This window comes from Neomonachus schauinslandi, chromosome 8 (assembly GCF_002201575.2).
Source record: "Neomonachus schauinslandi chromosome 8, ASM220157v2, whole genome shotgun sequence".
Taxonomy (NCBI): Eukaryota; Metazoa; Chordata; class Mammalia; order Carnivora; family Phocidae; genus Neomonachus; species Neomonachus schauinslandi.
The window spans coordinates 141,267,736-141,339,824 of NC_058410.1; the positions used below are offsets into that span (position 1 = coordinate 141,267,736).

Genomic DNA, 72,089 nt, shown 5'->3' on the forward strand with positions numbered 1-72,089 from the left:
AAAGCCATGAATTCTATGTGCAGTATTCCCCTAGCGCTGGAGTTCTGCCGTTCTCATTGATCGGTAAACTTGGTCTTGGCTGGCTGTTCTCGCTGATCTTCTGGGGAGGGGCATGTTGCCGTGGTTTCCAAATGTCTCTGCCGGAGGCGGAATTGCCCCGCCCTTGCCCCCTCCCGGCTAAATAATCTGCTCAGGTTTGCTCTCCCGGGCTTTTGTTCCCTGCGAGCTTTCTGTACAGCTTTGGAGGCGGAGAGTGAAAATGGCGGCCTCCCAGTCTCTGCCCCGGAGGAGCCGAGAACTCGGGGCCCCGCTCCTCAGTGCGCCCCCAGAGAAAAGCCGTCAGTCACTCCCATCTCCCCGGTCTCCGGCCGCACTCCGTGCTCACCCGGCCTATGACCGTGCGTTTCTATCTCTGGCACCCGACCCCGGGTGGAGTCTCCAAACCCAGCAGATCCCTGCGGTGCACTCCCGCGCGGCTCCTCCCGGGGGAGGAAGGTGAGTCTCCCCGGATCTGCCGCTTGTTGGGTCCCTGCTGGAGGAGCAGGGGCCCGACTGTGCCGCGGATCACGGTTTATGGCAACCCCGAGCTGAGAGCCCGCGCCTGGGCTCCGCCTCTGCAGCCGGCTTCCCTGCTCCGATACCTGGGAGCTCTGCCGCACTCAGGCACCCCCGGTCTTTCTGTGACCCCGAGGGTCCTGAGACCACACTGTCCCGGAGGGTTCCACCCCCCGCTTAGCCACCAGAGGGACGTCCCTCAGCGGAGCAGACTTTTAAAAGTTCTGATTTTGTGCTCCGCGGCTCTATCACTTGCCAGAAGCGGCGGACGGAGGCCCCTCCCCCGCCGTCTATCCTCCCGAATATCGCCTCGGATTCCCTTCTCCGCACGTCCTACCTTCCAGAAAGTGGTCGCTTTTCTGTTCAGGGAGTTGTTGCTATTCCTTTCTTCGATCTCCTGTTGAGTTTGTAGGTGTTCAGAATGGTTTGATCCCTATCCAGCTGAATTCCTGAGAGGAGACGAAATCCAGGTCGCCTACTCCTCCGCCATCTTGCTCCGCCCCCCCCAAAATCCCCCAAATTCTAACCATGACTCACTAGGCCCTCAGTTTCTCACAGTCCAGCCCTGCCCATGTCTGTTTGTGTCTCTTACCACACTCTCTACTGCTCGCCCTACATAGCCTCTTTTCTCTTCTCAGTCACAAACTCCTGCTGGCCTTATGGGTCTGGCACCTTCTACTCCCTTTGCCTTGAATGTTTTGTTATGGATCGTTATAACGCTGGCTCTTTCCTGTGATTTCTAGCTTCAGTTCAAATATCATTTCCTCAAAAAGACCCCCTTTACTTCACCATCTCAGGTAGCCCCATGTCCCACCCCTCATTCACTCTCTATTATGTCACCTATTTTTATTGTCTTTAAAGTACTTGTCATTATGGTTATTGGGAAACATCATCAAAAAGAGGTGACCAGCCAGTTGACGCATTAGCTGGGCCTGGGCACTTGGAGACTGCTTATGCCCTCCCTGTCCCTTGCCTTTCCTGCTCCCAGAGGCTGCCCCAAGGATACGGTCTTAAGATGGTGATGTGGTGTTGAGAACACTTGCACCATAGAGGTGACTGAGCCCAGTTAGGGCCTCTTTATAAACATTTAAGATTTGGCAGGTGAATGCAGGGATCCATTCATTTTTCTCCCACCCATGTAAGTTCCCTTTGCTTATTAAACCTGCCACCTACCAACCTGGGCTGGACCTGCCTCTTTCATGGGTCTTCCCTTGAAGAAACACTTTCTGTTTCCTGTTGACTGGCTCTATATGTCAGATGCCCTGAGCATTGACCCCTGAATTCCCAACATCTGGATAAGAACTAATCATAGCAGAGATGATTTTACCTCTTCCTCAGTAGCACCTTTAGACAGGACACACGCAGAGTTCACCAGCCTCATCCAGCTGTTACGGCCAGGGGTGTGAGTTTAATAAGTGAATTATAGGATTTTATTTTAGAAGGAACCTTTAAAATCATATGGGCCAACCGCTCCCCACACTACAAATGACCCACCCAACCTATATTACAAATGGAGAAAAAAGCCCAAGAGTTTGACTAAAACTCTCCTTTCTGATTCCTAATTTAAGGCTGTTCCCACGCTTCCTGCCATGAAGTCAAAGCCAAAATCTTTGCTGTGTTCTGCTCCTGTTCCTTCTCTACCCTGGGAAGGTCCCAAAGTGCGATACAAGCTGGCAGAAAGCATGGTGAAAATCACTTCTGAGGAGGTGCCAAATGACTTGAGTGTTTCACTTCAAATTCAGCCAAACCCAAGGAAATTCTCTTCCAAGTTTCTCAGGCCTCAGTCCTTTTTCTGGGTGCACTGAGTCATACACTTTCTAAGGCTGCTCAGAACACATTCCCCCAATACAGGCACAAAACATTGGCAAGAGGGTGTGGCCAATCTATCCATGTATGCAGTGCAGTCATAACACTTCCAATTCATTTTTCATGTGAAGTCCAGCTTTGAGGTTTTCAGACCTGACACTCCCCTTTGCTCTCAGCAGTTGTGGTGGTGCATGGGATAGATACAGTGTTAAAAAACGTCACTGGTACGTTTCCTTTGTCACCTGCGCAGGATCTTTGGGAAATCAAGGCTTCTTTCTGAGCTCTGGGAAGGGTCTCCTTTCTTCAGGGAAATGCATCGAAGACAAAAGCCCCCTCCTCCACAAATAACCAAAGAAATCCGAATAGAGGCTGAAAACGAAATGGGAAGGGGAGCCGCTGCTGCGTGCATGAGCCCTGTGTGTGTTTTCAGAGTGCTCCATCTCTTGCTTTATCTTCTCTCCAGTGGCTGATTTCCACCACGGTGACTCACACACAAGAAGGGTGCCGGAGTGTGATGCACTGGGCTGTCCTATTTGTCAACTTTAAATTGCCTGGTGGCAGAGCAGAGCTGTTTGTCCCTTCTACCGTCCTCACTCCCCCAATCCTCTTTGCTCTTCTTACCCCTCCCAGGATGCACACGTTTCTTATCATCTTAGGGATCCTTGCTGACTCTTTCTCCTGGTGTTTTGTCTGCCAGAATCTGATTGAAAAGAACTTCTGTTCCTCCCTCCATTTCAGCCCCCAGAAAACTGGCAGTCTTGACACTTTTCTGACATTTCTAAACAACTCAGTCTCTTCCTGCCAATTCCCAGTTGCTCCCTAAACCTTTTTAATCCTGTAGAATGCAAACTAATCTACAGAGAGAAAGGCGCCATGCCTGGTGTGGCAGCTGGAGCTAGGAATGCCAGAGTGGGGAAAATGATGAATACACCTGCCACAGAGAAAGAGAGAGACACGGCCAGGCTCAGCACCGCAGTGAGGTTATTTAATGTACGGAGATAGGCAGGACACTCTCCAGCACCCTCGAGTGCAAACTGCATGGAGGTGATTTGTTCAGAAAGCAAAATGACAGCTATTAATAATGTGCACAGTCTGGAGGTGGCCATGTTGAGGAAGACAGGGAGGTAAGGAGCAGAAATTCTCCCCTGTCCCCTCAGACCGCTCTCAGCTCCTCTCTTTCATTTGGGGTCACAGAAATCTCTAGTGCCTTGAGACCTACACCTCCAAGCTGTGGAAGGAGAGGAGTGGCTGCCTCCTCCACAGAAGCAACTGGATTAAGTTGGTATCAGGCTGGCCCAGAAGCAAGCGGGTGACATTGGGGAAAGGTGCCTTTCTCCATTCTCTACTTCTCCCTGGTCGGGAGCAGTGTGCTGGGCAAAGCACTGAGTTTACAGTTCTACTTGAATTGGAAAATTGTGAAAATGCTTCTCCTGTCTTTCTTTCTTAAGTCAATCAATTATGCCAGGTCTCTGGCTTAATAAAATGTTGCCACCTAATTAAGATAGGGACACATGCTTTGATTGTGTGCATGTGGAAACACACACACACACCGTTGCAAACATCTGCCCTTTCAAAGACCATATATCTGGCGATAGGGACTTGGAAGGGGGCTCAGGAAACAACCACAGGTTAAATCACAGGAAAAAAAAAAAATCACAGATGGAGGTCTGCAAGATTGCCTTAACCAAATCTTTCTAAGATTATAAACTCCTGGAGGGCAGAGACCATATCACTCCACTTAATTTTAAACCTGAAAACATGGAGCCATACGTAGTTAGAGAGTTGGGGGAAATTATTTGGATGACAATGACACTAGTGACAAGATAGTTTAAACTGTTAAATGCAAACAAAGTTATGACATAGGCAATTTAGTCAATTTCTTAGAGCAAAATGAGATTGGTTGATACATCAATGGATAATGACAGACTGGATACTGGGAACTAGACAGGCACCAATAGGAATATTGAACTTAAATAAAAAGCCAGCCTTTCCTTTCCTATCAACACAGACAAATCAACTAGAAACTGGACTTTCACATGGAATCAGAGATTCCAGGTCTTCTTCTTATTTTTTTTTTAAACAAGGAAAATATGCCAAAATTTTATCAAGTTTACCTAGGTTGAAAATAATGTAGCCTAATGAATAATATGCATCTATTTTCTTTCAAAATGCTGGTCTTATAGGAAGTGAATAATAATAATAATAAAAGTAACCTGATTTCCTAGAATACTTTTTTTATGGAAAAATCAAAGGATGTCCTAAGGTCCAAAAAATTAATTATGAGTTATTCTGAAGTATACACTCTAGCCTTAAGAAACAGATTTTATAAAAGCCTTTTGTAATAATCTAAAGACTAACCACAGATAAATTTTTCATTTAAAAATTATTTTTCTTTGACATTGAGGTCAATATTTTTCAATGTCATAGCCACAAACCTCAGAGGAAATGTGTGTTACTTTATATATCTGTTCTAAGCAAATGGAACCAGCCAGTGGGCCACTGAAGTCAACATGTACCAATACCTGATGCAATATATTTGCAATTCTTACAAATTCTAGAACGAGACATTGGTGAGTTTTGATCAGTGCTAGACAACAGGAAATTGAGCTCTTTCCAAAGCTTTCCGTCATTGAACTCTTTATGAGATAGATAGTTTTTGCTGAGAAAAACAAATTATACTGACTTCATGCAAGAGGGAGGGAAAATCTTAGAAAAAATATATTTAAAATGACAATATTTTATAAATACATAAAATTTATTTTATATATTAATTACATATAGACATATATATGTATATATATGTATATGCATAAGTGTATATATATATATAATTGTATAGTATATATAAAATTACTTCGGGCAAGATTCATGATGCTCCTAGGTCAGGTTTGGTTTTGTGAGTTTCTGAAAAAAGGGAGACTGATCTTGAAAATTAAACAAGAATGCTATCACATTTTATTCCCCATGATCCAGAAAAGATGAAATTCATCACACAATATGCAGGGCTCTGCCTCCAAAAAGTCAGTGAAAACACTCTATAAGAACTCTATCTCCTAAGGTGAATCTGTGAGATTTTCAAGACATTGTGTCAGACTTCCGTATTTGTTAAAGAAATATCATGAAGTTCATCAAATTCAACACAGAGTCATCGAGCACTTATTAAAGACCCAAACTAAGTACCCAGAACACTCAAACTAAGCCTTAAAAACAAAAATTACAACAAAAATGCTTCAGAATCATCCCGATACCTCAGGTACATGTCTAGTGAGATAATATTTAAGTGTCCAAACAATATTTTGTAGCCTTATATAAATCTTTCAGTAATATTATTTAAAAATTAATCAGAAAAAAATGTATTTCATTTCAGGTCATCTGAATAGTTCACTGGCCTTCTGTCCACTGAGACAAATTTTTTAAAGTCTTTAATAAAAATATCTTATTCAAGTAAAAGGGATATGGGTTTCACTGCAGGGATGGTAGTGCTCCAGGAACTCACAACAGATACTAGGAGATCAAATAAATTATTTTTGATTGATGAGGAATAAGATATTTTTAAAAAGAATATGTTATTATTCCCCTACCTGTTTTTTCAGTTTCAAATCTGCAGACTCCATAAATTTCCACTGTACTTTTATTAAAATAATTCTGATCAATGAAATCCTGTGGAAAAGAGCAGAGCAAATAATCATGAGACAAAGTATTGTAACTGAGTCAATACTTCCTTGTAACAACATATGAATTTGAATATAAATTTATTTATACATATTAAAAATAAAACAATTCCTCATTTAAGAAAACACAAAGTTTAAGTAGAAGCAACAACAATCCACATAAATTGTTTGAAATTGATAAAAATTTGATCTCACAGTGTCCACTACAATAAGCAAGCATTAGATGGTTTCGGTGGAAGTTGATTCAAATTCATAAAACATGGTTCTGTGAAGCCCGAGATTATACTGAAATAGTCTATTCAACTCACCCTATAGCACAGTCATGAAGGAAGTATGTTATCCTTACTACCTTAGTATAGAGAGCAACAATAGCCATCTGTATGAAATTCATAATTTTATAAGACCAAGAACATAATTATAATCATTTTCTATTAAAGGCACAGGTCAATAATTTGAAGACCATTTTCCATATCCAGATAATACTACAATCATAGCAATTATTTGCCTTGGCCATTACCCAGCTCTGACCTGGGGTTATTAATCTTTCATTTACCCTCCACTCTTACTTACATAAATGTGTTATTTTAAATGTACAAGAGATCACATTCAAGCATTTAATTAGAACACAGACAAATGTTACTTCTCAAGTGTTGTTCCACATTTGTGGATTTTTTTTTAAAGATTTTATTTATTTATTAGAGAGAGAGAGTGCAAGCAGGGGGAGCGGCAGGCAGAGGGAGAGGGAGAGGCAGACTCCCCGCTGAGCAGGGAGCCTGATGTGGGGCATGCTCCCAGGACCCCAGGATCATGACCTGAGCTGAAGGCAGACGCTTAACCGACTGAGCCACCCAGGCACCCCTCCACATTTGTAGATATGTAATCACTTCTTCTGGTACCTTGTTGCTGAAATGGAATTAACTTGGAATGACAACTGAGAAACTAAGGAAATTTAAGGGAAAGCAATAATATAGGGTGGTATCTCTGATTTAATACTAAATGAAGGGGAAGGTACACCATGTGTAAATTATTATTATAACTAAATTAACATCCCAGGTAAGGAAAATCCCTAAGAATGGACTCAGTTGGTGTGCTAAGTTGGTAAAACCATATAATTCCCATTTTCTTCATGTTGCTTTTCAATGTTGCCAGTTTTTCTTAGTGTCTAATACCTTTTTAAATTTGCTCCTTTTCTTGAAAAGGCAAAAATGTGTCATATGTTAAGGGTACATCATTTGTATTAGTATATCATAGATATCTATCTATCTATATGTGTACACATCTGTGTGTGTATATATATATATATATATGTATTTATAAGCATAAAACAGTGTTAATGGGTTTCAGTTTTACCAGCTTCTGGATGATGTTCTTCTCAATCTTCAAAAAAGCTCCCTTAAGCAGTTGGTTTTATTTTATTTTACTTTTTTAAAGATATTTTTAATTTATTTATTTGAGAGAGAGAGAGCACAAGTGGGGTGAAGGGCAGAGGGAGAAGCAGACTCCCCGCTGAGCAGGGAGCCCGATATGAGACTTGATCCTGGGACTCCGGGATCATGACCTGAGCCAAAGGCAGTCGCTTAACCGACTGAGCCACCCAGGCGCCCAAGCAGTTGGTTTTAAACATCTACTCAAACTAGAAGAACAACAAAATGTTTCATAGGATTTAACAAAGAATGTCCCAAAAATAAGAACCAAACAGCAAGAATAAAAGTCTGAATTTATTCTTGAAACCAAAGGGCAAAGACATAAAGAAAGAACATCAGCATCTTTACAGGATACGTAGAATCATCGGACCTTGAGACAGACAGCCCACTTCGCCATAGGAACACTTAAAGAATAAACAAGCAATCACAGAAGCATTATGGAGAGTCAGTTATGTGTTTTCAAATCTATGGTGTAATAATGCTAATTCAATATGAAAATCATCCCATTAGCCATTTCAGTAAAATGGCAAATTAACCAATCTCTTATTATAGAAAGTGCCATTTTCACAATTTAATAAAACACAAATCCATTATGGCAAATAAGGTTAATGTGGAAAAATGCCATAGGAAGTTTAAAAAGGAGACTTTGTAATGTGCTAATGAATTCACCTAAAAAAAGTAGGTCATTTTGGTTCTGCTGCACCATTGTTCTGAAACTAGTCTGGGAAGAAATATAGAGTAATAACATCAAAAACATAGAAGCAAACACTAATTTGTGAATTCAGTTAGATTCATAAACCTCTTTGCGTACTCCTATAAAATATTTCTTTCAACAACAACAAAATAATGTTCCTCATAGCCCAGGCCTTAGAAAGAGGAAGAATGGAAAGATTGTCATGTCTCCTTTGTATTCAGGTTATTACAGAGAAAGGATCCTCATCCTCTTCCCAGGTTCCCAACTACCTTGCTATCTTGTCACCTGTTAACTATAATCTCCTAATACATTTTATTACAGCCTACAGAGGCAAAACATATTTCCAGGGCACCAGCAATACAGGGATTAATATAAAAATTTTTTAAAAAGAGTAAATTTTAGTGATCAACTTATTAAGATTTTTGCAGTCTAAAATAAAGCTATTTTTATGCTGCATCATAAATCTTGTGCTTTATAGTTTAGTGTTGTTTCAAATTAGAAGAAAGAGGGACTAATGTCATTTTTCATTGTACTTGGTCTCTAAGGTGGTAATAAGTCTGAATGGAGAAGTGAGAGAGAATCAGAGATGTTTGGACAGAAGTTATAACATGGCTTTGTGATAGAATAATAGAAAGGGTAGAGAATATAAAGTCAGAGGTAGTTCTAAGGATTTTAGCTAGGCAAAATAGATGAATAATCCATGGGAGATGGGAGAAAGGATCTGACTAGAACAAAAGACACGTTACCTTTGATCCCTGTTTAGTTTGAAGAGACCACCAAGAAGCACTAAACAATTTGATCACAAAGACAACACACAAGACACCCAAAATTATATTTGGGTCTGATGATGAGGTAGAAGAGGTCATAATTGGATGGACATGGCCAACTAAAAAAATAGAGTTATGACTTGTCCATGAGTAACTCAAACCTTCCTTAGCCCTCACACCAAAGGATTTGATGATATAATATTAAATGAAACATCCAGGTAGACTAGTATGTATTATTTTGTTTATAGTGACGCAGTTTGCTTTTGTTCTCATTGTCCTAGAGATAGTCATCTCCAATCTTAGAAACGCATGAGGATGAATGACAAACTGAGCTATTCATGCCAAGTTACATACAAATAAACAAAGTAACACTCATTTGGCTTTTTTGGTTTTTTTGTTTGTTTCAGTCATTTTGATCATTTTTAGCACGAGGGTAGCACAACCTTCTAGCTAATTAATGGAATGTCCCATACTGGTTGGGAGTGAGAAGGTAAGGAAGAAAGAGTGAATTCACAGGTAATGGGTAAATTTTAATTGTTGGAGTCAGCTCTTAACTTCTGTTTTGAATTCTAATTTTTTGATCAGTAGTTAGCAGGCCTCCAGGATGTAAAGTACGAGGAAGAGAATATTCAGGAGTGAGTGACATTTTGATACTGATGGTAGCTTACCTGTGTTAAGTCTCTGTATCTCCTCTGGGACTTTAAAATCCTGTGTTCCTGAGGCCCATCTCCACGTCGCACATTCATGAATCCTTCAGAGTCCTACTGTGTTTGCTTGAAGGGAATTTAGAATCCATAATCCACTCTTTAAAAAAAAAAAGAGGTGATGAAACTGATGCTCAGAGGCTATATTGTAAGTCCAGGGTGACGTGACTAAATAAAAGCATGGGCCAGGGCTTTAAGTTAAACTCCAGCACATATAGAACTGGTAAACTGCCATCCCAACCTTACAACAAGAAAGAAAGCTGAACTAACTGAATATCAATGACTTTTCTTGAATAATCTGAGACCTGTGGTCCCAGGACAAACCACCCACCCTGGAATCTAAAGAGACAGAGGCATCCAAGAGAGATACAGCTTCTGAGGTTTGCTTATCTGGAGCAGAAGTCACTGGATCCACAGCTGGTAGGAAGAGTTGAATGACTATTTTGATAAATAGAGATTGAGTTCAAACTAGTGTGAGAATGAGAAATTGTTGGGGGTAGCCATCTTATGGAGCTTACATTTCCAGAAGTCCCACCAGGCTCTCATGGTGAGGATCGGAGAATAATCCCCTCAAAGCCCAGGCTGGAGGAAGGAAAGAGTTGTAGTCTTAAAACCCACTCAGATTCTGTACCCTGACAAAAGTCTAGAACCCAGAGGGAAGGGATTCACCATAGGGCAAACTTGAAACCTAATCCCAGTTCAGGAAGGAATCTTGCCCCAATGCCAGGCTTCCTGTCTTCCTTGGGAAACAAGGAAGGGAGAAGGAGAATAGGGGCTAAAAAAAACTATACTGCTGGAGGAAGAACAGAAGCAATTGTGCAAGATTCTCCTCTGAGACACAGGCCCACTAATGACTGAGACTTAATGAGAAAATTATAGAATGTCCCCCACTCCTCTAATCCTGCAATACTGCCAAGTATCCAATATAATAACAGTGGATTATAACTGAAAGACTCCTAGTTATAGTTAAAGGCTTCAACATCCCTCTGTCAGTAATTGAAAGATCAAGCAGGCAGAAAATCAGTAAGATTATAGATAACCTGAATGACACTATCAATCAACTTGATCTAATTGACATTTATAAAATATTCTATTCAACAGCAGAATACACATTTTTCTCAAGCTCCCATGGAATGTTTACCAGGTTAGACTACATTCTGTTCCTTAAAATGTACCTTAATAAATTTAAAATGATAGAAATCATACAGCATATGTTCTTAGAGCACAACAGAATTAAACTAGAGATCAAGAACAGAAAAACAGCTGGAAAATCCCCATATATTTGGAAATGAAACAGCACACTTACATGGGGGCAGGGGGCAGGGGGGACGTCTCAAAGGAATATAAAAAGTATTTTGAACTAAATGAAAATGAAGCTATACCCTCAAAATTTTTGGAATGCTACCAATAATATTTAATAATAATATACATTAGAAAAGAAGACATATCCACAATCAGTCATCTCAGCTTCCACCTTAGTAAACTAGAGAAAGAAGAGCAAATTGAACCCAAAGAAAGCAGAGGAAGGAAAACAAAATTTAAAGCAGAAAACAATAAAATTAAAAATGGAAAAGAAATTTAAAAAATCAATGAACCCAAATGCTGATTCTTTGGAAACGATAAATCTCTTCAGGCTAACCAAAAAAAAGAGAACAGAGCACTTTACCATACCAGGAATGAAGGAGGGGGTAATCACTACTGATCCCATGGACAGCAAAAGGATCATAAGGGAACACTACAAACAATTTTATAAATCCAAATTTAATAACTTGGATAAAATGGACTTTTTATCTGATGACACAAACTACCAAAATACATAGGTAAGGCAGAAATGGATAACCTGAATAGTTTTATAATATTTACTGAGAAGTTGAAGTAGCAGTTAAAAATCTTCCAAAAAACAGAAAATAGTTGGCCCACATGGTCTCATCAGTGAATTTTTTAAAAACATTTACATAAAAAATAAATTAATTCTACACAATCCTTTCCCCCAAAATAGAAGAGGGACCACCTCACAACTTACTTTATGAGGATGGCATTATCCTAATACCAAAATCAAATAAAGCTACTGCAAGAAAATGAAAAAAACACAGACCAATTTCTGATGAAGATCGAGACAAAAATCTTTAACAAAATATGAGCTAATCTAATCTCACATAACAGGATAAATCACCACAACCAAGTTGAATTCATTCCTGGAATGCAAGGCTGGTTCATCATTTGAAATTTAACAAACAAAATTCATCATACTAACAGACTAAATAAGAAAAACAATGTGATTGTATCCCCCACATATTCAGGAAGATCATTTGACAAAATTACTGATTCGTCATAAAACTCTTTAAAAAACTAGGAATAGAAGGGAATGTCTATAACCTAATAAAAATACAAAAAATACAAAAGTCTACAGCTAACAGAATACTTAATTATGAGAGACTGAACATTTTCATACTAACATTAGGGACAAAGCAAGGGTGGGTTCTCTTACCACTACTATTCAACTTCACATTATAGGTAGTGCAATAAGGCAAAAAGGAGAAATAAAACTGTCTTCTATTGCAGTTGGCATGGTTGTCTATGTAATAAACCCAAAAAACCTGTTTTTTAAAAATTCCTGATAACATAAGTTCAAACACATACTAAAGCTCTATATTTTTACCCCCCCCCAACATTTAATGTTTTTGATTTCACAATCTACATTTTAGCTTGTGCTAACAAATTTTGGAATTACAGTTATTTTAACTTTTGTCTTTTAACTTTCAGTAAAACTCTTCAAGGACATACAGGAGTTGTTTTTGTTTTTGTTTTTGTTTTTGTTTCTAGGTCCTTTGTCTTCTGAAAAAGAACAAAGTTGGAGGATTTGCATTACCCATGACTTATTGTCAGGCTACAAGAATCCAGATAGTGTGGTATTGGCAAAAGAAAAGACATTGAAAAATGGAACAGAATAGAGAGCCCAGAAATAGACCCACATAAATGTGACCAACTCATTTTTGACAAAGGCATAAGGACAATACAATGAAGAGAGGCATCTTTTTGACATATGGGGCTAGAACATTTGTCTGTATATATGTCCAGATGCAAAAAATGAACATAAACACAAGCCTCACTCACAACTTACACAAAAATTAACTAAAAACATATCAATTATATAACTATAAAGTATATAAAGACAAAAAGCCTAGAAGAAAACAGAAGAGAAGATCTGTGTAAACTTCAGTTTGGTGGTGAGTTTTTAGATACAACATCCAAGCATGATCCATGACAAAAATTGATAAGACAGATGTCATTAAAATTAAGAATGTTTGCTCTGTAGAAGTCACTGCCAAAAGAATAAAAGGACAAGTCACAGACCAAGAGGATATGTTTGCAAATCACATACTGGATAAAGAACTTGCATCTGGAATATATACAGAACTTAAAATTCAGCAATAAATAAAATCCATTTGAAAAATGAGCAAATAATCCAAACAGAAAACTCACCATAGAAGATAGACGGCAACTAAGCATATGAGATGTTCAACTCCATTTTCATTAGGGAAATGCAAAGTAAAACAATACTGAGATACCACTATACACCTAGTAGAATGGCTAAAAGCTAGAGAGAGAAAAAAACAACCCTGAAAATACCAATGGCTGATGAAAATTAGGAACGGTGTCAACTCTCATTCATTGCTGGTGGAAATTCAAAATGGTATAGCAATAAAGAGGAACGAGAGCTATCAAGCCATGTAAAGACAGGGGTGCCTATAAAATGAGCGTTGTCAAGTGAATAAAGCCAGTTTGAAGAGGCCATTTAATGTAGGGTTCCAATTCAGAACTCTAGAGATGGAAAATACATCAGTGGTTGCCAAGGTTTTAGGAGTATTATGGTTCAATAGGTAAAGCCCAAAGCACTTTTAGGGAAGCAAAATTATTCTGCATGATATTAGCATGGTGGACACACAGTATTATGCATATGTTAAAACCCATAGAACTTTTCAGTACAAAGAGTGAATCAGTAAAAGGAATGAGGGCTCCTTGGAGAAGTGGATGGTTCTAAGGTTGGGGCAGAGATTTGAAAGATGAACCTGAAGCTTCATGCAGTGTCAGAATTTAAAAATGTGCTAAAAAAAATAAAAATAAAATAAAACCCCACAATGATGAGAGAATGTCCAAAGGGCAGAGGAGCCAACTGAAAGATCTCTTAATGACTAAAGCTGGAACAATTTGAGCAACAAAATAAATAATATAGTATTGGATTATAACCCAAAATATACAGTAAATATCCTTGAGTCCATAGTGATATAAACCCATGATAGAATAAATAAATGGAGTACAAACAAATCTCCCAAACAGAAAAATTCCAGATAGTTTTGGTAAATGCTCACTCCTCAAAGTGCTGGTGCATAATTCTCTACCCATTAGTGAGACCTGCACATAGTAACTTCCTTCCAAAGAGGACATGAACAGCAAGAAAGAAGGGGCTTTACAGGGAGGAACCTGACAAACACTACTTCAGACAAGTGATCAATATTAATAATAACAGGGGAGCTTGGGGGGCTCAGTCATTTAAGTGTCTGCTTTCGGCTCCAGTCGTGATCCCGGAATCCTGGGATCCAGTCCCATGTCTGGCTCCCTGCTCAGCGGGGAGCCTGCTTCTCACTCTCCCTCTGCCCTTCCCGCTGCTCATGCTCACTCACTCAACTTTTCTGTCTCTCAAATAATTAAATAAAATCTTAAAAAAAAAAAAAAAGATCAGTAACAACAGTGGTAAGTCATGTTTTGAACATGTATCATGTATCTATGCTCAACAAAAGATGGCTTTCCTCTGTGATCTTTCTTCCCCAAACCCACAAACCTTGTTTAACCATGAGAGAAACATCAGAAAAACAACAACAAAAAACTGAGGGACATTCCACAAAATACTTGGCCAGTAATCCTCAAAATTGTCACAGTCTTCAAAAACAAGGTAAGTCTCATAAATTTTCAGTCTAAAGGAGCCTAAAGAACATCCTGAATAAATGCAATGTGGGATCCCATATAGGATCCTGGGACCTCAAAAGGACATTCAGGAAAAAATCGTGATACTGGAATAAAGTATGGGCTTGAGTTGTAACAATGTATCAACATTGGTTCATTAGTTGCAACAAATGTACCACAGTACTATTAGCAATGGAGGAAACTTGCAGCTGTGTGTACAGGAACTCTAATATATTTTTGCAACTTCAAAAAAAAGAAAAAAGTAAAGCATACTACATACCACACTACACTGCCTCAACTCATCCAGGTATTTTTTTTTTTAAGATTTTATTTATTTATTTGACAGGGAGAGACACAGCGAGAGAGGGAACACAAGCAGGGGGAGTGGGAGAGGAAGAAGCAGGCTTCCCGCCGAGCAGGGAGCCCGATGCGGGGCTCGATCCCAGGACCCTGAGATCATGACCTGAGCCGAAGGCAGACGCTTAACGACTGAGCCACCCAGGCGCCCCCATCCAGGTATTTTTTTAATGTAGCAATCTGTATTTGTTTAATACTACTTTTTATTCTTTCCCCAGGGCTCCATATATAACAGTCACTCAATAAATACTTCCTGAATGCTAGCAGAGTGTCTTTCTTAAGTTCCCAGACAAAAATTTTATTTTAAGCGGGGAGAAAAAAAGTTACAGGCACCAACAAAATAGAAGTTCTTCATCACTGCATTCCTTTAAAAGGATTCTTTCAGATTCTACTTCTTCGAAAACAGGGGAAGAACCAAATTAATCTCTAATAGACGACAGCATGGAAGCCAGAAACCATGTTCTTTAACGAAACTTTTCTTTTCGGTCCTATGAGAATCTCAATAAAAGGCATGGGGCAGTTTTAAATGGAAGGAAGCAAAAGAACAATACACGTGAGCTTACAAAATTACACAATGGAAGGGTTCACGAAGGCTCTTCAATTACAAAATTAATCCTGGAGTAGAAGAGAAGTCCCGATTCTAGAGCTCAGGTCTGAGAAACTTTCCCCCCCTCCTGGAGCTTTTAACTCTGTCAACAGGCCGCTGTTTTAACTAAGTAGCTTCAAGTGGCTGAGGTAGGTAGAGGGGTTATAGGTCTCACCTGCCTCAACAAAGTCCCAATTCACAAGGGGTCTAAAAGAATTAGGATTTCAGGGCACACAATCACAGAATCACTGAATAATTCAAGTCAATAATTCTCACTATGCAGATACATTTCACAAACATCTGTCCCCAAATTTCATGTGGACAACACTGTTAAGTCTTGCTTAACAATGGCATATTCATTGAGAGTCTCTATTTTGCTGGTCTGGAAAAATTAGAAAATGAAAAAGAAAATCTTTTATCCACAGGAACATGGTGGGGAGAGTGAATATTGCCCTTTGGAAGGGGCAGAAGTGGTGAATCTCTTTGTATCACTAATATATTAGAACAGCTTGCTTCTATTTTAAAATTGGAGATCTCGCTGGGATCTTTTTCTCCCATAGCTCACCTCCTTTTATCACCCTTTCCTTTATGAGGCCAGGATACAGCCAGAATGGAAACAAGCATGAAAGGAAAGAAAAAAAAAAAAAAAGTTTTCACAATGAGTTAGAAAATCCCCAGTTTATAGGGTGCGCTCTATTTTTATTTCCTAGTTATACCCTTAAGATGCTCCTATTTAAACATTTTATGGCTTCCTCTTTGAAAGCCCTCTCTCTTTTAGTGGTTAAGTACCTTGAAGCCAAGATCTTACATTAAAGTAGAATCTAATTAGACCTTTCAATTCAGACAAGCTACTGGACTCTTTTAGCTCCATTATAGAAATGTACAGTAAAATCTTTTTTTCCTCTCTGTGGTGAAAATAGCAGTTCTCTTCAAGGAAAAGAGAGGGAAAAGACATGAATTAGCCCACCTCAATTTAAGCACGAGGCACAGGTAGGTGACCCTGCCTCTTTGTCCTTCTACATAAGAAGGATTTCAAATTTTGAGGCCGCAACTGGAAGGGGAGCTGGGGAAAGTGCCTTGTTGCTGCTTTTAAACCCTTAAATGCACCACATCTAAAATGCCTTCACACTGAAAGCATGAAAATTGCAGTAACTACTTCAATGAGTAAGTAGTTTAAATATAATTTCTGGCACCGCATATATATTCACAGGGAAAATGAGTTAAGAAAGACAGTATGTAGTTTCATAAAATGGAAAAACATAAAATTCTAAATATTCTTGCCAGTGTGTACCCATGAAAGTAACGTCATTTAGAGAAAAAGAAGAAAAATCGGCTATTAACTAGGATTCATATTACAGGTGTCACATGTCCCTTGCTAGAGCATAGCCTGTGGAACAAGGCGCAGTGACAAGAAGGTGCCAAATATGCCCCAAAGAATCCTGTTGTGATGCTGAAATCCTAAAACCCGTTTCTTCAAACAGCAGTGTACCAATGTAGATAATCGGATACGCCCAATGTTTATAGCCAGCCTCTCTCCTGGAACTCCGAAATCCACAATTAACACAATATTTAGGTCAGGAAAGTCAGACCAAAAAAAAAAAAGAGGAGGAGACAATGGTCACTCTCACTGTTTGAGGTGGGCTAAAAATGTGCCTGATTTTTTAAGATGTCAGCACGCAAGAGTGCTGGACAAAAAGAACAGGATTTAGCCAGTTTGAGTCCTGATGTGGGTGCACAGTGGCTGAGTGATATTTACAAGCCATGTATTCAGTCTGAATCTCAGAGTCCTTATCCACGAGATGAAAACCAGAGCAGCACCAACCTCTCAGCATCATTTCGGGGGTGAGACAAGAGAGCACAACAGGGCGTAGCATTCCATGCGGGATTAAGGATTCCTGCGGACCTCACATCCTTCCTATCTCTCCTAGGACGCTATTGTGGGTTGCCTACTAACCTGCCCACCTGATGTGGCAATAGCAGAAAATACAGTTAAAAATTCACTTGATCCAAAGATTTTGAATTTCCTGATGTTTACTGAACGTTTGACTTGGAGACATTTGCACCATTTCAAAACTTTTATGTAAGACTCAACTAGTATTGGGATGCCTGGGTGGCTCAGTCGGTTAAGCGTCTGCCTTCGGCTCAGGTCATGATCCCAGGGTCCTGGGATCGAGCCCCGCGTCGGGCTCCCTGCTCAGCGGGAAGCCTGCTTCTCCCTCTCCCACTCCCCCTGCTTGTGTTCTCTCTCTCACTGTGTCTCTGTCAAATAAATAAATAAAATCTTAAAAAAAGAAAAAGACTTAACTAGTATTAATCATTAATATTGTTATAACAGTGTCATTTTTTTTTTTCACAAAACTCAACCACACTGTACCTCCTCCTGTTTTTTAAATTCTGGTTGCCCCCATCACTATCATTATAATTGTGAATTCAGGTGAATGAATGCTGTTTTCACCTGCTCACTTTCCTCTACGCTCAAGATGGTATGCTTTCTCGTATTATTTTTAAAGATTTTATTTATTTATTTATTTAGAGAGTGCACAAGAGTATGACTGGCGGGGGTAGTGGGGGCGAGTAGGGGCAGAGGGAGAGGGAGAGATAGAATCTCGAGCAGACTCCATGCTGAGCGTGAGGAGCCAGACGGGGGGCTCGATCCCACAACCTTGAGATCATGACCTGAGCGGAAGTCAAGAGTCCCCTGCTTCACCGACTGAGCCACCCAGGGGTGGGGCATGGTTTCTAGCATTATGTGGGAAGAGGATTGTCCTACATGGGGGTGGTTTAGTGACAAATACTAATGATTGTGGATATAACATTTCTTGGGTTAAGCCAATCCATTAAAAAAAAAAAAAAAACTGTCCAGAGGCAGCACTCTGTGTGCATAACACAAAGCAGGCACCTGAGTGCTGTAGGAGAGGCAACAGTATAAGACGGCATGCACACCTGAATCTTCTCTGTGATGTGTCACAGCTTTGCCACCTCAATGTGTCTGCTGAAGCTGTTGATTCAGAAGACCACTTGCAGAAGACGCTACCTTAAGCATGGAGTCTTTAAAAGAATCAGAAAAGGTGAGCTTCTTTTTCATTTATTTGTTTTTGTTGTTATTTCTCTTCCATAGTTACAAATGGCATTGTAAGACACTTCCAGGGGCACCTGGGTGGCTCAGTCAGTGAAGCATCTGCCTTCAGCTCAGGTCATGATCCCAGGGTCCTGGGATCGAGCCCCGCATCGGGCTCCCTGCTCAGTGGGGAGCCTGCTTCTCCCTCTCCCTCTGCCTCTGCCCCTGCTTATGCTCTCTCTCTGTCTCAAAAAATAAATAAGATCAAGGGACGCCTGGGTGGCTCAGTCGGTTAAGCGTCTGCCTTCAGCTCAGGTCATGATCCTGGAGTCCCGGGATCGAGTCCCACATCGGGCTCCCTGCTCGGCGGGGAGTCTGCTTCTCCCTCTGACCCTCCTCCCTCTCATGCTCTCTGTCTCTCATTCTCTCTGTCTCAAATAAATAAATAAAATCTTTAAAAAAAAAAAGAAAAGAAAAGAAACAACAGATCAACTGAATAGCCCTGTATCTTTTTTGAAAATTTTAATTTATATTTAAAATCCTTTCCACAAAGAAAGCCTCAAGCCTTTCCAAGAGACCACACACTGAAGGAAGGAAACTCACCATTATACATAAAGTCTGAAAAACTGAAGTTATTCTTCCCAACTCATCCTATGATGGTTGGAAGACAAAAACCAGACAAAGACATTGTAAGAAAAGTAAACTACAGACTAATATCCTTCATGAATATAAATGTAAAAATTCTAAACAAATTCCAGCAAACCCAATCCAAAAATACATAGAAGTATTAATAGGTTATGATTAAGTGGGGCTTATATTAGATATGCAAGAGTCATCTAGCATGAGGAAATCAATCGTTGTAATTCACCATATTAATAAACTAAGGAAAAACCGACATATGATTACTGAAATAGATGTCAAAAAAACCTATTTGACAAAATCCAATATAAATTCTAAAAAACAAAACAAAAAAGCTCTCAGAAAAATAGTACAGACAAGAACATCCTCAACCTAATTAAGGACATCTGTAAAAAACCTACAGCTAACATCATGTTTGATGACAAAAAACCTCATTTTCCACCTATATCATCTGGAAAACCCAACAGTATCTACTCTCACCACTTCTATTCAACATTGTACTGAAGGTTCTAGGCCCTTCAAAAAAGTAAGAAAAAAAAAAAAAAACCACAGGAGACCTCCATATCAGAAAGGAAGTTGGGAAAAATTGAAAAAAAGAATCTTAAGGTCTTGTAAAATAATAGCAAAACATCTAATGTTTGAGTAAATGGAGTCCCAAGAAGAAAGAAGAGAAAGGGGAAGAAAAATATTTAAAGTAATCATGGCCCCCAGACTTCCAAATGTGGGGAGAGACATACATTAACACTTGTGAGCTGCCTACCAAATTCCAAACAGAAGAAATAAGATGAAAACCCCACTCTTGCAACCCACATAAAAAGCCAGTAAAGTTGCCAGGAACACATAGAAATGGGTGACCAATGATGTCATTAATCACAGACATCTTAACTAAGACACCAGAAACCAGACATCTGCAAAGAACTGAAAATCAGAATAACCCAGACATTTCAGAGTTCTACACCCAGACAAAAATACTTAAGATCTAATAAAGACATTAAGATAAAATAAAGATATTTTCAGACACTAAAATATTAATCATTAAGATAAAGACATTTTCAGATATTAACACTAAGATAAAATAAAGACATTTCAGATATTAAAACTAAGAGCTTGTTGCCAATAGATCTGCAATGCAGGATAAAGGAAATTCTCTGGGCTGTGGGGGAGTGTTGACAAGCTCCACTGGAAAGAATGATGGGCACTGGCAACGATAAATATTTGGAAAAATAAAAGTTTTTGTTTTCCTCTCAATTTAGAAAATATATATTTGTATCTTCCAGGATGGCCCTTCTGCCTATCTGTATAGCCATACTTCTAGGAGAGGCCGTCTGCCCCTCAAACACCTGTTCCTACCTTTTTTATGTAGAAAGCTCCTCCCTTGACTGCAGTCATAGTAACATTTGCTTGAGGTTAATTCCCAATAAAACAAACAAGCAAGCAAGCAAAGAGCATCTCTATTCAGAGCTATCTATGTTGGTTTGTTTAAGTCTCTAGCAACACAGTTTTCCCAGAAATGGCTCGAAACTTTTTTTTATGGACCTTAAAAGAAAGAAAACAGGTAAAAAGGCACAGAGGTTTATGTCTCCAGTGTCTGATGGTTTATAACGCTGGCTACTGTAATAAATGAGCCCTTAAATCTCCACGTGTTCACACAATACCCTATTAGTCACCTGAAGCCCCATTGGCTGGGATAGGGAAGACCTGCCCGAACCTTCAGGAAAGCAGACTGACAGGGGCTTCTTCATCCTCGGCCAGAAGCTTCTAAGGCTACCCTTTGCCTTCACATCCAGCTGGAAAATAACGTGATGAAATCTGGTTGTTCTTCCTCGGAAGTCTCCACAGAGTCATGATTTTTTTAAGAGACCAAAGGGGGAAAAAAAAAGTAATGAGGGAAGTTTATTTCAAACGATGGAGAATGCCGAGCTTTATAAGCTGCTCTAGGCCAGAATTTCCCTGATAACCGTCTCATTCATACCCTTCTTTAACACCGACAATGCTTTCTCAATCCAATTAGGCTACCTAATTGAAAGTGCTCATATATATTAGGTGAGCAGAGAGTTGATGGAGGGTGAAAAAGCCAGAATGATTAGAATGAAGGGCGTAACAGGAGCTCAGCAGTAAATGAAAGACAAACAGGACCAGCTGTCAGATATGAAGACAAATAGTAAAAGTGATAAAGAAGAAAATAAAGCTTGAATATGTTAAGCAACAGGGAGCTTTTAGAGAACGGGGACTCTTTAGGGTATAGATCAGCTAGATCTTTGAAACTCGACTCCGTGGATGATGTTTTGAAACATGAAAGAGTTGGCCTACGATCATGTATGTTCAGTCTGTGCACTCCGATCACCTCTCTGTCCCATCAGACTTCATCCTTTCCACAGCTACTCAAGTCCTCAGGGAAAATCTAGGGCTTCAAGGGCTCTGTTAAAAAACCACTGACTGGTACATAACCGGAGGTCACCATAATGTCCCCTGCCACCACCCATCGTTTCATTTTTGGCAAAATCCTCCTCATTTCCCAGCGACCAGCTCCCACATCCCTGCCTCTCTGTCCCTGAGCAGCGCTGAATGGACCGGATGCAATGCAGAACTGCACTGGGGTAGGTTTCTGGATTTCTAGAAGAATCCAGGAATGGGAACTCAGACGACAAGAGAAAATGGACAGAACTTTTTTTTTTTTTTTTAAGATTTTATTTATTTATTTGACAGAGAGAGAGAGAGAGAGAGAGAGAGCAGGAACACAAGCAGGGGTAGGGGGAGAGGGAGAAGCAGGCTTCCCGCCGAGCAGGGAGCACGATGTGGGGCTCGATCCCAGGACCCCGGGATCACAACCTGAGCCAAAGGCAGCCACCCAGGTGTCACGAAAATAGACAGAACTTCTAAACCACACAAATCCCAACTTGCACCTGACGGGATTCAGTGTTAACAGTTTGCACCGATCGTTGGATATTTGCATGTAATTTTTATGCAGTAAAAACTGCACAGTGAGAACTGAAGTTGATTCTGTGCACTCACAATCGTGGATCTCAGACTGCAGGAGGATTGCTGACTTAGTGTTTGGCAGAGTGGGAGCGTGAGAAAATTGTGTCAAAAGGGGGGAAAAGACCGTCTTTCTAACACAGGAATGCGAGGAAGAAGGAACAGTCCAGACCGCCTATTACACCAACAAAAATTGTAGGGAAGGAAAAACACAATGGCAAATTCAAGAACATTTTTGAACACACACTGTGCCAGGCACTTTTGGGAGGTCATTTTAATATGTGATCAGATCGTCTCTCCCAACAGCCGGGAGATTTTGTTGAGGACAGAAAGGACACGTAGGAGAGTTAAGGGACTTGTTCATGATTGTGCATCTGGCGATTCAACCAGAGGTGTATTCAGTTTCAAAACACGTGCCCTAACCTGGAAATCAAATGTAAGTCTGTCTGCATATCCTGTTATCGTTCTGTTATAGGGACACCTGCTCTGCCCAGTTTCACACATCAGGATCTCACATACAGCCCCAGTCACCTTCAGATGTTTCAGGTGAACAATCAAAAATATCTTGATATTTTTGACGTTATTAGTTTGTTTGCATATCACTTGGGAGTACGTAATACCACTGTAAAGAATCATAATTATAACGTTATCAGTGATGGCCAGGAGACTTCCAAGTTGCTGCAGGCAACAGCGGGTATGTAAGAAACAACTTCCCCAAATCTCCTCCCCAGCAGTATGAACTAACTTCACATCCATGAAAATTCAAAGCAAAACCATACTCTCAAAGTTACTTGAAGACACGGAAAGCAAAACTGGCAAAACAATTGCACGTCAAAAGAGAAAAATAAAGACAAGCAAGTGCTGGTCTCACGTGGTAGCACCCCAACTCTGCCCTTGGTATGACCGGCGGTGCAGATTGAGAAACAAAAACAAAACAAAACAAAAAAACAGCGAAGGGGATTAGAGCAGAAACTTCAGCCAACAGGCCTATGAGCTGGTGTGACCACCAGAAAAAGTAAATTCACTCTAAATCTGAGGGGAGAAGTAACTGAAGTAACGGCGCAGATCAGAACAAGAACTGCACAAAAGCAATTTCCAAGTATGTCTTAGAAGGGAAGATACCAAAAATTAAAAAACACAGTCACCACCTTCATGAAGCAACAATTGGAGGAGATGCAGGTGATATGGGGAGATTAGGAGAGCTGGCTCGACGTGGGCGAGGCAAGAAAGAGTATACCTGTCTATTAGATCGACGCTAATACAATCAAAAGAATTTTAAAATCCATGATGGTCAAGTATAAAATTTTAAGTAAAGACAACATCTGGCTCTTCACTTCCACAACCCCGACTCACACGTGTCACCACAATGCTGGCCCACATTCCAATAAAACTTTATTTATATAAACAAAAGGCTCTAAAAATAAAGGTTGTACTTTGCTGGTTTAATCTTTGAAATACTGCATTAAAATATTGTTTATCCTGGGGCGCCTGGATGGCTCAGTTGGTTAAGCGACTGCCTTCGGCTCAGGTCATGATCCTGGAGTCCCGGGATTGAGTCCCACATCAGCCTCCCTGCTTAGCAGGGAGTGTGCTTCTCCCTCTGACTCTCCCCCCTCTTGTGCTCTCTCTCTCTCTCATTCTCTCTCAAATAAATAAATAAAATCTTAAAAAAAAAATTGTTTATTCTGATTACCAAGTGTTTTGGTGCCCCGTTACACTTTGTGCCTAAGGTGAATACATCAGTCCCCTTTCCCTTGTCTTAGTCTTGCTGATAAGAGATTTTAAATTATTAGTCTCCATATAAGACAGATGAAATTCCAGAAATTAAGTAAAAGGACAAAACGTGGTTAAGGAACCACCCCATAAAAAAAAGAATACACGTTTTCACAGAGGGATTCTACCAAATTCTTCAAAGACCTGATATTCCCAATACTCTGAATTATTCCAAGGCACTGAAAAGGAAAGAAAACTACCTGATTCCTTTTCTTAAGCCCTAATACCTAAGCCAGATAGTGATAGTAAAAAAAAAAAAGAGAGAGAGAGAGAAAGAAAAAAACTTCAGACCAATATTACTCCTTAAGTAAATTCAAAATTCTAAAGAAAATATTAGCAAACAGAATCAATACCTTAATAATACATTAATCAATACATGATTAATAATAATATACTATGTCAAGTGACATTTATGCAAAAATACAAAGTTGGTTCAGTAGTTCAGACTTCTGTCTCTAGAACTTTGAGAGAACACATTTCTGTTACATTAAGTTGCAAGATTGGGGGTAATGTTGTGGCAGCCCCTGGAAACTAATGCAGACATCCCAGCTCTGCCTTCTAGAAGGGCCTAGAAATGCTGACATGAGATTTAGGCTTCTCAGTCTCATTCTCCGCAGTGAAGGAACCAGGATTTCTTGGGGGAAATTTCTGGCTCCGGGGCAAAGGCAGAGAAAACACGAGATGAGTCTGGCACATCGGATGGCATCAGAAAGGAAGAATGTACTCAAAACAGATGTGGGCTTGTCAAAACAAAGGGAGCCAACCTGGGACGCTCCCAACAGACAGAGCTGGAAGAATCTGAACAATAAAATACATAATAGGAGTGTTAGATTTTAGTCCGTAGACTAGATTTAAAATATATAAAAAATAAACAAGTAGGAGAGAAGGGAAATCTCTTCCTTACAGAGTTCCAATTAATAAATAGGAAAGCATCGGGCGCCTGGGTGGCTCAGTTGGTGAAGCGTCTGCCTTCAGCTCAGGTCATGATCTCGGGGTCCTGGGATCTCAGGGTCGTGGGATCTCGGGGTTCTGGGATCGAGCCCCACATTGGGTTTCCTGCTCAACGGGGAGTCTGCTTCTTCCTTTCCCTCTTCCCTTCCCCCTGCTGGTGCTCTCTCTCTCTCAAATAAATAAATAAAATCTTTAAAAAAATATAGGAAAGCAAAGAGGAAACAAAGTACCAGGAGGCAAACACCACAACAGTAACTGTTGTAGGCAAGCTCTGGGGCTCCATTCAGTGGCAAATGTTTGAGGAGAAACAGGATTCACAGAGTCTCAAAGTATCTTCCCTGAGTTATTTATTAACCACACAGTGTAGGATGGTAACTTTACAGGGGGAAAATCAATGGAATCCATCTTAACCAAGTAATCAAAGACAGTGTCACCAGTAATAAGATACCTGAACATTATCAGCCCTGTGATAAGATGGAGAGAGGAGGACACATCATTTCTGTGATATTCTTGCCAAAGGACTAGAAAACATTGAGCAAGCCCAGATTAGGGGGAGAAAAAGGGAAAAGGATATTTATATTTCAGCCAAGCATTAGAAAACATGTTTAAATTAGTTTAACCCCACTTAAGGAACACTGGAAAATTAACCGATCAATCATCTTTAGAAGTGTCAAGGTCATGAAAGACAAGGGAACATTGAGGTATTCCCACAGCCTACAGGAGAGTAAGGAGAAATAACAACTAATCACAAGGTGAAAACCTGGATAGGTTGCTGGAACAGAAAAAAAGAATATTGGCAGAAAAACTGGTGAGATTCAAATGCAGCACTTAGTTGAGTTACCAGTATCGTACCAAATGTTAATTTCCTCGTCCCGATCCTTCTGCCGTGGCTAAGTAAGATGTTAGTGGAAGCTGAGTGAGGAAAACCATACTGCTTTTGTGACTTTTCTGTAAACCGCAGTTTAGTTCAAAATTTAAAAAAGTGACTGAACACACAAAATAGATGAAAATAAAACAGTTTATTAAACAGTTTGTTTAAAAAACACATCCACAAAATTAAATCAATATTATTAGAGGGTGAAGGTGTTCTCCACTATTTTTTCCTTCCCTCCCTCCCTTCCTTTCCTTTCTTTTCATTCCCTCCTTCCTTTCTCTTTCCTTTTTCTTTCCTACCTACCTTCCTTCCTTCCTTCCTTCCATCTTTCCTTTTATGCTTGATGAGGAAACACATCCCATAGCAGAATATTTGTTCAATCTTGTTATAGTTTTGGGAGACTTTCAAAAGCCTCATTAGAGGGACTCAAGATACAATTATCTGATTAAAATCAAGCCTGGAAGTGATTTGTTTCCATTTGACAAACAACCTCTTTTCTCTGAGCCAGGTTTAGCTCCACTGCTCAGACTGGGGCAACTGTAATCAACAGCTATTTACTTCCACTAAGCTGAGGAAAATAGGAAGGGAACATAAAAATAGACAGGATATTGGAATGGGGACAGGTTTCAAGAAAAGAATGAAAAAGACAAAGCCAGTAAAAGTTCTTTTCAGAAAGCATTTTTGTTCCATTCTTAGTGCAAAATAGACACTTTGCAATAATTATTATAAATTGGGGATTTTGAGGGAGGATCTTAAAAATGCACAATCTGAAATAAATATCACCAATAGTCAATAACTTATTTAAATTATAAAGTATAGGACAAGATCTATGATTCCTTTTTGCCTATTTCTGTTAGGTCGGAAACAGAGGTCGATTACCTGTCTATTCATACCTCTTATAAAATTTTCCAACCCTCTCATCATCACCATCATCCTGAAAAAAAAAAAAAGTCTGTATGTCATTACCTCACTGCCCATGGTGCTCTAACCACAATCAGATAAACAGGACAATGCCAGGGTCATCTTTTAAAAAGGGTGGAGGGGAGATGGGGACTGTTTTTTGTCTTGAAGAAAAGAAGAATCTATTGTCAAATGGAATATTAAGTAAGGACTAATCTCTCATATCATATAATTATGATAATGTCAGGCATTTTTCATGAAGGGGAGCAAACCAGATAAAAGAATTAACAGAAAATGATTCGAAGGCCATGTGCTATGAAGTAGAGGGAAAGCTTGTGCAAATAACCAGAACACCTGGGGTCATGGGTCCTTAGGCAAGTTAACTTTTTCAAATTTCATTTCCCCCTCTAAAATTAGGAAGCCTAATTATATTGCTAAATGCTGTCCAGACCTCTAAATTTGTGCAATTTCAATAAGGCTGTTGAATTTGACTTCAAGTTTAGTGATAATTTTGTTCATACACTCGATTCTTTCCAAAAACCTTTTTTTAAGTCTATGATTTAGTTCACATATTTTTTTCTTTCTCTAATCATCACATTGCAGTTGAGAAATTTTGTTTCTAAATATATAGAGAGAGGGCACATATTATATATAGTGCACTTACCTAAGTGTCCCGAAGAGTGCAAATTACGGTTTAGACTTATGTTCTTAAAGACCAGAAATCACAACTTTAGGTGAGTTTTATCTGAGGAAAGAAAGATTAGCTGGGAAAACTGATATCCATATAGAATCTCTAATCATTGGATCCTACCATACCCATGAAACACTTGCTAACGCCATTATTGATAACTTCATTTTGCAAATCAGTGGACACTTTCAGTCCGTATTTTAATGGATGTGGTTAACAAGTATCTTTATTTGAAAATAATAAATAATATTACTAATAAGGCTTAGCTCTCCTGGTCCTTGTCGTATCATTAATTCTATTCCCTGATGCCCTGATACCCTGTTCCTCAGTCTTCCATCTTCGACCAACACTTCTCACCTCACTGACTGCTTGTTTCAGCATTTATTCCCAGGATTTGTTTTCATCAGTAAGGTAACAAACACGAGACAACGCCTTTGAACGAAGCATTTATTACATTTCCCATGAGAACGGGGCATGCCATACCATGCAGGGCCACATGTGGAAACACCACATTTTGCCAGGAGGAGTGAGGGGAAAGCCCAGATTAGAACTTCTTTAGGGGTTTTCTATGGGATAGACAGTTTAGGGTTGGGCTATTCCTATTGTCTGCTATCTGGCCCTCGGTTGGTTTTGGGCAGGGGAAATATGGGTTCCGTGTGTTTTTTAGATAAGGAAAAGGTGCAGAGAATGGGTTCTAGACTGTAGGATGTAAACCACCCTGGTCATTAGTTTGGAGCTGTAATCAGCGCATGCCAAATAGACAAGTACAGAATCTAAGAAAACACAGCCAGAGTTTACTGTCTACTTTTGGATCTTTCAACAACACATTCATCCCCCACATCTAGACCTCACTAGATTCTGCAACTTTCACTGATATTTGTGTGTATATATGCATGTATGCATGTACACATCTGTCTGCTAGATATCTCCTTAGGAATATAAATGAATACTTCAATCCCAAGAACTCAAAATTGAAGTTGTTATTCATGCCTAGCAAGCTTGAGCTTTGTCCTCTTTTCTCTACTTGGTTGCCATTATTAGACATCCAATCACCCATATCATAAATCTGAAAGACAATGTTGCCTTTTTAATCATCCGTATATCTATGACCAGTTATCAATCCGTTTGTCCTTATCTCTTAAATATTTTTTGATTCTGTACACTACTTTCAATTCGTGATCCCTTAATTTATCAGACTAAGTATTGTTGCATAATACTTGTCAAATGTCTGTCTCTGTCTAGTTCCACAAATTATGTGTTTCCCATACAAAGCAAAGGGAAGTTAGTTGAAAATAAGACTGGGAAAAAGAATTACTCTGTAACACCAAAGGCGTGGGGGCTAACTTCTCTTTTGCACTTTATGCTCAATAGTAAAATAGCTGTGATTCCTTTTTTAAAAATCTGCTATTTTATACGTCTCTACTGCTATGTAGCATGTCCCCATTATTTGAGATGTTCCTGCTCCTACCCATCTGTTTGGCAAGTTCTTTCACTTAAATGTCCCTCAGAACCTGCTAGGGCTTTCATTTCTTTTGAGAAACTTCCCTAACCCACCCTGTTTCTCTGTACTCATTCATCAGTCCATGTTTTTCCTTGCAGTTTTCCCAGTTTACAGAAAACACTCAAATTGCTTCCTACCCGTACCCCATGCCTGAAGTTTCTAAACGGCAGGGCTATTTTATACATCTGTATCTTACTGACTCTCATCCACAGCCTATTTCCTGAATCAAACTGAGCTAAATTTGAAAGATTCCAGAACACTTCTTTGACTGGAGCCCCCCAGATTAAAAGTTATGGAACAATTTTGTTCCCAATAGAGAAGCTGTTTTTCCTGGTAAGTCTATTGCAAGGAGTCAAGTTCAAATATTTTCCTATCTTTTATATATATATTTTTTTTTTCTTTCTTTTTTTGGTTTCACTATTAGGCAGCTGTGGGATAAGGTACAGCCTCCACACATCAAACAAAGCCTTGTTTATTAATATGTAGTCTTTTTTATACCAAACCAACTGCACCCATAAAGCCCCCTTTTAGAGAATACATAGAGGGGAAAAATGCTGAGAAAACAGTTTATGTGAATATACAAACAAGAGCTGAAGAGCAGCGTGTTACAACAGACTCTAAAATCCTCAAAAACCTAATTTCTATGATTTTAAGAATCTTTTTTCTAAGATTTTATTTATTTATTTGACAGAGAGAGACACAGCGACAGAGGGAGCACAAGCAGGGGGAGTGGGAAAGGGAGAAGCAGGTTTCCCGCAGAGCAGGGAGCCCGACACAGGGCTCCATCCCAGGACCCCAGGATCATGACCTGAGCCGAAGGCAGACACTTAATGACTGAGCCACCCAGGTGCCCCAGATTTTAAGGACCTTCTTTAGGAAAAAAAAAAATAAGGAGAATTTCTCCATACAAAATGTATCAGGTTTGAAAAATATCCCACAATAGTGTGTTTTTTAAATTTTTATTAAATACATTCAATAATGTATTTTAAGCTACAGCCTTAGGTATTTAATTCTTTGGAGTTTAACCAAATTCTCTTTTTACCTTAAGCTATATTACTAGGTAAACAAATCAAATATTCTTGCCAGCAATAAAGTCTTTAAGTCAGTATTCCAAATGGTGCCTTCCCCTCAAGCTGGATATGTCTAAAATAGATTCACTGTAGGGAGCAATATGTTTTTAAAAATGTGTATATAAGACAAAATCAAGACTGATAAATTGATATGTGATAGTAAGAAAAAAGTTGAGTAGTCTTAATATTAAGGGTTTCTTAATATTACACAGAAAACATGGTAGGAACTCATGTTCCCTAGATTCATAATTCCACCAAGTACTAAAAAAATAAGAGAATCAGAGTTCAATATTTATGCAATAAAAGGAATGAGGAAAATATTTCTAATTTTTATTTAAAGACATTTTCTCTATATATCAAACCATTTTGATTCTGGGGTAAGGTAGTCTTGTTTTGTTTATTAAAATACTATTTTAAAGTATATCCATTTTACTAAAAATTAAATGCAGAATTGAAAATACTTCAAAATTCTTAATAGACTTCTTGAGAGTAAGAAAATTAACTGCTCAGTGGTACAGCTATGCAAAGACTTTTGTTCTGCAAAACTAGAAAAAGTCCCTAGATTTTGGTAATAACAAGTCAAAATCAGCAAATAATACTGTCTTTACCTACCAATTCCATAATTTATTAAGTAAAAATGTCAGTGTAGTTGAGATCTTGGAAATATAAAATCTATCACTCCTTCTCCTCTCCTTGTCCCTTTTTTTTTTTTTTTAATAGATGAGTAACCTGAGACATCTTTGACCTAGTAGTTAGGGTCACATAAACAAATACATGAAGTCTTTTGATGAGAGGTAAGGAATATGCAAAAATGCAATATGCTTGCAAAATGTCTAACCTGAACCTTACAAACAATCACACCAATCCAGGATTTTGGGTTTCTATAGTAGTTTAATACGTAGCAATAATAAGACAGTTACAAAAGAAGAAATACTGTATGAACCCACATATATGAAATACCTACAGTAGCCAAACTCATGCCTCAGAAAATGGAATGGTGGTTCCCAGGGTCTGGTGGGAGAAGAGAATGGGGAGTTATCATTTAATAGGTATAGAGTTTCAGATCTGAAACATGAAAAGAGTCCTGTGAACAGATGGTAGTGATAACAGCACAAGAATGTGAATATACTTAATGCCACTGAAGTGTACATTTTAAATATGTTTAATATGGCAAATTTTATGTCACGTGTATTTTACCACAATTAACAAAAATAGGCTATTAAACAAACAAAGTATCTGAGTAGCTAGGGTGACAAAAACCAAATGTAATATAGTTATCGAGTTACATTCCTTAAAATATATTTTCCTGGGGTGCCTGGGTGGCTCAGTCAGTTAAGCATCCAACTCTTGATTTTGGCTTGGGTCATGATCTCAGGGTTTTGAGATCGAGCCTCGTATCAGGCTCTAGGCTGGGCGTGCAGCCTGCTTGGAATTCTCTCTGTCCCTCTCCCTCTGCCCCTCCTCCCATGCTCATGCTCTCCCTCTCAAAAGAAAAAAGAAGGGAAAAGAAAATATATTTTCCCTAACACAATAAATCACTAGTTAATGAAATGGCAGAAATTCATAATAAATAAGAAAAATCACATAATAAATAAGAAAAAAGACAAGACCATTGCCTTGTCTTTAAAATGTAGTAAGTATTGACTGAAGGAAATGAATGTGTATCTAAGGATAACAGGCTTCAAAATAATATTTAGAAATTCATGAATGAGAGATATAAGTCAGGTGTTTACCTTTCATATCTCTTTTACAATGTTATTTAGGAGTTCAGAAGCTATTGAATATTTTTATTTTATTTTATTTTATTTTATTTTAATGTTGAAAAGAAGTATACAAACCCTAATATTAAAGAATAATGTTAGCAAACTCATTTCTTTTTTTTTTTTTTTAAGATTTTATTTATTTATTTGACAGAGAGAGGCACAGCGAGAGAGGGAACACAAACAGGGGGAGTGGGAGAGGGAGAAGCAGGCTTCCCGCCGAGCAGGGAGCCCGATGCGGGGCTCGATCCCAGGACCCTGGGATCATGACCTGAGCCGAAGGCAGACGCTTAACGACTGAGCCACCCAGGCGCCCCTCATTTCTTTATTAAAGTGTTTTATGTGAGTGTAATTTTTTTTTAACATAGTGCGTCCGATATAGGGGAAAGGGTATATATGAACTCTTGAGAAAAACAGACTTGTTTTTAAATTTCACTTACCTCCTTATCAACAACAACAAAAACTTAGGCATAAGGCCTATCTTCTCTGAGTTTCAAATTTTCTGCTTAAAACTGGGGTAAAAAAAAAACTGGCCTACTGGTGTTATTGGGCCACTCAAGGCACATTGAAAAGGCTCAGTGCTTGGCGATTAAGATAGCTACTTTTGTAAATATTCCTCAGTGTAACTGAAAACTAGTAATTGGACATCTCTGGATCATTCAACAAATGGTAATGACCACATATTTTAATATTGAGAGAACCTAGTTACAATAGATACATGATCCAAAGGAGACCACAACCTACATGAATATTGAATAAATTTTCCTATGAACAATATAACAAGTATTCTATTAGTACAGTAAGAAGATAATGCATATTTCTGAATGCAGAAAAGAGAAATTAAAAAATAGCTTCCGGGGTAAAAAAAAAGATGTTCATATTTTTGATGCCTGTCTTAGCAATGTTTCTTTTGAGTGAATGGGAAGAATTACAAGACATTCCAGGTCAACCAAGATGGCGACAGAGGAGGCTCCTGAGCTCCTCTCCTCCCATGGACTCACTGAATGTACAGCTACACCTGAGGTAATTCCTTCTGAAAGGGATTTAGAAACTAGCTGAGTCACTCCTACACATTAGATGAATGAGAAAATGCCCACATCAAAATGGGTAAGAAAGACCAAGACACATTTTTATCATAAACCCCACCTCTAACCCCCAACTCCTAGTTTCTCCCTGAGGAGTGAGGGATTTGAACACCCTGTAGCAGTCCAAATTTTAAACCTTCCAAGGAAGAGATGGTATCCTAAAACAGCTCTGAAAGTCAATAGGACCTCTATCTGTGAGAATGGCAGACTATAGCAAACAAAGAAGCAATTCTTAACAGGTGCATGAGCATTCACAGCCACTATCCCCCAGGGCTCAGCAGTAAGGGAGCAGGGAAAATCTCCCATCTCTCAACTTTCACTAAAAGAGGCTTATCTACATACTTCAAAGTTTCTGCCTGAGGGCCAGGCTTCTAATTTGGCAAGTCTCTAAGGGCAGCTGTGATTTTTCCCAGAGACCGAGGCAGCTAGCAGATACCTCTCATGCCTTCTCCCTCCAGTCAACTCCAATAATAAAATCAAGTCACCAGTGAATCCATGGAAGGAGCTAGTATACACACATGGTACCACAGCTACAACTTTTGTGTCAGTCACCTGAGAGATGGGGCCCTGTATTGCTAGGCTCCAATAGCCAATGGGGCTTGCATTCATAAGTCCCACAGGACTGGAGCAAACAAACAAACAAACACACGCAGTTCTTAATGGGCACTCTAAGAGCACCCCTGCAGCTATAAACTTGGGCCAACACAAAGGGAGCAGGCAAAAATGGCCATCTGTCAGTTTCTCACTAGACGAGACTTAACTACATACTTTCCCAGCTGCTGCCTCAGGGTCCAGCATCTAATCAGCCTGCATCTAGGTGCTGACTGCAATGCTCCCCTTTTGGACACTGATGAGTTTTGGCACACCCTCCACTACAGGGCCGCTAAGAACAAAGAAGGCAGCTTGGACAATCACAAAAGTTTGAGAGACAATGACGAGCTTGGACTGACTGGCTAATGGGGCATGTCTGCTACACAAGACTTCTCCATCCAGACTGGGAGAGGTGTCTCTTTTATCTAATGCACAGCAATTAATACATCATCAAGGAAAATGAAGGAACAGAGGAATATGTTCCAAAAGAACTTGTTCCAAAAGAACATGATGAAACTCCAGGAACAGATCTCAGTGAAATGGAGATAAGTGATTTATTTCATAGAGAGTTCAAAATAATGGCCATAAAGATGCTCACAAAGGCCAGAAAAGCAATACATGAACAAAGTGAGAATTTCAATAGGGAGATAGAAAATAGTTTTTAAGTTCCAAACAAAAATCATAGAGCTGAAGAATACAATAAATGAACTGTAAAATTCAATATAAGAATCAACAACAAACTAGATCAAACAAACAAAGGATCAGAGAATTCAAAGACAGGGGAGTAAGATTCATTCAGAGATGCCAAAAGAAAAAAACTAATAGAAAAATAGTCAAGACAACCTAAGAGACTAATGGGACACCATCCAATGAATCAATATATGCATTATAGGGAGTCCCAGAAGGCAAAGAGAGAAAGGGGCAGAAAGCTTACTCAAAGAAATAATGGCTGAAAATTCCCTAACCTGAGGAAAGAAACAGACATCCAGATCCAGGAAGTATAACAGACACCAAACAGAGGAATCTAAAGAGACCTACACTGAGACACTTCATAATCAAATTGTCAAAAATTAAAGACAAGGAAAAAAAATTAAAGACAAGGAGATAATATTAATAGCAGCAAAAGAAGAACAACTTGTTATGTACAAGGGAATCATCATAAGACTGTCAGCAGATTTTTCATCAGAAACCTTGCAGAGTAGAAGGGATTGGAGTGATATGTTCAGAGTACTAAAAGATTTAAAAAAATAATAATAACCCTGCAAAATAATAATCTACCCAGCAAAGTTGTCTTTCAGAATTGAAGTAGAGGTAAAGAGTTTTTCAGACAATCAAGACTGAAGCACTAGAGCAGTCTTACAAGAAATGTTAAAGGAAAGTCTTCAAGCTGAAATGAAAAGAGGCTAATTAGTAACACAAATACATTTGAAAGGATAAAGCTCAGTGGCAAATGTAAATACATAGTTAAATTCAGAATGTTCCAATGTTGTAATGGTGGTGGGTAAATCACCTATAACTCTAGTATGAAGATAAAAACAAAAATATTAAAAATAATTATAACTACAATAATTAGTTAATGGATACACAATGTAAAAAGATGCAAATTGTGACATCAAAAACATAAAATGGGGGGGTGGGAAAGCTTTTTTATGTTTTCAAAGTTAAGTGATTATTAACCTAAAATAGATTATTATAAATATAAGATGTTTTATGTAAGTTCATGGTAACCTCAAAACAAAAGCCTAAAGTAGATACACAAAAGATAAAGGAATTAATGCATACCACTATAGGAAATCATCAAATTACAAAGATTGAGACTAAAAGAGAGAGAAAGGAACAAAGGAATTACAAAACAAGCACAAAACAATTAGCAAAATGACCATAGAAAGTCCCAACCTACCAATAACAACTTCAAATGTAAATGGACTAAATTCTTCAATCAAAGAAACGGAGTGGCTGAATGTGTAAAAAAACAAAACAAAACAAAAAACCAAGATGCAGTTACATGTTGCCTACAAGGGAATCAGCTCAGCTTTGACACACATAGACTGAAAGTGATTGGATGTAAACAGAAGTGCCATGCCAAAGGAAATCAAAATTAAAGCAAGGATAGCCATTCTTGTATTAGACAAAATAGACTTTAAGCTAAAGACTGTAACAAAAGACAAAGAAGGTTATTCAATAATGATAAAGGAGTCAATCAGAAGAAGATGAAACAACTGTAAGTATTTATGCACCCAACATAGGAGTGCCCAAATGTATAAAGCAAATATTAACAGATCTGAAAGAAAAAAACAATCAACAATACAATAATAGCAGGGAACTTCAATGCCTTACTTCTAACAATGGATAGATCATCCAGACAGAAAATCAATGAGGAAACAGTGGATTTTAACAACGCTATAGACCAAACTGACCTAACAGTCATATGCAGAACGTTCCATCTCACAGCAGCAGAATACACATTTTTCTCAAGTGCACATGGGGTATTTTCCAGGATAAATCATGTGAGGCCACAGAAAAAAAATGTCTTAACAAATTTAAGAAGATTGAAATCATAGCAAGCATCTTTTGCAAACACAATGGTATGAAACTAGAAATCAATTACAAGAAGATAACCACATGTCTGATAAGAAGGAGTTAATATCCACAATACGTAAGAAACTTACGCAACTCAATAGCAGAAAAACAACCCAATTTAAAAAATGGACAAAGAACGTACATTGACATTTTTCCAAAAAAGATATACAGATGGTCAACAGAGACACATGAAAAGGTGCTCAACATTTCTAATCATCAGGGAAATGCAAACCAAAACTACAATGAGATAGCACCCCACACCTGTTAGAATGAGTATTATCAAAAAAATAAGAGCTAATAAACACTGGCAATGAGGCGAAGAAAAGAGAACTTCTGTACACTGTTGATGGAAATGTAAATTGGTTCAGCCACTACAGAAAACAGTATGGACATTCCTCAAAATATTAAAAACAGAACTAACATGTAATCTAGCAGTCCCACTTCTGGGTATATATTCAAAGGAAATGAAATCATTATCCCAAAGAGATATTTGTACTTCCATGTTCATACCAGCATTTATTCACAATTACTAAAGAATTGTCTATGGTATGGAAATACCCATCAATGGGTGAAAGATAAAGAAAATGTTCCCTATTTCCCTTGACCCCCAGCAGGAACAAAAATTTACCCAACCCATTTATACTGAGGTCACCTCTAATCTCTATTTCATTTTAAATCAGGTTGACTTTCTGATCTTTTTTTCTGCTAGATTTTGAAGGTGAGTATCAATATAATTAAAATAAAGTAGTGGAGAAAAACTGGATTACAGAATACCTCTGCTCCACTCTATAATTAAACAATTCCAAATACTTTTATTTTTATTTTTATTTTATTTTATTTTTTTTATTTATCATTTGACAGAGAGAGACATAGTGAGAGAGGGAACACAAGCAGGGGGAGTAGAAGAGGGAGAAGCAGGCTTCCCCACGGTGCAGGGAGCCCGATGCGGGGCAAAAATATGGAACGCTTCACGAATTTGCATGTCATCCTTGCGCAGGGGCCATGCTAATCTTCTCTGTATCGTTCCAATTTTAGTATATGTGCTGCCGAAGCGAGCACTCCAAATACTTTTTTAAAAAGCCACCAGAAATTTACCAGCTTACCTAATGAGAAAAGAGTTTATAGTCTCAAGCTATAAACTGCAATGATCATGTCCCTGACTATAAAGAGATGTATTTGTGGCCAAATTCCTAATCTCTCAATCTTACCTCTGTATGATCTCTACCCTAGAAAAGGTGCAGAGAAAGAATCTACGTGGATGACACCTTGAGAATTCATGAATATTCTGCAAATGAAAGGTTGTCTGAGGTGGTATGTTCACAACAGCTTTTGGCATGGTTGCATTAAACTGCTTTTTTTTTTTTAGAAGTCCATCAAACCACTCTGGGGCTTTAGCACAGACAAGGGCCTCACAGATCTTCCAGGGTACAGTGCTGGCTAGAAGACCAAGTTGAAGGACTTTATAGGTATACTGGGCAGTGATGTCGTTCATTTAAAAAGTAGTCAGAACAGAAAAGCTCATTCAAGTCTCCCATCAAGGAATCTTTCTACTGATTAAAGAAAACTTAAGGAAAAGCTTTACCCATCTCTTAAATGATAATTCAAAGAGACAGATACAATATTCGAGCTGAGGATAAACTAACATCTATGTGTCACCCACACAATATCAGAGCTATTAACTTTACTTACATTAAGCATGGGTGTACTGGGGAAAAGTTATGTTAATTGTAAAAGAATACCATTTTGGACTAGTAATAACGAATATAGTAATGATTAAGGTGGCATAACTTCCTACGAAGTGAAAAAATCTGATATGGAAGCCAATTAAAGCAAGAAACAGAAGACGAAGTCCCAGGAGTGTTTTATAGTATTGAAGAACATAATAAGAATAAAAATTCAACAAAAGTAGATTTCAATAATAAAATGATAAAATTATAGAATGGGAATTTTTCAGGTTAGAAATAAGGAAGTATAATAACATCACTGAGCTAGAATACTATAGTAGTTATTAGCACATGCATGGAATAACATCTCCTGAATTTGAAACCTCACTCTTCCCATTACTAACTGCAATGTTGGGCAAATTACATAACCTCCGGGTGATTTCATTTCTCATCTCTGAAATGAGAGTAAAAATATTACCTTCTGTATTAGGTCTGATGTGCTAATTAGTGTGGCTATTGTTAAACAGATTGCAAAGGACATGCAATAAAACAGAGCCAGTTGAAAATTAATTTAGTGGGATTAAGAAAAGACTTGAGATAATTTCAGCAAGTTTTAAAGAAAAAGGGAAATCAGTAAAATTAAAATAACATGGTAGACTTCAAGGTAAGACATTAGATTGGATATATACAAATAAATTCACACCATTCTAAAAATCAACCGTATTACAACCATAATTACAACTGTAATAAAGATACTCCTTTAACATACAACTGTAATAAAGATACTCCTTTAACATAAGATACTCCTTTAACATAAGATACTCCTTTAACGTAAGATACTCCTTTAACATAAAGAAGGACAGTGAGAATACAAGTGGAAATAGTAATAACTATTGAAAACTAGAAAACACGTTGATGTGCACTAAATATCCAAGCATGTTAAAAAGTCCAATTCATATTCTAAAATCCTCAAAACGTTCAGGAACCTAGAGGACTCCGTTGTGTCCCACTATCCTAGGGCCAGACACCTTCCAGACAGGAGACTGAAAGAGTCCTTGTTAAGGAAACCAATCATCCCTACAGAAAAGATCTAAAGATTCTGAACTTAAGCTCTGTAAATAGCCTTTACTATCATATAGTAAAGCTCAGTTTAACAAGCCCCCTATGTCCACAAAACCTCTAATTAGCCTTTTAGCCACACACACACACACACACACACACACACACACACCCCTTAATCATAAGCCTCAAAACAGAATCTCCAAACTCTCGAAGAAAGCTTCTTGTATGTAGAACAGAGACTCAAACAAGAAAATAAAAGAAAAAAAAGATTTGTAGAGAGAAGACAAATACAGAAAGGAACAAAATTAAAATCCATTATTTATATCATTGGAGAGGTAGAAGAAAAATTTCATTCATGAAACAAGAATGGAATAAGATGAAACAGGAATGAGAGGTAAATAAAGCCCTCAGAAACTTAAATGTGTCAGTGGTTATTTTAAAAATACCCTTCAATTACAGAAAGTTTGGAGAGTAGGATTGAGAAACTCTTCCCAAAATAGAGTAAAAGAAAAAAAAAAGAAGACAAAATTAAGAAAACTGGATAATTAGTCCACAAGGTCTAATATCTGAACAATAACAACTCCCCAGAGAGAACAACAGAAAAAAAAAAAAATAGAGGAAAAATCGTTCAAGAACTTTTTTCACCAATAGCACATTATGGCGAGACTTCATAATGCCAGGAATCAAGGGGAACGGATTCCATAAAGTTTTAAAGAAGTTACAGATTAATGATCAAGAATCAAATAACTGGGGCTCCTGCGTGGCTCAGTTGGTTAAGCGACTGCCTTCAGCTCCGGTCATGATCCTGGAGTCCCTGGATCGAGTCTGGCATCAGGCTCCCTGCTTGGCAGGGAGTCTGCTTCTCCCTCTGACCCTCCCCCCCTCATGTGCTCTCTTTCTCATTCTCTCTCTCTTTCAAATAAATAAATAAAATCTTTAAAACAAAAAAAAGAATCAAATAACTGGATTTTATTGGCACTACTGAGAGCAAGAAAACTCCACCCAAATTAGGGAGTAAACCAAAACTAGTACAAAGTGGAAAGATAATAAAAAAAGCATCACATAAGAAAAAAAGGGGAAGAAGTTATTGAGGCCAGGAACGATGGGGGAGTGGAGAATGAATGAACATTGGGCACCAGGTGTGGAAGAACACAGTTGACCTGGAGCCAAATGACCCAAAAGATAGGCACTGTGGTATCGTCTGCTTACTATATAATCTTTGTAACCTAACATTACAGCTGCAGAATGGGAATGGCCAATATACAGAAATAAAGCACTAAACAGGATGATAGGAGAGTCATTAATTAGAGACACCAACACAGAACTATGGTGAAGGATGACAGCAAAAGAAATCTCACAGTGATACTCTGCTGTGGTCCTGGAGAGCAACCAGGCCACATCAAAAGGATCACTGATGTTTCCAGGAAAGATATTTTCAATAAAAATATAAACCATACAGTTCAGCTGATATGATTCATACTGTGGGACGTTTCAGTGAGAGGCTAATCTGTGAGAGAATACACAGCAACACTTCATCTTGGAAGACCAGGGTTTGGTGTCTACCAAGTCATCGATCTAACAGTCATCACTCCAAGTGCGGAAAGGCAATAGGCAAACTTTCTCAAATAAGAAACATCTCGGGAAAAATAGCATATAGAAGCTCTTTGGGAAAGAAGGTGATGAAATTCATCCAAACAATTGCTAAATCAGAAATAAAGGACATAGGAATTAAGAAGCAGGGGGCTGGGCGCCTGGGTGGCTCAGTCGGTTAAGCGACTGCCTTCGGCTCAGGTCATGATCCCAGGGTCCTGGGATCGAGTCCCGCGTCGGGCTCCCCCTGCTCTGCGGGGAGCCTGCTTCTCCCTCTGCCTCTACCTGCCACTCACCCTGCTTGTGCTCTCTCTCTCTGTCAAATAAATAAATAAAATCTAAAAAAAAAAAAAAAAAAAGAAGCAGGGGGCTGGTGTGGGAGGAGACATTAATCCTTCTAACCATTGAATTTGCACTAAAAAGGAATAGGAATTATGATTCTAGAATATAATGTCAATTTTACAAATACAAATAGAAAAGTAATTTAAAAATACCTAGTGTGAAAGTGCTTATCCTTTAATTTCCTTTTATTTCTACTAATTGAAATAAATATTGCCATTTAAAAAATAACATGGCTTCAATTTCTCCATGTTTTTTCTCCATATTTTTCATGATCTTTTACCTTGATAATTCATAGAAATAGCATTTCTTGCAGCAAAAGAACGTGGGGAAAATGTTTATTTGGAATTTGGAGATTGCAGCCCTTTTATTATAACTCATGTTTCTTCTGTTTAATGCAAGTAAACTGATATGTAGCACCTTTTATTTTTTAAAAGCATGTGTAGTATCATTTCTTTTTATAAAGCTATTTCCATTTATCCACCCATCTATTTAGGTAGCAAAACTCTCTGTCTGGAATCATGTGTTAATAGTGGTTACTTCTAGAAATTGGGGGAAATCCGTTTTCTTTGTGTTTTTATATATTGGCTAATAAAGGGATTGCAGATCATTGTCATAAAAAGTTAACAAAAGTTAAAATTTTGTTTTAAAATCTCTGCATGCATAATATAGGGTAAAAAGCAAACTCTTAAAGCAGAACACTCCTACATTCCACTTATGGAAAACTGATACAAATCATGGGGCATGGACAATACAAAATTTCAATGAAACTGATCACTTTGGAAAAGAAGGCCTTGTGATGAGATAGGACTTGAGAACAAGTATACAGTGTTGCTTAGAATATTAGTTTTTCTCTGAGCATGCTTCTCTGGGGTATGTAAAGTGTCCACCTTGAGTTATGTTTTGAAATACTCGAGTTTGATAGAAACTAATTTAATGGATCCCCACTGGCATCAGGAGCTGTCAACACAAAACCTATTCGCTAGTGAGGGAGAATATTTCTGACCTTCTCTCTAGAGAGTGAAGTGTTTCTGGAATGGCAAAAGGGCACCTATTCTTAGAGATACCCTGTCAATTAGAGAGTCCTCCTCTGACAGTGCAGAGGATATATGAAATTCAACAAAGTTTCTCAAGACTATATTCTGAGTAAGTGTGTCCATATGGTGAGGTCATATCAGCCACATAGATAAGAGACACTGCTCCTCATTTCCATATGTTCTCTCAGGAGGAGAGATAAAGTTGACCAACAAACCACTGAAATCCCTACATGTCATTAATTTGAAACAAATTCCACTTGCATTAGTAAGTAATGGGAGAGGTTAAACAGAATCACACATCCCGAAGCAGAAATGCATAGGTGTTTCTAGTAAGGCATTGTTTCCAGTTGTTAATGCATTATTTATACAGTTGAGATATTGCACCTTAACTTATTTGCCTTGCCCAGAGTCTGTTACATAGGATTGGCCTCTATATTCCCTTTCCCCCCTGTATTATCATGTTTCTCAGATGGCAATCATTCCATTCTCCCAACAGGGAATAAACTGCACTCTGTTGCATATCTAGATCCATCATTTTTTTTAATATTTTTTTATTTATTTGACAGAGAGAGAGACACAGCAAGAGAGGGAATACAAGCAGGGGGAGTGGGAGACGGAGAAGCAGACTCCCTGCGGAGCAGGGGGCCCGATGCGGGGCTCGATCCCAGGACTCCCGGATCATGACCCGAGCCGAAGGCAGATGCTTAACGACTGAGCCACTCAGGCGCCCCTAGATCCACCATTTTGAAAATTGAGATGTAATTAACAAATAACATTGTATGAGTTTCAGGTGTACAATGTGTTGATTTGATACATGTATGTATTGCAATATAATTACCACCATAGAGTTAGCTAACACGGCTATCACATCATTTAATTGTCATTTATTTTTTGTGGTGAGAACAATTAAGATCTAGTCTCTTAGCAACTTCACAGTTATAATACAGTATTGTTAATTATAATCACTATGCTGTACATTGGATCTCCAGAACTTAGTTATCCACTAGCCTCAGCCCCTGGTAACCTCTACTCTCTATTTCTCAGGGTCTGGGTTTTTTAGATTCCACATATAAGTATATATCATATAGTATTTGTCTTTCTCAGTCTGATTTATCTCACTTGGCACAATGCCCTCGAGGTCCATCCACGTGGTTGCAAATGGCAGTGTTTCCTTCTTTCTTATGGTTGAACAATATTCCATTGTGTATATATGCACACTAATGTGTATGTGGACACTTAGGTTGTTTCCATATCTTGGCCATTCTGAATAATGCCATAATAAACATGGGAGTGCAGATACCTCTTCAATATTCTGTTTTTATTTCCTTTAGACACATACTCAGAGGTTGGATTACTGGATCATATAGTAGTTCTATTTTGAATTTTTTGAGGAAACTCCATTCTCTTTTCCATAGAGGTTGCACCCGTTCTCATTACACTAATAGTGCACAAGGGGTCCCTTTTCTCCACATCCTCCCCAATACTTGTGTCTCTCGTCCTCTTGATGACAGCCATTCTGACGGGTATGAGGTGATAGCTCACAGTGGCTTTGATTTGCATCTCCCTGATGGTTGGTGATGTGGAGAATAATTTCACGTGTGCTAGATTAGTTATCTAAAGAACTGTAAACTTCTGGTGCCAGGGTCATTTCTGATGTATAGCACAATGAGAGGCACTGAGTAGATATTAAATACATATTGATTAATTGATTTCAGCATGATATTACAAAAGAAAAAAAAAGTACTGGATCTGAAAAGAGGAAAATAAGGCTTATTTTTTCCCTCTGGATCACCACCAAGCATCAGAGAACTTGAAGGAGTCATTACCTTCCTGGGCTTCAATGTTCTCATTGATAAAAATAAAGCAAGTCTAAATCTTTAAGACAATGTGCATAGCAAGTCACCTATGAGAACGATATGGATGATAGCATATATATGAAGGGAAGACACCAGAGAGAAGTCCTTTTACTTTCTATTTTGTCTAAATTTAAATCCATACCTTTCTCTTGGACAGTAAAAAAAAAAAAGTAAACAGTCTTTACCTACTTAATAAAAAAGGAAAACCTACCCCCCCACACACACCCAGGTCAACTCTTTTTCATCAAGTAGAGCTGAGTGTAAAAAATTTAACATATGTCAAAACACATCTTGGAGACTGTCCAGAGCAGTCTGTAAAATTCTGTGAGCTTCAGGCTCCAGGCAGCAGCTTCTAACATGGTATGTTCTGGCTATGTGCAGCTCATGCATTTTTTAAAGCTCTGCTTTAAATGCAGGTTTATCAATAAAAATGCCACCAGAAAACAGCTTTGAAATTTTAATCTCTTCCCAAAATAAAAGGTTTCCTCAAGGCAGGCCTGGAATTGGTTGTGTCTGAACGCCATCCACTTTCATTATACAAGAAAATTTTCTTAACAGCTGCTAAATCCTAATTTTGCAAAAGTTAAAAAAAAATGCAGCTCTGTATCTCTCATCATCAAAAGCAGGATAATTTAAGCCTTTATTGTGTCAGTCATGAATTGTCTCCCCTGTAAGCTTACAGTGTCATAATATTCTTTTAGATTAATGAGGATCCCTACAATTACAGAGTAGAAACCGTCATGGTGCATGGTAGACCTGTCTAATGGCAGAAATTAATGTGAATGCTAATGCATTAGCCAAGAATTACAAGAAGAATTATTACTGTCACCAAATCTAAAGGGCCTACAACGGAAAGATGGACAGCTTTGCCATCTCTCAAAATTATTCTGGGTAGAAGGTGAACTACCACAGGGGATCTTTTTATTCCTTTTTTACATATTGCATGTAATACCTCCACTGCCTTGGAAATTAGCAAAGAGATTTTTAAAAAGGCTTTCATGCTCTAAGGAATGCAATGACTTTACTAACTAGCTTACATAAACAGAATTGAAACATGTATGTAATTCTCAGGCATGAACTCAGCACAGTTTCCTCAACTCTCAAATTTGGGTTACTGTGCTGGTTGGCACACACACACACTATATATATATATATTAGGAAAGCGCTGGAATAGGAAACTTTGTTCTGGGCTCCCCCTGCTCCAACCCAATTTCCATTCTGTCTCCAGGTAAGGTTATGTTTTATTTTTTAAAGATTTTATTTATTTATTTTAGAGAGAGAGAGCACAAGTGGGGGGAGGGAGAGGGACAAGCACTCTCCCCACCGAGCACAGAGCCCAACGCAGGGCTAGCTCTCAGGACCTGAGATCACGACCTGAGTGGAAATCAAGAGTCAGAAGCTTAACCGACGGAGCCACCCAGGTGCTCCAAGGTACGTTTTAAGAGTATGATCTCACCTATATGTGGAATCTAAAATAGGCATACTCATAAAAGCAGAAAGTAGAATGGTGGGTTCCAGAGGTTGGGAATAGGGGGAATGCAGAGTCAAAGGATACAAAATATCGGTTACACAGGATGATTAAATTCTAAGGATATGCTGTCAAGCATGGTGACTACAGTTAATACTGTGTTGAATATTTGGAATTTGCTAAGACTGTAGATCTTAAGTGTTCTGGCCACACACACACCCAAAATGGCAAGGATGCGAAGTGATGGATATGTTAATTAGCTTGATTGCGGCAATCATTTCACAATGGATATATATATATAAAATCATCAAGTTGGACTCCTTAAACAGATACAATATTTGTCAATTATACCTCAATAAAGCTGGAAAACATAAATTTTAAAAAGCTTGAATATTTCCCTCACCTCTTTTATGCAGGTGGACACGGGTCACATGGTCTAGCACGATGACTGAGTTATCTACAAGTTACCTTTGAAGCCTCACTTACCCCCAGCCCCTGTGCTCCATATGTTGTTAGGCATTTCCTTCTCTCCTCTGTGCCTTCACGCAGGTTATTTTGATATCTGCAAGCCCCTCTGCTGTCCTGCAAAGCCCCACTCCCATGTCATTGTTTTTGTGACTGTCACTGACTCCATTTTTCGCAAGGTACCCACTCTCATAACATTCATTACACTGAATTAACCTGACTGGTGTTTGTGAATTTTTCCTTGTAGAACAGCTCTGTCCAATGAAATGTCTTAATTTTAAATGAATTCAAGTGAAATAAATTGTAAAATTCAGTCCCTCAGTTGCACTAGCCACATTTCAAGCACTCACTAGCCACACATGGCTAATGGCTACTGAATTGGACCATGCAGAGACAACAATTCCATCATCATAGAACATTCTATTGGACAATGGCACTTGAAAATGTGAGAGTGGGGACCATTCTGCCTCTTATGGTCTAAACAGAAAAACAGAGGAAAATCTACAGCAGGTGGAATAGTGGCTCCAAAAAGATATGTCCAAGTCCTAACTCCTAGTACCTGTGAGTGTCACCTTCTTTGGAAATAAGGTCTTTGCAAATATAATTAACTTGAGGATCTCAAGACGAGATCATCCTGGATTTAGGGCAGGTCCTTAATCCAATGACAAATGTCCTTACAAGAGAAAAAAGAGGGATAGTTGAGACAGAAACACAGGAAAGAATGTTGTGTGGAGTTGGGGGCAGAGCAATGGACTGATGCATCTACAAGCCAAGGAGCACCAAGGATTGCAGACACCACCAGGAGCTTGGAGAGAAGCATGGAACAGATCATTCCTCAGAGCCTCCCGGAAGAACCAGCCCTGCTGATATTTGAATCTGGGGGCTCGTGTCATTCTGAACTGTGAGAAAATAAATGTTTTAAACCACCCAGTTTGTGGCAGTTTATTAAAACAGTGGCCTGCGAAAACTAATGTATCCACCTCCTTCCAAACAAAGGAATATTCTAAGGACACAGTAGTTGCAACAGAGAGAAGGGGGTATAGAAAATCAGTTACAAGAAGAATCAGTTACACAGAAGAATCAGTTACACAGAATCAGTTACACAGAAGTAAGTTTCTGAGAGTGAACAGGGAACAGCGAGGCAACTATAGCTTAGCTGTATTGGGAAGCCACAAACACTCCAGGCTGAGGAGATGAAGGGCACAGGAAACTCCTGAGAAGCTTCTGGATCCTCGGGGCTCAGGGCACACCTGTCTCAGGTAGGGACACTTCAAGCCTGAAGCCAAGGAAGAGATGCATCGACCTTATTAAAATATGACAAACTTTGGGAAAAACTTATATAGTTCCATATTATTTCAGCTGACTTGACGGAGAATAGATTATTGTAATAAAAGGTTATAAATACATTTGTTCTTTCCTTTGCCCCTCTTTCTTAATTCCCCGGTAATGAAGAATAAAATATCTTTGTCTTTCCTGATTTCTCCAGGCACTTCCTCAAGTTCAGATGTGAGCACATTCCCCACCACCTTAGGACTTTCAGAATGTGGCATTCAGAGACTGGTATACCTCTGATTTTCTTTTTAAAAAATTACTCTAAAAACAATAAAAATTTTTCCCTATATACTTAGTCCCCAGCCAGTTCTTCTGTGTCCCAGCTGATTTCATGGCTTTGGAAATTGATGTCCTTTGACCCATCATTGCCTTTCCACTCCCCGATGGTCCCTCCAGCTGGAATCAAATCACCTTACCATTTCCACCACTCCGGTCTCCTCTAGTTTCCTTTATATTATCATTTTAGTACATGAGAAATGCTTTTCATGCTTGGCTGGCAGGGTTCTTTGCCTCTGTTCTGAAATACTCTCCTCATTACTGACCTCCCCTTGCAACTTTAAATTCCCCAAAGCTCTTATTTCCATATAAAATGGCTTCTGTGATGAGACTGGGCCTTATTTAGGTAAGTGTGTGTTTGAGGGAAAGAATATTTTTCTTCCAATCCTCTATCAATCTATCTTAATTGTTTAACTTGGAGGATAATCTGTATGTATAGGTAAATTCTAAACTGGGATATCGTAAGATCCTCGAATCATCTCAACAGTAGTAAGTGATGAAGAATATGTGGTCTAGAGATGAACTGTGGATTTGAATCCAGTTCTGACCTTGACGGACTGTGGAATCGTGGACAGCTGGTTAAGCTCTCTGTGTCCTAGTTTTCTCTGCTCTGTGTATGGATAATTAAAGTGCCTGCCACATAGGTTGCTTAAATTCAATTACATAACACGGTTGACCATTGAGCAATAGGACCCTTTGAACTACATGGGTCCACTGATGCATGGGTTTTTTATAGCACAGCACTGGGAGTGTATTTTCTCTTCTTTATGGTTTTCTCAATATTTTCTTTTCTCCAGCTTACTTTATTCTAAGAGTACATTATATAATACATATAGCACACAAAATATGTGTTTATCGACTATTTATGTTATTGGTAAGGCTGCTGGTCAACAGTAAGCTCATAGTGGTCAAATTTTGGGGGAGTCACAGGTTATACCCAAATTTTTGGCCACCCCCTGCATTGTTCAAGAGTCAACCGTATTTGCAAAATACATACAACACAGTAAGTGCATAACTGATGTCATCTATGGGATGATTCTTCTCATTCCTGTTGTTACTTTGGGAATTCGGACAAGAACCGTGGGCGCTCATGGGAAGAGGGGGGTTGTACAAACTCCATCAGAGCTACAATTTGAAAGATGGAGAAGCCATTTTGAGAGGGGTGAAGGGATAGTTACTCAGAATACTGTGGTTCCGAGATGCAGACCTCAAAGAGGCTTGAGAGGTCTAGTCTGATCGTGTGTAAGGCCCTGCTTTTGTTTGTTCGTTTGTTTTAAACATCACCACATGCAATCCTCACCACCATGAGCTAGATTTTCACACCCTCATTTCACAGGTGAAGAGATTAGGGCTCAGAAAAAACAAATATGGCACCACGGAAACATGTGGGCTTGGGATCTAGGCAGACACCAGTCTCAATCCCAGCTCTGCTATTTACCAGTCATGTGGTGTTCTGAGAGTCACATCACCTTTTTAAGGCCACACATATTTTATGTGTAATACAACAATACTACTACAGATACCACAGAGTTTTGTAAGGATTCAAGATCCTTGCATGAGCCCTTGAAAAGGGCTGCATGCATAATAGGTTCTTAATCAATGGTATTATTGTTGTATTATTATAACCATTCATACGTAATCTAGTTTATCTGGTGTCCCAGCTAAAGGGAGATCACCTAATTATAGCTGCCATAAAATTCTGAACTTCTCCTTCATAGGCTCTTACTAATAATCCTGTTTCTTCCTTGCCAGAACACAAGCTCCATGAGAGCAGGAACCATATTTATCTTGTCCCATCTGCCCAGCTGACTGGCTGACTTTCAGAGCGGTGTTCAGAGAGGAACATCGGCTGCAGTATGGCCATGGAATGAGCCAAACACAGATCCAGCACTCGTGGTGAGTGTCAGTGTTTTTGGGAATTGCCACACATCGTCCACCATGAGCAAACCGCAGAGATTTCAGAGGCAGGAACCGTGCCCATAAATGTCAGGGAAAGTGGAGCGAAGAAACCCATCTGGAAGTGTCAGTGTATATTCTAAGACAATTTTTAGAATTGTTTACAGTTCTTGATTTCTTCCATCTCTCTCCTCCATGTGTAGGTCTAGCTCCATAGTTTATCACTCTCACGTCATGTTTCTACTCTCAGGGAGGTCTTCTGTTCCCTTAGGTATAATTAGCAATCCCACACAGGAAATATCTGCAACATAACACATGTCATATCATATGTTTGTGTGTAGGGAGCTGACAGAGAGAGAACTAAAATTTAGAGCAGACTATATCCAAGGCAGGCTCCGCTTTTACTCCCTAAATAAAGGCTTTGCGATTTCAACCCAGGATTCAGACATTTCCACATCTACAGGGAAAAGAAGTGCAGTCCTTATAAGCAGGGGAACATAGGCCCCAGCTTACTTGGGATCATCCCAGCTTTCCTGAGATAGTACCAGTTACACTCATTATTTTAGAGTAATTATTCAGGGTCCCTCTTTTTACTCTGACGAATATCCCAGTTAGAATAATAAAATTCATAGTTTCCCTGTTTAGGAGGAAATTTTTCATCAGGTTCTTCTGAATCCATCCTAATTTACCACCTCCGTACCCTGATATATGACCCTGTGATAATCCCCTTTCTGGCCTCTTCCCCCGCTCAGGCCCATCCTGAGATCTGTGCCTAATCTGACCATGCTGGTGTGCCTAGTTGGTCCCTTCTGTGACTGCACACTTCCCTCCCATCCTTTGTCATCAGTCTTGGTCCTCCAGCCTTTGCCACATCTTCCCTAGATCTACTCCATTGATTGTCCTTGGCAGTGTGTTATTAGAACATTTCTTATGAGTACGATACCATTTGCTTTGGTTACCACATGGTTTTCCATTGATCTCTGATCATCTCCCCAATCAGTTTGCTAATTTATCAATAACTTAGAAAGATTCATACATTTTGGTCCCGTTTTTTCCTCTTGTTTTTTTTCCTCTTTACAGAGTACTGGATCCTGAAGAAGCATAAGTTAAGGAATCCAAAGAATTAGAAAAGCATTTGAGATTATTTGTTTAGGTCCTTCAAGTGAAGCATGAGGAAGTGCATTCAGAGGTGCTGAGACATTCGTTTAAAGTCTTAGAATTTACTAGAGAAAAATTTGGCTTAGAACACTGTTCTCCAAATATTCAGTCCAGTACTTTTTCCATGTTACAATTCTGTCCTCTTTAGTGTTTTTAACTGACTTCATTATCTTACACATTTTTTTAAGATGAAAGAATGTTTGTCGTTTTGTTTCTTAGAAGGAGACTCGATGCATCAGTTCCAAAGCAAATGGGACAGTCAGGCTGGCTTCACAAGTAAACAACAACAACAACAAAAATACACTGTGTGAGGTCAGCAGGGCCAGTAGGGCTTCCACATAGTCTAAGTACATTCACAATGGCTTGGATGCCACAATTTAGAGACGCATTCTTTTGATGTAAGACTTATTCTTCAACTAAAACTCCCATGAGAATGATAGCTAATTAAACCTTCTCTGCATTAGTATGTGGCAATTCTGATTTATTAAATTCTTTACCAAAATTTTGAAAGATTGGAGAAAGAAGAAAGCAAACTAACCTTAGGGCTCTGTGAGGATAGGAAAGGGAGGCTTCCCTAAGGAATCAAAGGGCACCAAATTGGGGAGATCTGGACACATACATAACAATTCAAGAAATTTATAACTGGGTCCAACTCTGGGGATGATGATCCATGGTATTTAAAGAGAAAACTCTCCTTTTTCTGCACTGATTTCTAGGGTGGGCATTTTTTTTTTCTCTCTTGTTAGAATGGGTTTTCTTATTTTTATCATGCTCTTTCTAAAAAGGAAAAATGAATTGAGTTTGAACTATCTTTTAGACCAATTTAGAGTTAGCAAAGGGATGATTCAGTAACTAAATGCCTGAAGTTAAGTAAATAAACATTTTACACTTCCATATTTAGAAAGCCCTGCAAACCAAATGACTTGGGAAAGATTAATAAACTTTGGGTACAGCAGATTTCTGAGATGCTTAATAAATCATGAAAGACTATACAAAGCCACAGAATCAGGATGTGGAAAAAAATGAGAAGAGAGAGGGTTTGAGTAATAGGCAACAGTAGGAGTAAAATCTGTTTAAGTAATAGGCAACATTTCTTTTATGGAATGTTGTTGGGACTTTATATCATTTTTCTATTTTCTGCATCTATTCAGTTAGATACTGATTTCTTTTTTTTTTTTTAAAGATTTTATTTATTTATTGGAGAGAGAGAGAATGAGAGAGAGGACATGAGAGGGGGGAGGGTCAGAGGACCAAGCACACTCCCTGCCGAGCAGGGAGCCCGATGCGGGACTCGATCCAGGGACTCCAGGATCATGACCTGAGCCGAAGGCAGTCGCTTAACCAACTGAGCCACCCAGGCGCCCTAGATACTGATTTCTTTTTAGGGATATTTAAGACACTGCGGTTTCCAACTCAACACTCCTTACTAATAGAATACAAATTTTGTTCAAATATTTGAGGGTGGGGAAGGTACTGTGTTCAAGAAGCATAAGCTCAGCTTTAAGAGATGAACATATTGAGTCTAAGTCAGACATGTGAATCCTGTACTCCCTTTGCCATTATGGGTTGGAAGTGAGCATATAGCTGAATTTTTTCCAATGCAACCTGAGGGTACAGTTGACCCTTGAACAACATGGGGAGTTAGAGGTGCTGACTCCCTTTACCCCAAGCAGTCAAAAAACTCACTGTATAGATTTTTGACCCCTCTAAAAACTTAACTACTAATACCCTACCATTGACCAGAAACCTTACTGGTAACATAATCAATTAATACATATTTTTACATTATGTCTTATTTATGTATTACAAACTATTCTTACTATAAAGTAAGCCACAGGAAAGAAAATGTCATTAAGAAAATCATAAGGACGAGAAAATACATTTACAGCATGGTACTGTACTTATATAAAAAAAAAAATCCACATATAAGTGGACCTGCACAATGCACACCCCATGTGGTTCAAGGATCAACTGTATATGTAATGAAGGTGCTCCAGGAAAGATTTTCTTCTCCAGTCAAGAGAAAAGTACTGGAAGAAGTCCTCTCTTCCTTCCTGCCTAGGGACCTTGACACGTAATGATGTAATGCTTGGTGCAATGACAACCACTTTATCATTGTGAGGCCCGAGAGCCAAGAGAATAACAATCAGAATTCTTCCTCAAGAACTTTGAATTGGGATAAAGTAACTGTAGATCAACCTAGCTACAGTCTAGTCTAGTCTTTGGTTTAAAAAAAAAAAGTGAGTTTCGGATCTGCTGGCAACATTAGGCAAATGTCACTTTGCATAAAATCTTCAGTGCTTTCCTATCTCATCAGGAGTAAAAAACAAAGTTTCACCATGGCCTGAAAGACCCTATGTGATCTGGTTCCAGTTATCAGTCTAACCTCAGCTCCCATTTGCTTTTTCCTTGCTCATATTGGTTCAATCATACAGAATTCCTTGCAGTCCCAGAGAGCAAGCTTCAGTGCCTCTGTGTTTGCTATGACAGATACCTGGATGGCTTGCTTCCTCAGTTACTACAATAGAGACCTTTGGCTTATGATCCTAAATACACACATACATACATACATACATACATACACATCGCTTTGTTTTCTGTTCTCTTATCTTGGTATATTTTTCTTTATAGAACTCATCATCGATTGGCATCATATATCTGTATATATTTCTTTACTGTGTTTCTCCTCCAGAGTTGCCAGAGCCCACTCTACCCACTGAGGATTCCTCCGGCCAGGGATCAGCAGACCGGTAAAAACTCTCTCCCTTTACTCAACCCCTCCTCTCTGCTCTCCAGAATCTAAGAAGTAAGGGGGAGAGAAAGGAGCCATAAACCCATTTAGATTCATGAACCTTGAGTCTCTCCATAATTTTACTTTCAAGTCAATTTGTGCCTAATCTCTGAATCAACCAAGAGAATCAACTACGAAGAAAATCTAAAGAAATTTAATTGGTGTTCTGAAATGTTATCATGAAGCCATGTACTCACTACTTTTCCTGGGCATGGAAGCCCTTAATGAATCACTGCTTGGGCTGCCGTGTCTCTCCATGGTCCAATACAGGGACCCAAAATCCCAAATGAGGATAACATTCATCAGTCATCCTTGTTACAGGGCCACACATTCAAGTCTTCGGTGTCACAAAGAAAACAAGTTACTTCAGATTTTACTCCTACTGTAGTACTTTCCTTTAGCATTTGCTATCATCTGATCGTGTCCTTGCAAAATTTATGTGTTGAAAACCTAATGTCCGAGTGATGGTATTAGGAGGAGAGGCCTTTGGGAGATGGATTGAGTCACAGTTGAGGTGCCCATCCTTTGGTAGTCCCTTGTGCATGTGAGGATCTGAGAAGTGTTCCACCAGAAGAGGGCCCCCATCCAACCATGCTGACACCCTGATCTCATACTTCTACCCAGAACCTTGAGAAATAGATTTCTGTTGTTTGTAAGCTGCCTAGTCTGGGTATTAAAATGGACTAAGATGTCATTCTTTAAAACTCACGCCAAGAGCTCTTATGGATTGGCTTAGAAGGGGTGAGTGAAAGATTCTGGGCTCATTCACCTTAAAATGACCACTACCCTCTGATTCTGACCCTCTTATAATTGAACCAAGCCTGATTAACTTGACTTTATCTTCTCCAAAGTTTCTTTGACCCAGTCATAAGGAGAGCTCTGTCTCTAGCTAATCAATCTTGTTTCCAAGGCAGGTCTACACAGTTCTGAATGTTAAAGGGAGACCAACAGTGACTTTCAAGCAAGGTCCCTTCTTGAGAAGGATCTATCACAGTCTTCGAACCCCAGTCATCTGCTAGGAAAATATCAGAAACATTTAGAAGTCGTTTTGGCTGCTTAGAGTCAACAGTGTTCCCCTAAAGGGGAAATCCACCTCAGAAAACCTAATCAGCATATTCAAGAAATGTGTGCTTTGCGTTAGAAGTCTCTGATTAAATAAAGAAATCAAGCTTTGAGAATTTTTAAAGATAGAATAAATGTCTATCTTTTTAAAAAAGATTTATTTACTTATTTTAAGAGATCATGGAGGGGGAGGGTGGAGGCAGAGGGAGAGCAAGAATCAAATCTTATGTAAGCCCGCATTCAGCACAGATCCCAACACAGGGCTCGATCTCATGACTCTGGGATCATGACCTGAACCGGAATCAAGAGTGGGACACTTAACCAACTGAGCCACCCAAGTACCCCAAATGTCTATCTTGTTTTAACCCATGTCTCTCCTACATACTTGACCACAAAAATCTTTCCCTCTCACACATGGAGAATACTGAGGTAATCCACTTCCTTGCTTCTATAAGGACACTAAGACTAATTTAATCTTTCTTTGACAACTAAGAAAAATATGACTAAAGAGTCATCACTTGTGGATTTTGATAATTACATGATTACACAGCTATACATCCTGAAGTTTAAAAGAATGAACAGAATTCATACTTATCTCAGGGCATGTTATGAAAGGTGTTTTTTAAAAAAACACCCAAAATTGATTTGCACTTTGAGATCTTGCTCATTCTATTAACATTAAATTATTAAAATAATTTATTAGGGTAATCATTTGATTCCAATTAACCAACATTGTTCTTTTAACGTCTCGGCATTTTGACACACCATATGTAAAAAGATCTGTTAATACGTGTACAAAAATAATGCTTTTAGGATGAAAGAATGCATTAAGGAAAGTGAAGTATATTTATAGATCTCCAAGGAAAGATAGCCATAATGGAAGAAATAGTCAGAGACAAGTCTTCATAAAGGAAACAACAACATCCTATAGGTATTATATCACTACTTCTTTCTTTTTTTTTTTTTTTAAGATTTTATTTATTTATTCATGAGAGAGAGAGAGGCAGAGGGAGAAGCAGACTTCCCGCAGAGCGGGGAGCCCGATGCGGGACTCGATCCCAGGACTCCGGGATCATGACCTGAGCCGAAGGCAGACGCTTAACCATCTGAGCCACCCAGGCGCCCATCACTACTTATTTCAATGACAGCCAATGAGACAAGTAACAATTGGGCATGGCTGATTTTTCCTCAGCATATCCTGGCAGAAAGTTGTCTCCTTCTGAAATTACCTATCTTCACACAAGTTTAGCCCCTTGATTCTTCTCTGTGAGGGTTCAGAAACACTATTTCAGAAAACTCAATGTATATCCCTGGAACCACTTTTATTGAAACTTTGCACACTTGAATGCTACTGACTGATCTAATCTTATAAAGTAGAGCAGATAGATAAACTCCAGAGGGACGTGATAGATGTTGTTCATTATGTATAGGTAGGCCTGGGGAAAAATCATTGATTTTGAAATGCCAAGACTTTTTTTTCTGGTACCCCAAGGAAGTCTTCCAGAACCAATAGAAAACTTGTAGATGGAAATATAAGTGAAGGAGTCCACCCATTTCTATGAGGAGGCTCAGGGTCAAATTTTCAATCCACCTTTAATAATTAGGAATTCCTGACATTCTTTTTGATTGCCAAATTTATTATTTTATTTTATTACCCTTTGGCCTTTACAGAAATCTCTTTACTTATGTTGTTCTATCATATGAGCATTGTTATAAAGCTACTCATATCTTTTTTAATATGATTAAGGAAATAAGTACTCTTATTCACCCAAGACTTTGCTCTATTTTGATCGTTCTTATGCAAACAACAAACTTTGTCTGACAAGTATTTTAATGCAATGTTTTACTTAATGCTTATGATGTATTCAAAAGTTATATTTTGTAATAAAAAATTAAAAAGTATCATCCTGTTTTAAATGACTTATATTCTCTCTTGGGACAATAAGACATTTCTATATATTATATATATATATATATTCAGCTCAACATACATTTCTTACAGATTTCTGTAGTAAACAATAGGGAGAAATAAACATTTACTAAGCTTGTAATGTACATCGGGTACTTGACAAGTTTGGTGCTTTGTAACATGGTTTCCATTTTAAATATTAGGAAACAGAATCAGAGAAGTTAAATAATTTTCCAAAATCACTTAGCTCATTTCCTAGTTGTAAAAATCCCAGATGGCAAATAAAGTGTATGAACTCCACAGCTCACGCTCTTTCCCTTAACGTTCACTGATAATGACGCTAGGTGCATAGCGATTCACAGAAAACAATCAGTGTAGGCTGACATAATAGGGACAAACTTTATACAAAGAGGTGTGATTTGAGCTGAGATTTAAAGTATGGATAGCAGTGGATATGAAGAAAAAAAGTCAAGAGGACTCCAGGTAAGTGGATCTTCAAAAATAGACACAGAGAAATGGAAATGAGCGTGGCCTGTTTGGTGGTCAGTGAGATACCCATCTTTGTGGAGGGACAGATTCCATTTTCATCAATATAATGGGGCCCTGTGATTTTAGGATTATTTTAATGCTATGTTAATGCACCATCAATCGTAGATGGTGGAGATGAATGAAAACAAAAATGATGATAATAGTAATAAGTTGTAAATACTCTTTGCCAAGTTTCACAACAATGGCAAAAGATCATACTAATGCAATATTACAGTTGAGGAAACTAAGGTTCACAAATTAACATCTGAACCAGGGTTACATGTAGAGCAAGCTCCTATGCTTACCCACCATATACCACCTCACTGTGGGTTGACTTTTGGGAACGCCATCAAAGGGATGAGCCAGACTCAAGTGAGAGTCTCCTTGTCAAATCACACTAGAGTTAACAGATTTACCAACTAATACTAATTAAAAGAACTTTAGACACCTTTGGCAATGACATAGTAAAATGTTACCTCTTTTATAAATAAGAAAACTGAGGCCCAAAGAGTTTAATTGTCCATATCATATAGACCAAGCCAAGAACATAATACTAACTGCTGGGTTTCCAACTTAATACCATTTCCATTGTTTTTATTCTGACTCAAAATACTATTTTAGAAATATTTCTCATGTTCCCTCTCTCTCTCTCTATCCTTTTTGCCAGTGTTTCAGCCTAAAATTACAGAGTACAACACTGTTGTAAGGATCCCTTTGTCAAGATCACCTCTACATTCCAACAGAGACGTTGCCTCTCTCCATACAATTAATAATAGCTTTTATGATTATCTGTATTTATTAAATAAATCACAGTAAAATCGAGATGTCTTTCCCCAGAAGAGATAAATTACACAGGTTATAAAATTGAGATACATTTTGCTAGTCTGATGTTTAATATTTTTAATTAAAAATAGTGAGAACTGCCTAGTGAATTTGCCTCAAGTGAGAAAACTAAATTATGGTTGGATGATGTGATTAATAACATCTGGACCAGGGTGCCTAGGTGGCTCAGTTGGTTAAGCGACTGCTTTCGGCTCAGGTCATGATCCTGGAGTCCCTGGATCGAGTCCCGCATCGGGCTCCCTGCTCGGCGGGGAGTCTGCTTCTCCCTCTGACCCTCCCTCTTCTCATGTGCTCTCTCTCTCTCTCATTCTTTGTCAAATAATAAATAAAATCTTTATTAAAAAATAATAAATAAATGAAGTTTCATTGGGCGCCTGGGTGGCTCAGTCGGTTAAGCGACTGCCTTCGGCTCAGGTCATGATCCTGGAGTTCCTGGATCGAGTCCCGTATCGGGCTCCCCGCTCGGCGGGGAGTCTGCTTCTCCCTCTGACCCTCCCCCCTCTCATGTACTCCCTCTCTCTCATTCTCTCTCTCTCAAATAAAAATAAATAAAATCTTTAAAAAAAAATAAAAAAATAAATAACATCTGGACCAGAGGAAGAAATTATAAATGTCACAGCACCTATTCTTTTTGAAGCAGAAGCCCAGTTGCAGAAAATCTTCGTAGTCCATTTTCCCCAAAAGCATGGATCCAGACAGCTACTTGGGAGAAAATAAAATGCAAATTAACTTAGGAAAAAAAAAACATATCCCATAAGCAAATGGGTAAAACCAGTATGGGTTAACATCTGAATTTTTATTTATTTATTTATTTATTTTGAAAATAATAAGTTTTTTTTTTCATTTTTTTGTTTCAGTTTTTTAATTTAAATTCTAGTTAGTTAACATATAGTGTAATACTGGTTTTAGGAATAGAATTTAGTGATTCCTCACTTACATATAACACCCAGTGCTCATCACAGCAAACATCTGAGTTTTTAAATAATGTTTAGGGAAAAGAATAACAAAGCAAGGATAAGGAAAAAGAATCAGAAGAAAGGATAAAAGAAAAAAAAAGAAAATGTTGACTACGTGTCATTTCACTCCATGAACTCTTGCCATATTATGTATTTTTAGATGGACTATATTTCTTTTGCCCTCAAGAAAGTACTTTTACATATATGACCTTGGAATAATTATTCATAACATCCCACTTAACTCAGAATTTATCAGTTTGGTTGATGAATTATGTAGTCGCTCTTCTTATTTCTAGTGAACTCCAGTTAAGCCTAAATTAGATAAAGCAAGCCCCCGAAATTTCAAAGGGGTTCAACCACTCTCGCTGGGGCACAAGGAGAGAGGACAGTTAGGAAGAATGATGAGGATGATAACACTTGACTCTTCACAGTTCATTTCAGACAATGTTCGCATTGAGAAGGCACACACCCATCCTTCATTTCCATGGCCAACATTTTTCTCTGGACATCATTATTTGAGATGAAGAGCTTTGGGGTCCATAAGGTTGGCAATAAGTAGTCCTCATACCTCTATTTTAGGAACCAGAAAAATGTCACTAAGCCGTGGTCATAGTAATAGGTCAGGGAAGTTTTCTTTACAGATGTAGCTGTTGGGCCCTTTTGATGTATTCTGAGGGAAGGAAAGGAAAGTCAGTTTGGGGAAGTGGCCATGGGTCTGGGAAGGGAGGAGGTAGGGGGAAGAGAAGGAGCTGAGGTAAAAGAGTGGAGTAAGCAAATTAAGACTGAGATTAAGAGTGGAGTAAATGATGTAAGGCCCAGTCCAGAGGGGTTAATAGTTTAAACGTTTACTGAGTCAGAGTAACTTGAGCCCAAATGATATATTATTTGTGAATGAGTTACCTAGGACAAGATCTCTCCCTTCCATAAAAATAGTTGTGCTCTCAGATGAGCAGAGCAGTAGTGAATAATGTGAAGGAAGTTTGCCAGTAAAGAAGGTAAAAGCCATGAAGAGCAGTTTTTAAATTAGCATACTTTTTTTTTTTCCAATTTGGTGAGGAGAGATGGTGTCTGTGAAACATGGGCCAAAATAAGCCGACCAGCTGAGAACCAGCTGGGCAGTCCCATTTCAGGGTAGCCCTCGAGGTGCCATTTCATTATAGATCATTACTCAAATGAATGCTAACTGGAGGGAGCTTACCATTTCATTTGTTCTCCTGTTAACCAAACCAAATAGTGGGCACAGCTGGAAGGTGACTCTCATTCAGGAGAGATCCTTTTACTTAGTCTTTAAATACTACTGCAGATAATGGCTCAAGTAACAATGACTAGCCACTGTTCTAGAAAATTCCTAGACAAAAGTTGGTAGTGCCTGATTCTTCTACCTCCTGAGATGTGTGCCAATGGCCCAATTAAATACACTAGAAAGTCAGTTAGTAGAATGCTCCAGGGCATGAACTACAGAGACAGAGACATCAGTTCTAATTTCAGCCCTGCCAACTACTGGCCACCTGAGTTCAGTTAAAATAGTGTCAAGTTGTCACAAGATTTTGGGTCCCCTTAGTGCCCTTGATTCTTGGTCACGCCCCTTCAAAGAATGAAGAGGTAGACCAGACGAACAGTGGTGGGCAGCAAGGCAAAGTTTATTGAGCAAGAGTATAAAGCTCCTGGAGAGGGAAGGGGGGCCCCCAGAGTTTCTAAGTTTAGGGTTTTTTATGAGCTCTTTTGCGGAACTCTCTTTTGCAGAACACTCTCTCAGGGTGTGCTGAGTCATGCCAATCAGGGATTTGGTCATGTGTCTGTCTACCTATTAGGTTCATGTCCACGTGCTGATGGGTTTTTTTGTTTTGTTTTGTTGTTTTGTTGTTTTTTGGTGTGGTTTTTTTTTTTTTTTTTTGCTGACATCTGGGGGCATCTTAAGTGCCCCTTGCCCGTGATAATTGACAAATGCTTGTATGGTTAATTGTCTTATTTTAGGACGTTTTGCAGCAATCATTTCTGCAAAGGCTGCAAAGCAGAATATCAGTGTGGTCCTGTCTAAGCTGCAAAACAGGATGTCGGTGCTATCTTAGCTGTCCTGACTCCGTATCTTCTCATTGGGGACCCTGGACCTGACTTCCTGACTGTCCAACTCACTCCTAACAAAGTTCTCAGATTTACTTTTCCCCATTTAGAAAGCGATTCTAGGGTTGTTGTGGATATGAATCAAGTAGAGAGAAAACCCTTAGCCAGTGTCTAATGTATAATGTGCACTCAAAAAATGGCAGCTATCTGTACAAAGACTAACTTCAAATATGACGCTGCATGACATGACATACTCCAGTCATTGTTTATGGTACTTGGAAAATGCACAAAACTCTAAATACATCTCTTCATGATGGGCAACCCCCATACACCACCCTAGCCTCGTATCTTGCCACTCTTTCTCCATGAGGCACATCTGTTTTCCTTCTGTTTCTTTCTGTTTCTTTGGCATAACAAATTCTTCCCCCACTCTGTGCACCCCTGCACCCTCAGTGCTGAGCACAGAGCCTGGCCGGAATGCAGCCCTCCACAAACATCTGCCAGATCAACGAGCTCACTGACCTCGGTCACTGGAGTGTAATTCAGGGAAACACTTCATTCTAATATTATGGTCCAAAAGTATTACTACAGTGTCTGAGTGCCTGAATATTATGTAGGCCCAGAAAAAAAAAAAAAAGACATTTTACTGAGTTTTGGACAAAGCACATTCCAGTTACTAAAACTTCGGTCTGTATCACTTTTTTTGTTTAGTATTAGCTTATCATTCCAAAACCACTAAAAATATTTTTGTTTTTATATACTTTACTGAACAGTTTTTCTGTTCAGCAATGTATATATGCATATGTACTTCTGTGTGTCTCTGTATGTGTAGAGAGAGAGAGAGAATTTATGTATATATAAAACTCTCCAAAAGTCACAAAAATAAACAAGAAAGATGGGGGTTCATATCACATTTATTTTTATTCCAAAGGGTAGGGAATATCTCCTTTCTTTCTGAGTCTGCTCACAGCACACTCTCCGTAAATACTTGTATTTAATGAGCATTAGAATCATATGACACATACAAAGCTATAATGCATTTTCATATAACTTCATTTCCTTTGCTTTATATAAATGGTCCATGTGGGAGGGGGGTGTTCTTATTTTCATTATAAAATGCCACATTCATTGTTATGAAGAAAATAATTTTGAACACATCTCCAGAGCGAACCTCTCATCTCATATTTTTTTTCTCTTGCTTAGTCAAACTAAATTGCACACCCCGTTGAAAAGTGTCAGTGATTCCCATTCTATTTCACTAACAAGGATAAATCAAAGAGGAACCAAGATGCTAATCCTTTAAAACAGGGCAGAACCCTTCCCAAGGAGTAGAGCAGAGGGGAGCAGAGAGACTCCAGCAGTGTCCACCCACGCGCACGTTCACTAGGGAGCAGAAATCGTGCACGCAAAGATGGCGAATAACAACAAGGATAGAGCAGTGGTCCATTCCCAGAAGGGAGTTAAAGGAAAGGGATTACACCATTTCAAATGACTGTCACAGAATTAATCATTGAAGATGGTCAAAGATGCTGGGGAAGAACCCAGAGCCTCCATCCATGGGGTCACTTCCAATCCTCGTTAAAACTGAGAAGCAAGAGAATATTGGAGTTGGTATTTCCCCACCCGACTTCAGTAGAGCAAATTAATCTTTCACTGAAGCCAGTTCTTAAGAATGCTTTTTTCTTATTCTAAGGAGCAAATGACTTAGCAGCTGAGATGTTACTAGATGTTACTACCTCTATTACTACTGTATTACTAGAGTACTATCAGTGATACTGCTACTACAGCTATTCCTAATACCACAGCCACCATGTGGTGCTACCTACACAAAGGGTGCTCAATGCATGAGGGTGATACACACACACACACACACACACACAACTAATGTAATTTTCCCTTCCACTCTCTAAAAAGGCATTTATAAGATAATTATAATAACTAATATTAGCATCATGCTTTACAGTATAATTATTACCTTCTTTGAGGTAATATTCCATAAAGTAGACAGCGCTGATTTTATACATCTTTTATAACAAAAGTAACAGAAAGACATGTCCAAAAACAAGACCAACATATTCTGACCCTAAGTCCACTTCTCTTTTTCTGCTCTAACTGATCTCCTCTTTGAAGAAGCTGCCTTTATGAAGCAGGGGGGAATTGGGGATGCAACATAATACCTCCCCCCTACCAAATACCTGTGAAAGTACAAACTCAAATACCAGATTTGCCCTTTTTCCCCCCACTGTAAAATGGTGAAAATAAGAGTCAGCCTGGGAATTTTGTCTCCTGACATATTTTTGGCTCTATTCAGATGACAAAATTAGTACACATAATAAACAATAAATTAGAGGCACCTGGGTGGCTCAGTCAGTTAAGTGTTCGATTCTTGGTTTTTGCTCAGGTCATGATCTCAGGGTCCTGGGATCCAGCCCCACATCGAGCTCCACAGTTACCTGGGAGTCTACTTCCCCTCTCCCCCTGCCCTTGCCTCCCTGCTTGTACACTCTCTCTCTGAAATAAATAATAAATCTTTAAATAATAATAAACTATACTTGAAGTACAATGACAAAAAACAGCAAGTGAAACAAAATATGAAGCACAGAAATACACCCACACATTATTTGAAAACTTGATACATGATGACGGTGAAGTTAGAAAGCAGTAGGCAACAGCTGCTTGCAGATAGATGGAACAATTGCAGTTTGATCCCTACCTCACACCATTCAGAAATGGAAATACAGGTGGAGCTAAAACTTAAACATGAAAAGCAAAGTCAATCAGCTTTTATCAGAAAATAGAATAACAATATTGGATATATCTGGCCAGGAAATCATTTTCTGTTATGACATTAAAATTAGATACTAGAAAGGAAAAGAAATACACTTGACCATATTAAAAGTAATGATGTATTGTATGGTGACTAACATAACATAATAAAATTAAATCAAATTAAAAAAACAGTAACAAAAAAAAGTAACTGAAGTAAAAACTATGGAAGATGAAATCTATAAATTAAAAGAATTAAGATATATATCCAAAAAAAAAGTAAAAACGTAGATGCATTTCGAAAAGTAGAAAACACAAGCTACCATTTGGAAGAATACATCCGCAACCCACAAAGGCTTAGCATTCAGATTATACAATTATCTTCTCCAAATCTATAGTAAATAGACAATCACTCCAAATGGAGAATGGGAAATCATTAAGTATAAGGAACACCCAAATGAGGAAATTCAAATGGCCAAAAGAAACAAAAGCATGCTCAATTCCATCAGTAATCATGAATGCTAGTTAAAATACTGAAACATAATTTAGCATCTATTAGAGAAGCAGAAATTAAAAGTGTGCTGAGAAGATATAGAGAAGTCTCTTACCGAGATAGTGGAAGTCAATATTCATTAAACTTCTTGGGAGAGCAATTAAGCAATAGTTGGTAAAGTCAAAGACATGAATGAACTCTGATCCTATAATTCTACATCTTCATATATATCTTAAAAAGTGTTATGCATAAGGAGACATGTATAAAAATATCTACAGCAGCATCTCTTATAATAGGAAAAGTAATAGAAATAATTTAAGTATTCAGTGACAATTTTAAAATCTTGGGTATATATACACACTGGAATGCTAAATGAAGTTAAAATGATTGAAACAGAACTACGTCTATTAATATGAATAACGTCAAAAATATGTTGAGTAAAGAAGGCAAACTGCAAAACATACATTGTATAGTCATTTTTATAAATTTTTAAAATTTGCCAATTGGTATCATATATTGTATGTGGATACCTGTTTATGTACCTATTTGGAGATATTCATGACAACATTGAACACCAAATTCAAGGTGGCTATTATCTCTGAGTAGAGCAGAAGCAGATTTTTACTTGGGTAGATAAGGGTCTTCAAATGCTTCTGAAATATTTTTTTTCTTAAAAATATCTGAAGCAACCAAGGCAAAACATTGGGATTTGAGAGATGTGAGTAGTGGGTAGATAGGCATCACTTTGTTATTTCTCATGTTTTTCATACATATGAAATATCTAATATAAAACTGCAAAAAGGTTAAAAATATCATGAAATAAATTGAACTAATATCACAATAAAATAGAATGCTTTTTATGTTATTAAATATTAAAGTATCTAAATTGCACCATGCTTGTCCAATTCCTAAATATTTCATAAGGAAATGCATTGTGTAAATTTGAATTACATTAGAATAGGGTTATTTTGTTTCTAGGGGGAAAATTCCATTAACTTGATGAAGGAACATCAACATGGAACTTAGTAATGTACCCGTGGCTTACCTTACTCCAGACAAAACCTAATTGCCACAGTGGGCTGGGCCATCCAACAAACCACCTATATCCCCAAACTCAAGTTGATAAATTGGAAACAATTATCAAAGTAATCATAAGAATCCTTATTGGACAAGCACATTGTGAACCTGATTGTGCTGCTAGTCCCTTCACATGCCTGAATTTGGATTTCACCCAGGAGCTCTAAATTCTTCTATGATGTAGAATCCTCTGTCTCAGCCTCAGCCTTGGAATTGGTGGCCAGCCTGGCTGGTGGCATCATCCTACATTGGCTATCTCAGAGTATCTGTGCAATTTTTAATTTTTTTAATATTTTCAAGAATAGGTCTTGAAGATAAATGGTCACAGCTCTTCACAAAGTAGTTTTTATGTATCTCACTAACAATATACTGGATTTTAGTCTTCAACTGGATCTTTAAATCATATTGAATTTTCCTGAGCAGCATTCTACATATTTTTATTACACTCATTTTACAAATCAGAAAACTGTGGCTCAGCTTTATTGCACAACTTGCTGAAGCAATGACAGAGCTTTGATTCAAATGCAGTACTTCTAACATTCAGCTCCTCAGCAACTCTTTTGTACCAGCCTGCTCCCCATAAGGGTCGGGATACCAAACCATTGGGTCAATCTGCTTGGGCATTTAGCAGACTCACAAACCAAACTCATACAATAACATATGATGAGAATCCAAGAAATCATCTATTTGAATCATCTCATGTTTTTATCGTCTTACTTTTATATCTTTACTTTCCTATTGCAAATATTGCACATATTTAATTAAACACAGATGTTACCTACACAGAACTTGAAAACAAGAGCTCTGAAATGTTCACCAATCAGTCATAACACTCTAAATAATTCCATGCATGTAACTACAGTGCTTTTCATGAGTCTCAACATATTTACCATAAATATTGTCTTTACATATGAACAAAAATATATTCAATATTTTTCAACTTGATTTTTTTCCAGTTAATACATCTAGGGCTCAGTTTGCTCACCCATACTTTACCTACTTCATTATTTGCAAGGGCTGTGTAGTTTTTCATGATTTAACCCGTTTCTTGTTGGTGTGTATTGAGATTCTTCTTATTGGTTGCTTTATGAAGGAAGCTACAAGAAACTTTCTTGTAGATGTCCCCTCAAATACTTGTGGAAATGTTAATGCAGAAAAAATCCAAGTAGAAACGCTAAATATAAGGGCATAAACATTTTTAATTTTTATAAATATTGCTGAATTGCCCTCAACTGAAGACTATCCAGTCCCACTAACATGACACTTCCAAATAAATTTTAGCATGCTTCAAGGCTGGTGGATTTCAGCACTAAAAATGTTGCAGTTCATGATCCACTATTATAAAATGGGAATAACGGTGTTGTTTCTCAGCATTGCTATACGACCAGATAGAACACTCTGCATGCAAACATGTCGTAAGGGCTTTTATTTCAAAACCCAATCTTTTTATAAAAATAGAGTACCTATATATGGTAAAAAGTACCTGCATATGTGTAAACAATATGAACCAGTTTTACAGTAAAAAGTAAATATTCCTTTCATACCAGATGCCCAGTCTGTATCTGTGAAGGCAGAGAAATGTTCTGTTTAAACACAGCGTAATCATGTATATGTGTATATATATATATGTCTCTCTCTCTCCGCACGCACGCACACACACACACAAATTCGATGATGTTTTTGATGGTGTGGCAGATTGTATTCAAAACCTATTTTTAAACTTCCAACATGCAGATGTGCAAAAGCCTATATTCTCTAGAATTCCTTACAACTAGGATTCCAGATGTGTTATATTCCCCCAGCGATGCAGTGGTGTGAGATTTCCAAGGAGAAAATGGGGCAGTGGTGAGGCTTTTATGCTTTTGCATTTGCTGCTGAGGAGCCAAGTCATGGAGGCCTTTGGTTTTTCCTGGCAGCCTTCACAGAGACCCGGAAAGCAAGTAACTATTTCATCAAGAGTCAGAGTATGGGGGCGCCTGGGTGGCTCAGTCGTTAAGCGTCTGCCTTCGGCTCAGGTCATGACCCCAGGGTCCTGGGATCGAGCCCCGCATCGGGCTCCTTGCTCCGCGGGAAGCCTGCTTCTCCCTCTCCCACTCCCCCTGCTTGTGTTCCTGCTCTCGCTATGTCTCTTTCTGTCAAAAAATAAATAAAATTTAAAAAAAAAAAAAAAAGAGTCAGAGTATGGGACACCCATCTTGATGCAGACTGGTTCTGGAACTGGTCATTAAAATGGAAATGCCTTATCTTGATGGAGAGAGAAATATGGGTTAACACAACCCAATGGGACTGATGGTACCTATCACTTCTTTCCAATAACTGCATCACAAATAACCTCACTCAATGTGTTATATTCCTGAATGTTCTATGTGACATTTAGGTATTTTTTCACAATTTTGACAGCATAATCTGATTTAATTTAATCTGTACTGATATAACTTTTTCCACCTTTTCATTTTTATAGTTATTGAGTCATTTTGTTGTCAAGAATGTATTTTTAGGGCTGCCTGGGTGGCTCAGTCGTTAAGCATCTGCCTTCAGCTCAGGTCATGACCCCAGGGTCCTGGGATCGAGCCCCGCATCAGGCTCCCTGCTCCGCGGGAAGCCTGCTTCTCCCTCTCCCACTCCCCCTGCTTGTGTTCCCACTCTCACTGTGTCTCTCTCTGTCAAATAAATAAATAAAATCTTTTTAAAAATTTTAAAAATGTACTTTTATAAATACGATATAGCCCTTGATGACTCACTTGAATTATACCTGGTATGAATTTTCTTTACCTTTATCCTTCCCCTATTCAGTCCATATACTGATTTTACAAATCAACAATTTTTTTTTGTATTCTGAGATCTCTAAGAACTACTTGTCCTTTTTTCATAACTGTATTTTTTACTAAATTGTATTATTTATATGCTTTATTATATTTGCAATTTTCTACCTTATCTCTCTAAGGTTTGGGTTTGTTTAATTTTGTTTTCATTAAGATATAATGTACATACATTAAAACTGTTGCTTTTCGGTGTTCAGTTCTTTAAGTTTTGACAAACACATAGTCATAAGTATCCATTGCCTCAATGAAGATACTCATCACCTGAAAAAAAACTCTTCCTTGTTTCTTTGAAACGAACTCCTAGGTTCACTCCTGTCCCCTGGTGACCACTGATAACTTGATTTGCAAACATGTCATATAAATGAAACTGTACAATATGTAGCTCTTGGAGTCTGGCTTCTTTCACTTAGCAGAATGCATTAGCAATCCATCCATGCTTTTGAATGTGTCAGAAATACATTGCTTTTTATTGCTGAGAAGTTCATTGAATGGATATACCCCAGTTTGTTTACCCAGTGCCCAGCTGAGGGACAGTGAAATTGTTTCTAGTTTGATATTAAGGCTGCCAGTAACACTGGGGTACAGATGTCTGTATGAACATAAATCTTAATTTCCCTTGAGTAAATACATAGGATTAAGATTGCTGGGGTATATGGTAAATGTATGTTTTATTTTATAAGAAACATCAAATGTTTCTCCAGAGTGTTCACACCAATTTGCATTGCCATCAGCAATACATAGGGGCTCTAGTTCTCCACAGCCTTGTTGGTTCTTGGTAATGGCGGTTTTGTTTCATTCTGTTCTGTTTGCCATTCTAATAGGTATGTGCTGGTGTCTTATTGTGGTTTTAATTTGCATTTTCCTAATGACTAATGATATTTATCATCCACAGATCTTTTTTTAGTAAGTAATTGCTCAAATCTTTTGTCCATTATATACCTGGTTTGTTTTTTGTATCATTTTTGAGTTTTGAGAGTCTTGAATATATTCTGAATACTAGTCCTTTAATCCATATGATGTGTATATCTGTGATTGGTCTTTTCTATGACTTATATTTAATTATCTTAGCAGAGTCCCTCAGAAAGCATTCATATATTTGACAAAGTCCCAATTAGCAATTTATTTCCTTTTTTTAAATTTTTTTTAAAAGATTTTATTTATTTATTTCACAGAGAGAGAGAGAGAGAGCAGGAACACAAGCAGAGGGAGAGGGAGAAGCAGGCTCCCTGCTCAGCAGGGAGCCTGATGTGGGGCTCGATCCCAGGACCCTGGGATCATGACCTGAGCCGAAGGCAGACGCTTAAGGACTGAGCCACCCAGGCGCCCCAGCAATTTATTTCCTTTATGGTTTCTGCTTTTGATGTCACACCTAGGAAATCCGTGCATAGCCCAGATCCCATGATTTTCTCCTCTACGTTCTCCTAGAAGTTTTATGGCTTTCGATTTTACACTTAGCTCTTATAATCCACTATGAGTTAATCATTCTTCCATGAGGCAAAGTATGAACTGAGGATTATCCAGTTTGTCTTGTGCCTTTACTTACCTCTTCCTCACTGAAGGTGTACTTGTTGTTTTAAAAGCGTGTCCATATTTTCTTCAGGGGTAAGTCATTGTCAAACTGTGAGTGTGACAGTCACTTTCTTTGTTCTAGCTCTTCATTACCATTTGGTGAATTCCTACTGTGTTTTCATCTTTGCCATTGAGATTGTTCATTGTCTAATGCCCTGTTTGTATAGCCTGATTCGGTGACGTGGGGATCTCAGTAACAGGTCTCCTGGCCATACACAAGTCATCTCAGACATTGCCATCCTCCTGGGAATAGATGGCATAATCAGTTTCCTCACTCGGCACTTCCGCATGGAGACACGCATTCTTCCCGCTGCTGATTAGTCCTCAGGCTTCTACTCCTGCTGGCTTTCCTGAGCCCCTCCTCGTGCCAGCTTCCACCAGGTAACCCTCCTATCGCTCCCACTTCCATGATCACATCTGTGTCTGTGTGTCCATGTTTTCTCTCTGTGAGAAGAATGGCTACTCAACAGATATTCTTAAAACGAACAAATACAAACGAATTCATCCCGGGGAATTTCATAATGTCCCGTGGTGTGCTGGTGCAAATTGAAGTCTCTCTAAAAGAATGTGAAGAGTAACTATGCGGGGAAGAAGAAGAAAATCCAACACCAGAAACTCAGTTGTACAGACCACTAACAGGTGGTCTGGAAGCCACAAAATCTCCTTGGCTTCAGGATTCTCTTCTGGTCCCAGTTCTCAGATTCGATGAAACTATATCAAAAATGTGTAATGCTAATCACTTCAAGTTGCATTCCATTTGTATAGTACTTCTCAGTGCTTCTCAGTACCTAAATAATTAATATCTACTTATCCTAAGTTATGTTAAATTACTACATAGTTGACCTACTTTATACATTTAATCTCTAGTAATACAATTACAATTAAATGCCTATTGATTATGTAATTTTAAGCTCACTGCTAAGAAACATTATTGTACATATTTATTGTCTCCAATTCTACCTTGTCTTTAAATAACTTAATCAAATACTCAGAAGGCTCACATAAAGTGTTTGTTAAAGAGAGAATCAATGTATTGCAAAATAAAATTAAGTGAAACTGTATTTCTTAGAACTGCAATAAAACCAAAGCAAAATGCTTATATTCTGAAACCCGAAAAAAAAAAAAAAGTTTGAGAAGGAACTGTCTTCCTCATCGTTTATGTGAAAATCATCACATTTTCTGCAGTGACATGCTATTCAAGAGCTAGCTGGGCTGGGGCACCTGGGTGGCTCAGTCCGTTAAGCATCTGCCTTCAACTCAGGTCATGATCCCAGGGTCCTGGGATCAAGCCCTGTATCAGGCTCCTCGGTGGAGAGCCTGCTTCTCCCTCCCCCTCTGTCCTTCCTCCCTACTCATTTATTTATTTATTTGAGGGGGGGGGAAGGTAGCTCTCTCTCGTGCTCTCTGCTCTCTCTCAAATAAACAAAATCTTAAAAAAAAAAATAAAAGCTAGTTAGGCAATGTTAAACTTGTGCGTAAGGCTAATCACACAAGAAAATGTGATCACTTTCCATGTATTATGATGTCTGTACATATTAACATGATTAAACACTAAAGACATTGTAAAATGTAGAGATTTTAATTTCCACATGGAACTGAACATTTAGCGAAAAGAAAAATATTTGGATACCTGATTTTTGTAGCTATCATTTAAATGAAAGGAGAAAAAAATTGTCTGGTTTATCATTTTATAGTTCTATACAGAAAATGGAATTTTCTCTACATTAAAGCACCCAAAGGAAGAAAGATTTGAGATCTCAGTACAGACCTAACTGGATTTGCCTACATTACTAAACTCATACATTATCTCCTAAGGAGAGATACACATAAAACACTTCACATTTGGGGGCACCTGGGTGGCTCAGTCAGTAAAGGATCAGACTCTTGATTTTGGCTCAGGTCATGATCTCAGGGTCCTGAGATCAAGCCCCACATCAGGCTCTGTGTTCATCAGGAAGCCTGCTCAAGAATCTGTCTCTCCCTCCCCCTCCAGCCCCCCACCCTTTCTCCCCCCTCTCAAATAAATAAATAAATAAATCTTAAAAAAAAATACTTCACATTTGCTGAGATGGTGAGAAAAGCTTGCAGAACCTGTATCGCCAATTTCCCCCTTTATTTTCAGAATTTCGCTTTTTCAGGCAAATTCCAATCATTTTGAATGAAGAGCTCAAAAGTCATGGAGCTGGATAAAGAGGGAGGGAGAGACACCGTGATGGCAAAGCACGGAGATAACGACCTCTGTCTTCCAGCTTCAGTGCCTGTCCCAGAAAGCCAGGTGTCAAGGGCTTCATATTCTGAGCACAAGATGAAAAAATTCCTCCAACACACCACGAAGAATAGACCTGACTTCATTTCCCCTGAGCAGGGTACAAATGCAGGACCCGAAAAAATACTCTTGTAATCCTGAGCTAGAGGAAGAAATTGGAGATGCTGTTGTTGGTGATGGAAATATCCCAGACCTCCCAGCTAGATTAACTCCATGTCAGTTACGTGAGTAAGTGTTTTTAACTTACTTAAAAAAAAATCTGGGCTTTGCTATCACAGCAAATTTCAGCTCAGCAAAAGGCTGAAGGGACTAGTTCTGATGTTTGCCAATTATTTGCGAGAGCTCCATTTTTAATACAAATAACATTTAAAATATATGAATTAAACACTTCAAACACATGTCACCCTAGTTTTCAAGACTTCCCTCTTGACTTCTTTTGTCCACACCTCCTAAATCATTCAAGCAATAGTAGCTATTAACACTCTTTGTAGTTAGTTTCAGACAGTAACTACTATTCTTGCTTAAAACCAATTGCTATTCTCTATGCAAATGTCTCATCCTTAAACATTTCTTGTTAAAACCAGATTCAGGTTTATATTTTACAAACGAATGACTGCCATGAAAATCTGTCTAAAAAATCCTTAATGATTGTTATAATATTTTAATGAAGAAAATACTAGAATAAACACAAATGTTAGTGGGTTTATATTTGACTTTATGTTTAGACCTCCAATGGATTTGAATCTGCTCATAGTTATACAGAATTTTTCTCAGATACTGACCACTCACCTCTCTGACCCAAACAGGAAAAGTTACCAAATTAACAGGATT

The 72,089-nt window shown here is 38.5% G+C and overlaps 1 non-coding gene across 1 annotated transcript; it reads right to left on the reverse strand.

Annotated features, from left to right (window-relative positions):
- Positions 1 to 36,924: 36,924 nt before the first annotated feature.
- Positions 36,925 to 37,031, reverse strand: LOC123325551. The gene has a single exon (XR_006540490.1). It is a non-coding gene; the product is annotated as a U6 spliceosomal RNA (small nuclear RNA).
- Between the last annotated feature and the right edge of the window lie 35,058 nt (positions 37,032 to 72,089).